The sequence below is a fragment of the Babylonia areolata genome, chromosome 32 (genome assembly GCF_041734735.1).
Source record: "Babylonia areolata isolate BAREFJ2019XMU chromosome 32, ASM4173473v1, whole genome shotgun sequence".
Lineage (NCBI taxonomy): Eukaryota > Metazoa > Mollusca > Gastropoda > Neogastropoda > Buccinidae > Babylonia > Babylonia areolata.
The window spans coordinates 9,345,323-9,417,411 of record NC_134907.1 but is presented as its reverse complement, the minus strand read 5'-3'; the positions used below and the strand labels follow the sequence as shown (position 1 = coordinate 9,417,411).

At 40.8% G+C, this 72,089-nt stretch overlaps 3 protein-coding genes across 6 annotated transcripts in view; 2 read left to right on the top strand and 1 right to left on the bottom strand.

Moving 5' to 3' along the window:
• Window positions 1-10,204, top strand: part of LOC143276544 (serine/threonine-protein kinase DCLK3-like) — a 28,777-nt gene extending 18,573 nt beyond the window's left edge. Inside the window, exons 4-7 of the mRNA XM_076581104.1 lie at window positions 26-172; window positions 2,763-2,895; window positions 7,827-7,994; window positions 9,961-10,204. Of these exons, the coding sequence (XP_076437219.1) occupies window positions 26-172; window positions 2,763-2,895; window positions 7,827-7,994; window positions 9,961-10,193 (681 nt within the window). The 3' untranslated portion in view covers window positions 10,194-10,204. The remainder of the gene's footprint in view (window positions 1-25; window positions 173-2,762; window positions 2,896-7,826; window positions 7,995-9,960) is intronic.
• A 17,180-nt stretch (window positions 10,205-27,384) lies between these two features.
• LOC143276729 (uncharacterized) lies at window positions 27,385-57,401 on the top strand. The gene is made up of 8 exons (XM_076581393.1): window positions 27,385-29,278; window positions 34,282-35,105; window positions 36,247-36,346; window positions 41,691-41,782; window positions 42,900-43,034; window positions 43,906-44,125; window positions 47,387-47,498; window positions 49,103-57,401. Exons 1-8 carry the CDS (start codon window positions 27,957-27,959, stop codon window positions 50,009-50,011), a joined length of 3,714 nt encoding a protein of 1,237 aa, XP_076437508.1. The 5' UTR covers window positions 27,385-27,956; the 3' UTR covers window positions 50,012-57,401.
• An 8,512-nt stretch (window positions 57,402-65,913) lies between these two features.
• Window positions 65,914-70,628, bottom strand: LOC143276554 (uncharacterized). Of its 4 annotated transcripts, none has more exons than XM_076581130.1 (2): window positions 70,499-70,628; window positions 65,914-68,607 (listed from the first exon to the last, which is right to left on the bottom strand). In XM_076581130.1, exon 2 carries the CDS (start codon window positions 67,284-67,286, stop codon window positions 66,063-66,065), a length of 1,224 nt encoding a protein of 407 aa, XP_076437245.1. In that variant the 5' UTR covers window positions 67,287-68,607; window positions 70,499-70,628; the 3' UTR covers window positions 65,914-66,062. The 4 variants fall into 4 exon arrangements, with proteins under 4 accessions (XP_076437245.1, XP_076437244.1, XP_076437246.1 ...); XM_076581129.1 differs by having other exon boundaries at window positions 69,625-70,620; XM_076581131.1 differs by lacking the exon at window positions 70,499-70,628 and adding an exon at window positions 69,373-69,589.
• Between the last annotated feature and the right edge of the window lie 1,461 nt (window positions 70,629-72,089).

The window sequence follows — 72,089 nt, the reverse complement described above, 5'->3', positions numbered from 1 at the left end:
CCATGGTCACAATGGACTGTTCCAGGGGGGGGATCTGTTTGACGCCATCACGCAGAGCGTCAAGTTTGGTGAGGTGGACTCTTTCAGCATGGTGAAGGACATGTGCAACGCCCTCTACTATCTCCACTCCCGCTCCATCGTCCACCGGGACCTCAAGCCTGAAAACTTGCTGGTATGGCATTTATGTTCATATGTATTAAAAAACAAACAAAAACAAAAAAACACAGAATATTTTTTTTTTGGGGGGGGGAAAGGAAAAGAGAATTCAAGTTTGTTTATTTTACGGGTGGAAATAGTGCTAAAATGTTAACAAATGTATAAGACACAACACCCAAGTGCAGTTATGTTGTTTCCTTCACTATCATTGTGGTTTTAAACATAACTATGAATTACCACTCACACACACACACACACACACACACACACACACACACACACACAAACACACAATATTACAACATGAAAACTCACAGTAAACAATGTTTCGGCTTGAAGCTTTCACTTGGAGGGTTTCAAAGTAGATCAACCCCCCCCCAAAATGATAGTTTCAAGCTAAAATGTTATGTGGTTGTTGTTTTTTTCAAACCCCACTTCTGACACAACCCCAACCCCTTCCTGTTGATCTACCTTGTAGCATGTAATCATCATCAGGATAACCAGAATCACTTCAGTTGATCAACAACAACATTACTTTTGTTTTCTATCACATGTTCATGGTTGCTGCAGTCGCAGTTGTGTGGAAAATCAAACAAAATTCTAGCCACCTCCTCTGTACTATACGTTCTGGCAGCCGTGTTGGCATGCTCAACAGCTTTTCGCTATATAAAATGGGGGGGGGGGAAACAACAACAACAACATTAAATCAAGCCAAAACTTGCCAAGAAATACCTTTTAAACACTCATCAATGCTGTCGCCATTTGCAAGGGAGGTAAGCGATGCAAATGAGTGGTTGGACACCTGATTATGCAGTTGCTCCTAAACTGCGGATATATTTGTGGTCAGAAGTGAAAGGCTTGACTGATAGTGTTTGGTTGATCTGACAGGTACACTGGAACAAGGACGGCACCATCACACTTTGAAGATGATAGAGGTGTGTTTACCTGACAGGTATGCTGAAACAAGGACGGATCCATCACACTTTTAAGATGATAGAGGTGTGTTTACCTGACAGGTATGCTGAAACAAGGACGGCACCATCACACTTTTAAGATGATAGAGGTGTGTTTACCTGACAGGTATGCTGAAACAAGGACGGCACCATCACACTTTTAAGATGATAGAGGTGTGTTTACCTGACAGGTACACCGGAACAAGGACGGCACCATCACACTTTTAAGATGATAGAGGTGTGTTTACCTGTCAGGTATGCTGAAACAAGGACGGCACCATCACACTTTTAAGATGATAGAGGTGTGTTTACCTGACAGGTACGCTGAAACAAGGACGGCACCATCACACTTTTAAGATGATAGAGGTGTGTTTACCTGACAGGTACACCGGAACAAGGACGGCACCATCACACTTTTAAGATGATAGAGGTGTGTTTACCTGACAAGTACACCAGAACAAGTACGGCACCATCACACTTTTAAGATGATAGAGGTGTGTTTACCTGACAGGTACGCTGAAACAAGGACGGCACCATCACACTTTTAAGATGATAGAGGTGTGTTTACCTGACAGGTACGCTGAAACAAGGACGGCACCATCACTTTTAAGATGATAGAGGTGTGTTTACCTGACAGGTATGCCGAAACAAGGACGGCACCATCACACTTTTAAGATGATAGAGGTGTGTTTACCTGACAGGTACGCAGAAATAAGTACGGCACCATCACACTTTTAATATGATAGAGGTGTGTTTACCTGTCAGGTACGCAGAAACAAGTACGGCACCATCACACTTTTAATATGGTAGAGGTGTGTTTACCTGACAGGTACGCAGAAACAAGTACGGCACCATCACACTTTTAATATGATAGAGGTGTGTTTACCTGACAGGTACGCAGAAACAAGTACGGCACCATCACACTTTTAATATGATAGAGGTGTGTTTACCTGACAGGTACGCAGAAACAAGTACGGCACCATCACACTTTTAATATGATAGAGGTGTTTACCTGACAGGTACGCAGAAACAAGTACGGCACCATCACACTTTTAATATGATAGAGGTGTGTTTACCTGTCAGGTACACCGGAACAAGGACGGCACCGTCACACTTTGAAGATGATAGAGGTGTGTTTACTCGACAGGTATGCTGCAACAAGGATGGCACCATCACTTTTAAGATGATAGAGATGTGTTTACCTGTCAGGTACGCCGAAACAAGGATGGCACCATCACACTTTTAAGATGATAGAGGTGTGTTTACCTGACAGGTACGCTGAAACAAGGACGGCGCCATCACACTTTTAAGATGATAGAGGTGTGTTTACCTGTCAGGTACGCTGAAACAAGGACGGCACCATCACACTTTTAAGATGATAGAGGTGTGTTTACCTGACAGGTACGCTGAAACAAAGACGGCACCATCACTTTTAAGATGATAGAGGTGTGTTTACCTGACAAGTACACCAGAACAAGGACGGCACCATCACTTTTAAGATGATAGAGGTGTGTTTACTCGACAGGTACGCCGAAACAAGGATGGCACCATCACACTTTTAAGATGATAGAGGTGTGTTTACTCGACAGGTACGCCGAAACAAGGATGGCACCATCACACTTTTAAGATGATAGAGGTGTGTTTACTCGACAGGTACACCGGAACAAGGACGGCACCATCACCCTTAAGCTGGCAGACTTTGGCCTGGCCATGGAGGTGAAGGAGAACATCTTCACTGTCTGCGGAACTCCCACCTATGTGGCTCCGGAAATCCTCACTGAAATAGGTGAGAGAGAGAGAGAGAGACTTTTATATTTTTGCACCCTTTTTTTCTTCCTTTTTTTTTTTTTTTTTTTTTTTTTTTTTTAACAGGTTTTGGGTTGGAGACTCATGGCTTCATTATGATTGTTATATTTATTATCGTTATTATTACTGATATTATGATTGTTGTTTTTCTCTTACGCGAAAATCCTGACTGAAATCGGTGCGACCACTTCACATTTTTTGTCTTCCTTTTTTTTCTTTCTTTCGTTTTTTTTTTGGGGGGAGGGCAGGGGTTCACATTTTTTGGGTGGGTGTATTATGGCTTCATTCTTCTTTTTTCTTCTTCTTGTTATCATTATTCTTGTCATTATGATCATTGTTATCATCATTATCATTATTGTTGATTTTTTCTTAAAGGGAAATCCTCACTGAAATTGGTGAGACCGCTTCACATTTTGAGCTTTACATATTGTTTGGGGAGGTGCAATTTGGCTTCATTATTCTTTTTATTATTAGTAGTAGTAGTATTGCTGTCTGTTGCTGCTGTCTATCCCATAGTCTTGTGGACCGTTGGGGCGCCACAGGTGATCTGGCAACCAGCATCCTCCAATCCTCTCGGTTTTCTGACCTGATTGTATCGCTCAACCTCAAGCCCGTCCATTCTGGGATATTGTCCTCCCATCTCTTCCTCTGTCTGCCTCTCCTTCTCCCTCCTTGCACTGTGCCCTGCAGGAATGTCTTGGCAAGCCCTGATGATCTCATGACATGGCCATACCATTTGAGCTTGCGTCTCTTGACCAAGGTCAACAGGTCTTCGTAGGGCCCAATGACTTGTCTGATTCTGTTTCGAACTTCTTCGTTCGTGATATGATCTTTGTAGGAGATGCCCAGGAGTCTTTGAAAGCATCTCATCTCAGTGGACTGTATTCTCTTTTCTATTTCAGCTGTTAAGGTCCACGATTCACATGCATACAAGAGTATTTATGTCACCAGGGTACGCATCAGTCTTTGAGCCGAGTGCAATGTTCCGGTCGTTCCAGATGTACCTCAGTTTTGTGAGCGCTGCTGTCGCCTGTGCAATCCCGGAGAGTACTTCGGGTTTGGATCCCTCGTCTGTCACAATTGTTCCCAGGTATTTAAAGCTGTGGACAGTTTCTAGCTTCTGGCCATCCACTCTTATGTCAGTGCTGATGTCATTGGTGTTGTTGGTCATCAGTTTGATCTTCTCTGCACTGATCTGCATGCCATAGGCTCTAGAGGCTTTATCAAGGTGGTCCACTAAGCTAGCTAGCTCCTCTTCTTTTCCTGCTAGGCCATCAATATTGTCGGCGAAACGTAAGTTGGTGACTGCTCTGCCTCCGATGTTGACTGTTCCTTTGTGGTCTTCAAGTGCATCAGTCATGATTCTTTCCAGGAAGATGTTGAAGAGAGTTGGTGAGAGTAAACAGCCTTGCCTTACTCCAACTGTGGTTCTGAACCAGTCCCCAATGTTACTGTTGAAGTAGACTGCGCTGGTGGCTTTGTCATAGAGGTTCTGTATCACTCGGGTCAGGTTGGCATTGATGTTATACAACCTCATGGTGGCCCATAAAGCTGCATGCCATACTCGGTCAAACGCCTTCTTGAAATCCACAAAGACATGGTAGAGGTCTTGCTGATGTTGGAGGTACCTCTCGCACAGTATCCTGAGGTTGAAGATTTGCTCTGTTGTACTGCGCCCTGGTCTGAAACCTGCTTGTTCCTCTGCGATGATCTTCTCCGCTTGTGGCTTCAATCTGTTTAGCAGGATCTTTAGCATGACTTTGCTGGGATGGCTTATTAGGCTGATCGTGCGGTAGTTCTGGCACTGTTGTAGATTGCCTTTCTTGGGGAGAGTGATGATCAGTGACTGGGTCCACGGTGTTGGCCACTCCCCTGTCTGCCAGATCTTGTTGCAGATGGTTGTGAGGGCTGTGATCATTGCTTCTCCCCCTGCTTGGACCAGCTCTGCTGGGATATTATCCACTCCTACTGACTTCCCCTTTTTCAGCGATTTTACAGCTGCTTCCACTTCTTCTCGAAGGATGGGGTGGTTGTCGTTGTTGGTTGCTGGAGGGACGTTCAGTACCTCTGGGTCTCCCATGGCTCTGTGACCATAGTAGTATTAGCATTATTGTTATTATTATTATTGTTGGTGCTGGTGGTGGTGGTGGTGGTGTTCATTTTTTTCTTTAGAGTGGAAATCCTCACAGAAATCAGTGAGACTGCATGATATTTGTGGCCTTTTTTTTCTTTTTCTTTCTTTTTTTTTTTTTTTCTTCTTTTTTATACACATTTTGGGGTGGGCACATCATGTATTGTTATTACTACTACTACTACTACTACAACTACTACTGTTATCATCATCATCATCATCATCATCATCATCATTAATAATGATATTATTATTATTATTATTATTATCATTATTATTATTATTAGTTTTTTTTATTGTGAAAACTTCTCTAGAAATCAGTGGGACTGCAACACATTTGGTCGCTCTTTTTTTTTTTTTTTCTCTCTTTTTTTTTTCTTTTTTTTTACATGTTTGGGTTGTTGCATCACAGCTTTATTCAAATTATTGTGATGATTGTAATCATTACTAACTTCTTTTTTTTTTCTTTTTTTTTTAATAGCACATGCTCACAGAACACTTTTTACTTCACAGTGACACTTAATCAGTGAGACTGCATCACATTTACGGAATACTTTTGCACAAACAATACACAAGAATTGCCGTCAGTACACACAAATAGATTAGACAGAAAATGTGTAAATGCTAAGTTAATGTGAACCTCACAAGCACTAGCACCCCGCCTAGGAAGCAAGAGAATCTAAGCGCGCTGGTTCGAATCATGGCTAAGCTGCCGATATTTTCTCCCCCTCCACTAGACCTTGAGTGGTGGTCTGGGCGCTAGTTATTCGGATGAGACGATAAACCGAGGTCCTGTGTGCAGCATGCACTTAGCGCACGTAAAAGCACCCACGACAACAAAAGTGTTGTTCCTGGCAAAATTCTGAAGAAAAATCCACTTTGATAGGAAAAATAAATAAAACTGCATGCAGGAAAAAAAACAACAAAAAAAATGGGTGGCGCTGTAGTATAGTGAGACGCTCTCCCTGGGGAGAGCAGCCTGAATTTCACACAGAGAAATCTGTTGTGATAAAAAGAAATACAAATACTAATGACGCTGGTGGAGGTAGGTCTCCCGCTCTCACCCTGTCTCCCACGTTTGACTGGAAAATCAAACTAAGCGTTGAGTGATTCGGATGAAACGATAAAATGAGGTCCCGTGAGCAGCATGCATTTGCCGCATTGAAAAGAACCCAAGGCAGCGTTTAAGTGTTGCCCTCTGGCAAAATTCTGTAGTCGAATGGATTTCTTCTAGCGGAAAAAAATCTTTTAATGTGGGGTATTTTATCTTCTACATGCATATATATACACACAAAGGGGGTTCAGGCACTAGCAGGTCTGCACACATGTTGACCTGGGAGATGGGAAAAACCTCCATCCTTAGCCCACCATTTGCGATAGGGGATAGGGACCAAACTCAGGAAAGTCGTGCAAGCATCCAGCGCTCTAACATTTTTTACCACCGCACCCGTCACCCGCGCGTAAAAAAACACTTTTCATAGGTGAAGGGAAGTAACTCTTCTTCATAGAGGAGAAATAACTCTTCTTCATGTGAAGGAGAGTAACTCTTCTTCATAGGTGAAGGGAAATAACTCTTCTTCATGGGTAAAGGGAAGTAACTCTTCATAGTTCAAGGGAAACAACTTCTTGTGAAGGGGAGTAAGTCTTCACAGGTTTAGGGAAATAACTCTTCTTAGGTGAAGGAAAATAACTTCTTCGTAGAAGGGAAATATATAACTGTTCTTCATGTGAAGGAGGGTAAGTCTTCTTCGTAGGTGAAGGGAGATAACTCTTCTTCATGGGGAAAGGGAATTAACTCTTCTTCATAGGTGAAGGCAAATAATATTTCTCCATCAGTGAAGGGAATTAACTCTCTTTGATTGCAGACAATCCCCAGCTGGACTTTCGGTCTTTTTGTGTCGTTTGTTCCAGAAAATTTTTTTGTGAACATCTCAGGGATCCGCTTGTTCAACATGCATTCTTTTCGGTTTTGATAAAGAGTCAGGGACGCATAATATTATTTTTATGTTATCAGAAGACTTGTGAGACACATGTGAGAACTGCTCAATGGAAAACTAATGAACAAAGGTGGAAAAAAAAAGTGCAGGTTCAAAAGAAGTGTTGTGCAGGATATGGATCTTGTGCATTTATGGATTAGTATTTTGTTGTTGTTGTTTTTTTCTTTATGTTTGTTTGGTTTTTTTGTTTTGTTTGTTGGTTTGGTTTTTTTTTTACTTTATAGTTGTTTCTTAAGCCATCCAAAATGCGCATGATAAGTGGTCCTTTTTTCCTTATGTTTTTGTCGATTCTGCATATATTACAAAGTATTTTGCAGTGTTGAGGTAAAAAAAAAAAAAAAGAATGACCTTACTAAAAACTGGGTAACTGCCAGACATGGAAGAAATTCATGAAATCCCCTAATGTTATTACTTTGTTTATAGTTTATCTGGCTAACTGCCAGCCGCAGAAGAGATCCATGAAATCCCTCGCATTATTCTATTTTATTTTATTTTAATTATATTTTATTTATCTTACTGACTAATGTCCTGTGTGTGTGTGTGTGTGTGTGTGTGTGTGTGTGTGTGCGTGTGTGTGTATATATATATGTACCCGCATGCATGTGTGTGTGTGTGTGTGCGCACAGGTTTGTGTATGAAATTTCATACTTTAATGCATACGTAATATGTATGTAAAACTTTTGATTGTAAACGCTGTGAGCTTCTAAACTGGGAAGTGTTAGTAAGAGTGTGGATTTTTTTTTTTTTTTTTTTTTTTCAAATGTTCCTGGCATTTCCTTGCAGGTTACGGACTGGAAGTGGACATGTGGGCAGTAGGGGTGATAACTTACATCCTGCTGTGTGGGTTTCCTCCCTTCCGCAGCCCCGATCGCAACCAGACAGAGCTTTTCGAGTTCATCAAAGCCGGGGAATACGAGTTTCTCTCCCCTTATTGGGACAATGTCTCCGACAGTAAGCTCTCTTTCATAGAGTGGTGACAGTCTTGTTGATGAAAATATGTTGTAACAGTTTCTGTATTCAGTGTATTAGAATAAGTTCTTCTCTTTCATAAAGTCATGACAGTTTTGTTGATGAAAATATTTCCTGAGGATGTCAGTTTTTCAGTATATTAGTCAGAGTAAATTCTCTTTCATGAAGGGGTGTTAGTCGTTGAAGAAACTATTTTCTAAGAGTCTCTAAATTCAATGTATTAGTCAATAAGTTTCTTTCATGAGGACGTGACAGTTTTGTTGACAAAAACATTTCATGACAATATCTATTTTCAGTATATTAGACAGAGTAAATTCTCTTTCATGAAGGGGTGTTAGTCGTTGAAGAAACTATTTTCTAAGAGTCTCTAGATTCAATGTATTAGTCAATAAGTTTCTTTCATAAGGACGTGACAGTTTTGTTGACGAAAACATTTCATGACAATATCTACTTTCAGTGTGTTAGACAGAGCATGTTCTCTTTCATAAAGTTGTAACAGTTTTGTTGACGAGAATGTTTCATGACAATATCAATTAATTTTTCAGCGTATTAGAATAAGTTCTTTTTGGTTAGGTCATGACACTTTTGTTAACGAAAACATTTCATAACAAAATCTGTTTTCAATGTATTAGACAGAGTAAGTTCATTTCATGAAGTCATTAATAGCTTTGTTGATGAAAATGTTTCATAACAATATGTATTTTTCAATATATCAGCTTCAAGGACCGCTTTTGAAAAGAAAAGATTTTGAAATAATAATTGTTGGCTTATTGTTTTTGAGAAGTATTTAATTTGTTTTTTTCCCATGTGTTAGAATAGTTATTGCCACACACAATTTCCAAAGGTGTATGAGTGTGTATGCCTGCATTTGTGTGTGTGTTTGTGTGTGTTATAGTGTGCCCATGCATGCATGCATGTGTAAGCGTGTGTGTGTGCTTTGTATCTGACTTATATATTGTTATTATTGTTATTAATTGGCAGTATTTCTGAAAAAACTCACCATATGTATGTCCGTTATTGTTATTGTTTGGCAGTATTTTTGATAAAACATGCTGTATAAGTGTCAGTTATAAGTATTATTATTACGAATTGGCAGTATTTCTGAAAAAATGCGCTATATAAATATGTATTATTATTATTAATATTATTATTATTATTTGGCAGTATTTCTGAAAAAACACGCTATATAAATGTCCGTTAATATTAATATTAATAATGGCAGTATTTCTGAAAAGATCATGCTATATAAATGTCCGTTATTATTATTATCATTAATTACCAGTGCTTCTGAAAAAAAACTTATTTTATCAATGTCTGTTGATGTTATTATTTTTATTAATTGGCAGTATTTCTGAAAAGTTGCGTTATATAAATGTCCATTATTATTATTATTATTGTTGTTGTTGTTATTAATTGGCAGTATTTCTGAAAAGTTGCATTATATAAATGTCCATTATTATTATTATTGTTGTTGGTGTTATTAATTGGCAGTATTTTTGGAAAAAGTGTGCCATATGAAGTTAATGTCCGTTTTTTCTATTATTAATTGGCAGTATTTATGAGAAAAAATAAAGACAAGCTATATAAATGTCCGTTGTTATTATCAACCCCTTCAGTGCAAGGGGAAAAACAATAGACAGTGGTGTTTCAAGTCATAAAACAATATCCAAAACAATAAGCCTAAAACTGAGAAAGTGGTCTGGAGATATATATATACCACTCTGGATAAACTTTGTGAATTATCAACCTTCCAGAGTTATATCCCTTCTTCTGATAGCATCCTCAGTGATGTCACCACGCACATACGTGATATGTTCAGCGGTACGCAAGGGGGTTAATTGTTAGTTTGCTCTGGGCCCCTGTGCTTAGAAGATAGAGCATGTTGTGGATACCAGTTATTATCATTATTATTACTATGATCAAAACTGAGTTCTCTCCCATGTTCCAGGCGCCAAAGACCTGATCCGGCGCCTCCTGGTGGTGAAGAAGTCCAAGCGCTACACAGCCGTCGATGTGCTGAGCCACCCCTGGGTGGTGTGCGGGGGTGACACCAGCCGGCCCTTGCCAGGCATCGCCAGCCTCAGCTCCTACTGCAAGGAGATTCGCCACGACCTGCAGGACCAAGCCAAACGGAACTACGACAACTACCAGAAGGCCAAGGAGAGGCACAGGGAGGAGTGAGACGACGTGATGAAAAAACATGCAGTGGGGAGAGGGGGGGGCGGGGGAGGGGGGGGGGGTTGACGAAAGGGAATCTCTCCACCAGTGAGGAGTGAGAGGACGTGATGAAAACATGCAGCGCTTTGTTGAGGGGGGTAACAAAAAGGAATCTTCTCCACCAGTGAGGAATGAGATGACATGATGAAAACATGCAGCGCTTTGTTGAGGGGGGTAACAAAAAGGAATCTTCTCCACCAGTGAGGAATGAGATGACATGATGAAAACATGCAGCGCTTTGTTGAGGGGGGTATCGAAAAGGAATCTTCTCCACCAGTGAGGAATGAGATGACATGATGAAAAAACATGCATAGGGGGGTAACAAAAGGGAATCTCTCCAACAGTGAGGAATGAGATGACATAATGAAAACATGCAGCGGTTTGTTGAGGGAGGTAACAAAAAGGAATCTCTCCGCCAGTGAGGAGTGAGATGATGTGATGAGAAAACTCAAGAGTGTGGCAGAGGCGGAATGAAAGGGAAGCTTTCCATCAATGAGGAGTAACACGACATGAGGACAACACATGAGAGCTTTGTAATAGGGGGGAGGGGGGTTTAAAGAAAGGGAATCTCTCCAGCGATGAGGAGTGAGTTGACAGACATGATGAAAACAAACAAGAGCTTGGTGGAAGGGGTGGGGGTGGGGGGGAATGAAAGGGAATCTCTCCACACCAGTAATGGACAGCTTACAGAAGAAAAGAAATCAGTACTGAATGCTTATCTCAGTGCGGAAAGACAACCTCTGTCTCCCAGATGTAGGGCGCATAACTTCGCCAGTGCTGAACAGTTCTGCCCCCCCCCCCCCTCTCTCTCTCTCTCTCTGTATATATATATATATATATGTAGATATATATACACATTTTTTTTTTTTCCATAAAGACTGCCCCTCCCCCTCCCCAAACCACCCACTTTCCAGTTTCCCAGATAGAGGGCACAAACCTTCACCAATGCTGAACAGTTGAACAGTGACCAATGACCTCCCTTATATCCCAATGCTGAACAATAATCTCATGACGTCCCCCTTTCCCCCAAACGTTCAGTGTGTACCTCCACCAGTGCTGAACAGTTAGAATCTAATGACCTCCCTTATATCTCAGTGCTGAACAATAATCTCATGACGTCCCCCTTTCCCCCAAACGTTCAGTGTGTACCTCCACCAGTGCTGAACAGTTAGAATCTAATGACCTCCCTTATATCTCAATGCTGAACAATAATCTCATAACGTCCCCCTTTCCCCCAAACGTTCAGCGTGTACCTCCACCAGTGCTGAACAGTTAGAATCTAATGACCTCCCTTATATCTCAATGCTGAACAATAATCTCATAACGTCCCCCTTTCCCCCAAACATTCAGCGTGTACCTCCACCAGTGCTGAACAGTTAGAATCTAATGACCGTCCTTTTTTCCCAATGCTGAACAATAATCTCATAACGTCCCCCTTTCCCCCAAACATTCAGCGTGTACCTCCACCAGTGCTGAACAGTTAGAATCTAATGACCGTCCTTTTTTCCCAATGCTGAACAATAATCTAATGATGCCCCCCTTTCTCCCAAATGTTGGGTGAGTACCTCCACCAGTGCTGAATGATTATCTAATGACCTCACGTGTATCCCCGTGCTGAACAGTTATCTAATGACGTCCCCCTTTCTCCCAAATGTTGGGCACATACCTCCGCCAGTGCTGAGCGGATATCTGTTTATCTATTCAAAGACCTCCCCTTTCTCCCAAATGTAGAGCACATATTTACACCAGTTCTTTATAAAGACCTCCCCTGTCTCCCAGATGTAGGGTGCGTTTCTCCACCAGTGCTGAACAACCAGTTTTCTACCTGGAAATTGCCTCCCCTGTGTCCCAAATCTAGGGTGCATCTATCTAATGACCTCCCCTGTGTCCCAAATCTAGGGTGCATCTATCTAATGACCTCCCCTGTGTCCCAAATCTAGGGTGCATCTATCTAATGACCTCTGTCTCCCAAATGTAGGGCACATACCTGCACCAACACTGTTACCTCCCCTGTCTTCCAGTGGCGAAGAGACCTTATGAAAACCCCGGACAGAAATGGATGCTGACAACCACCCTGGTCTGTTTCCTTTGCCCATGGGCAACACAAATGTTTCAGGAAAATCCGTCCACAAGTCTTTGTTGTTGTGTTTTCTTCTTCTTGTTTTTCATGATCCTGCTGTCAAACAACATTGCCCTTTTCGATGGTAAAGATTCCTTTGGAAAATAATCATCTCTGGGTCTGGGCACTGATGGGGACCACTTACCATACATTACCTGATTGGTTCCTTGGGCACTTCCCCCAAAAAAATTTCAGGAAAATTCCTTCAGAATTTGTTTGGGGAGTGGTGGGGGGCGGGGGAGGAGGAATGGGGGCTGGGGATGTGAGGGGGGTTGCTCTTTGGCCTGATTCTGCTGACACAGCCTTGCCTTACTTCCTGATGGCGAAGAAACATTTACAGATTCCTTCCCTGGGTTTGACTGGACGCTGATCTGGAGCCCCACCCAAAATCTGCGTGGTCCTTCAGGGAAATCTGCCCACTTCTTTTTTTTTTTTTTTTTTTTTTTTTTGTTATTTGCATGATCCTGCTGACAGACAATGACAATAATACTGGGGGGAGGGGGGGTGTGGGGGAGGAGGGGTGTGGGGGGGGGGGGGAGAGGACGCAGGAAATATACTGAAATCAAACCGTGTTTGGTTTAGTTTGTTTTTTTTATACTATAAATTGACAAGTGTGGACACAGTCAGAAATTGCTGGCACAGGGCTGAACGAGGTGTCTGGGGAAATGCGAAGGTGGACTTGACTGGTTTGGTCGGCGTCATTCCATTCAGTCATACCGCGCATTGTGATAGTATCATCTCTACTCACGCTTTTTTTTTGTATGTGGGCGTATGTGTGTGTGTTCGTTCTTTAGTTTAACGTCTTTTCACTATAAGTGATATTAGACGAGGGTAGGAAAAAAAACCGGAGGGGTGGGGGAAGAAATTATTGTGTACACATGCGAGTAAGTGAAAGTGTGTGTGTGTGCGCATGTGCGTGTGTGTGTGTTACGTATAGAAAATGATTCATTTAAGTTTTGTTGAAAAAGAAACGAAAAGCTTAACAATATAACATCTTTCTAATGAAAAACAAACAGCTATAACAGCGAACGAACTGGACTATTTAACAAGGATTTGAAAAAGTCATACATTAGCAATGGACTGCTGAAGATCGTCAACACTGAAGATGGTTTCAGTTCAGGGATGTGAGAGTTCAACATATGGCAAGTTAGTACATGATCGGCTGTTATGTGAGCACCACAGATGCAAGAAACATGACCGACATACTTGGTCTTAAAACAATTCATTTTCCATCTGCAGATTAGAGAGATGATTTGCCACTTATGAAAATCATTTTGGTAATTTTTTCCCATGAAACCTTACATTTTCTGGATATTTTTATGTAACTGCGAGTTACCGGTGTTTTTTTCTTCAAGCTAAAATTTTTAGCATTGGACTTTTTCTACCATGGTGTAACATTCCTATAGTGAAAGCGAAATATTTAAGTCTAACCCCTTCATGGAACTTCTAGTTCCTTTTTTAGCCAAAATGTCAACTTTTTCATTGTAGTAAAAACCGCAATGAGAAGGAATCCAGCAAAAGGTTATATAAGAGCCTCATAGTAAAAGAGTTCATGAATGAAATGGTTGGTTTCAATAATGAATTCAACCTAACCATTTCTTTTAAAAGTTCAATAGCATGAAGAACTGATATGGAACCAATACAAAATAGAATCTGAAATATAGTTTTCAGAAAGGATATCATTAGAATTGCTATGAGTTCAGCTGTGAAGATGGACTTATTCTCTCCCAGATGAAATGAGTTTTGAAAGTTCAGGTCTGGAATAACAAAAGCAGCACCAGCTCTATATTTACAACAGAGCTGTCTGTAAATATCTTTAGATGATTAAGGTATTTCTCTTCCAAATGAATTCATACATGCGATGTAAATAAATTTATGATATCATCTTTGGTCAGATCAATATGATCGATGCCAAATTGCGCTGTTTCGAGTTCCCATACAAGTGTAGGTGATACCACAGACCTTTTAGCAAAATGTGGGGTTTTATTCACGCCAGGATTTGTTAAAATATTTGAGGTGTATGTTCCCAGTGTGGTATAGGAAGATATAGATCCGAGAAGATACAGATCTAGCTCTCTTTGGAAAATCGCGTTCGGATTTGAGAGTTGTTTCTGATTCCAAATCATTTTCATCAGTTAACTCTTTCCATACGAACGGCGAAACAGACGACGTTAACAGCGTTTCACCCGAATTACCACCATCAAAATATTGCAAGCGGAAGGCTCTTATACTGAAGAGGTGAATGCTGACAAAGAATACCACAATTCTGACGACGGAAGCTAAAGGTTGGGTCATTCAGACACCCACTGGACATCCGAGGGGTCTGTGTAGAGGAGAAGAGAGGACTGGCCGTACTGAGTGAGTTAAACTTCTCAAGACAAATTTACTCTGTGTGTGTGTGTGTACACATAGCTAGTTCCAGTCTTCAGACCTGCTGCAGAAGCATTGTTAACCCCTTGCTGTTCATATTAGATCCCCTGTACACATCCTTCCACTTCCAGTCTGGTTTTTTTCCTGCCCCATCATCTGCACCATTTCAGTGGCATTACTCCTCCCACACCGCTCATTCCGAATACCCCCCCACCTCTCCTCCACTAGACCTTGAGTGGTGGTCTGGATGCTAGTCATTCGGATGAGACGATAAACCAAGGTCCCGTGTGCAGCATGCACTTAGCGCACGTAAAAGAACCCACGGCAACAAAAAGGGTTGTTCCTGGCAAAATTCTGTAGAAAAATCCACTTCGACAGGAGAAGCAAAAAAATACCAAAAAAATGGGTGGTGCTCTCAGTATAGCAACGCGCTGTCCCTGGGGAGAGCAGCCGGAATTTTACACAGAGAAGTTTGTTGTGACAAAAAAAGAGAAATACAAATACAAATTACTGTGGTTTTCCTCACCCCATCCAAAGTGTGAGCGGGAACCTGGGCTGCAGTTGTCAAAGGTTTTTAGTGGAGGAAGGACAAGATTGGCCCCTGCCTTCCTGTGACAAGCCGTGGTCACAGTGATGCAAGCCGTGGTCACAGTGATGTTGATAATGATACAGATACTTACATAGCTGCCAATCCTCAGTTGAAGACCAAGCTCTCAGCGCTTTACATATACGGAGTCATTTTCACAACAGGCTGCATATGAATTCATTGCCCACTATATCCTTAAAAGACTTTGGGAATTTTAACATGTTGGGGCTTTTTTTTGTGTGGTTTTTGTTTTGTTTTTGTAGATTTTTAACTTGTACATATAGCCATAAAGGACTATAGGTCCTTTTATCTTTTTTTCCCCTTCATTTTGTACATAGACTGATTCCCATGTAGATGGGATCAAAACTGAACAAACATACCATGACACAAACACCAAACTGTTGACATATATGTGTGATATCAGTGTAGAAAATGCAAAGACGTGTGTCTGTTGCATCATTTTGAGTCAAGCGTTTCAAGTTTACATTCTGGTGGCATTTAGTTCAGATGGTTGGTTTGTTGTGTATATGACAGCATTATCTTTTGTGATACCTCCCCCCGCCCCCCTCCCTCCCCTTTTTGACACACGTTTGATATTTCTATTTTATTGTATTTTATTCAGGCATGTGCAATGAAGGTGTTGATGGCAGATGATTAGTATCATGTAGAAATGTCTTGTTTGTTTTGGTTCCCCTGTCTCTGTCTTCAGTCTCTCTCTCTCTGTCTCTCTGTCTCTCTCTCTCTCTCTGTCTTTCTCAGGCTGATGTACAATAAACCATTTGTCTTGTCTTGTCTCTGTCTTGCTCTCTGTCTGTCTGTCTCTCTCTCTCTGTCTCTCTCTTTGAACAGTTTATTTTTGTGACCCCACATCAAAGTTGTTTGACATACCACAAATGTTTGCTGCTATTATTTTGGGAGGGGCAGGGGAGGGGGGGGTATAAATCTTCTTTTTTTTCCCCAGAAGGAAAAAAAAAAATCATATTCTTCTTGTTGCCATTAGGAGGCACAAAGTGTCAAGAATGATTTTGTTTCCTCTTTCAAACCATAGAAATATAAAACATGGCAAGAAGTGTTTAGAATCAGAAGCAATGTGTAGAAGGGGCAGAGTGGTTTGTCCAGAGCTTTGGACATTGTCCCGCAGGTTTGTGGGGTCTGCGGTTTGAATCCTGGCGATGTCTGGTGGGTTAGAGGTGGAGATTTTTTTTTTTTTTTTACATGTTTCTCCAGGGTCGTCCCACCTGAGCATTATTTCTTATTTCTTTCATGTGACGTGTAAGAGCTCAATGTGATTTTTATATCACCCACGAAAAGTGGTTTGATGCTTTGAAAAGATTTGTTTGAATTTTCAGAGGCATCCACAAAAAGGTTGTCTTTGGACGCTCCCAGACGGGCGCAATAGCCGAGTGGTTGAAGCATTGGACTGTCAATCTGAGGGTCCCGGGTTTGAATCACGGTGACGGCGCCTGGTGGGTAAAAGGGTGGAGATTTTTACGATCTCCCAGGTCAACATATGTGCAGACCTGCTAGTGCCTGAACCCCCTTCGTGTGTATATGCAAGCAGAAGATCAAATACGCACGTTAAAGATCCTGTAATCCATGTCAGCGTTCGGTGGGTTATGGAAACAAGAACATACCCAGCATGCACACCCCTGAAAACGGAGTATGGCTGCCTACATGGTGGGGTAAAAACGGCCATACACGTAAAAGCCCACTCGTGTGCATACGAGTGAACGCAGAAGAAGAAGAAGAAGAAGGACGCTCCTTGATGGGGAGGAAGCAAATACGTGTGGCTGTGTGATGAAAATGGAACGTTGGTTTTACTTTTTTTTACTCCAGTCGCTGTATATCGTCAGTAGTGTCTAGTTCTTATTTGATGTTTTGATTAATGCAGCATCTGTGATACCAAGGGGGAACAGCCCAACCTGCATGTCTGTGATACTGGCTCTACCTGAAGTCTAGTTATAGTGTGTGTATGTGTGTGTGTGTGTGTGTATGCATGTGCATGCTTTTATGTGTGCATGTACTGGGGTGTCCATGTGACGAACGAGAAGAAACATAGGCATGTGTGTTTTTTTGTGTGCATGTGTGCACGTGTGTGTGTGTGTGTGCGTGTGAATGTGTATTAGTGAATGTGTTTGTTCATGTGTGTATCAGTGTCTCTGTGTGTGTGAGTTGCACACATACGTGCATGTGTGTGTGTGTGTGTGTGTGCATTGAGTGTGAGTGTGTGTGTATGTGTATGTTTGTGTGTGTACATGCGTGTATGAATTTGTGTGTGCATGTATGTATGAGCGTTGGTATGTTTGCTTATTTTCAAATATTTTGACAAGATTTAACAGATATTTTAACCCCCCCCCCCAAAAAAAAACAACCCAATACCAACATTCACACACAGATGCAAATATACCTTGAAAAAACAACAATAACAACTCTGTGTGTGTGTGTGTGGTATGCATGCACATGTGCATGAATATTCTTGCTGTGACTTGAATTCATTGATGAAACAAGGTGAGTCATCCTTTTTCTTTTTTTTTATGTTTATTTATTTTTATTGATAAAATTATTTGTGTAACTAGCACTAAGACCACAATACCCTATATTGATCAACCACCAGTGTCACTGATATAACTTTTAATCTAATAATGTCTTTCATGAACTGAAACTATGTGAGTGTGCAAATTTGTACATAAATGTGAATGTGTTACACTTGAATATGCATTTCACACTGAATATGAATGTAATCTAATAGATCATAGAGCGTGAACAAACAAAAATACAAATCTCAGTCAACCTTTCTGTTTTTATTTCTTTAAGCTTGTACAAAATGTAAACATCCATATTTATTTCATTGATATCTTGTTCTTATGTTGAAATTTTATCTTGGGGTTTTTGTTCTTTTTGATGGCGTGTGTCTGTGTTTTGAGGACTTTTTATTGGTTTTATCAGCTTCATAGTAAGTGTATTGCTGTCAGTAGTTGAAGCTTTGATTTTTCATGTCTTTTTATTTTACCTTTTGCTTATATTGGTCTGAGTGTGGTATTGATTGTTGATACGATTATTCTTTTCTTTCTTTCTTTCTTTTTTCTTTTTTATTTTTCATTGCAGTTGTTTAATCATTGATTCTTTTTCTTTTTCTTTCTTTCTTTTCAGCTCGTACTTTATATTGGTTGTATTATCATGTTGACTGATGGTTCAGTTATTGTTTTGAAATATAGTTACTGTTTATTCCTTATTTCATTACAATAGCTTAATTGTTGATTATTTATCTTTCTTTCGACTTTTAGCTTTAATTTTGTTTTAGCTTGTACATAACAACAGTTGTTATTGTCACGTTGATTCAGCCCTGTCAACTGCTACGTTTTGAGTGGAATTTGCCACAGTCGAGTGCATTTTTCTGCTCATATAGAAAATGCTACATAGTCAGATATATATAGAATATTAAATCCCACACACTCTCCTTCAGATCTGTTTGAATACTGGACACTGGCAGGTGAACAAAACGCAATTGAACCTATATTGTGTTGGTCAATGAACGTTCATGTTTGTAAGTTTAAAATTTTCAGCCAGTTAGTAAGTAATTTCTCTGTGGATGGTGGCAGAATGGTTAAGACGCTCGTCTGCCAGTACAGAGTCACTGAGGGTCTGGGTTCGAATCTCACTCTCGCCCTTTCTCCCAAGTTTGACTGGAAAATCGAACTGAGCGTCTGGTCATTCAGCAGAGGTCCTGTGTGCAGCATGCACTTGGCGCACTGAAAAAGAACCCATGGCAATGAGAGTGTTGTCCTCTGGCAAAATTCTGTAGAAGAAGTCAACATGGATAGGTTCACAAATATATATGTATGCATGCACTCAAGGCCTGACTAAACGTGTTGGTTTATGCTGCTGGTCAGGCACCTGCCCAGCAGATGCGGTGTAGCGCATATGGATTTGTCCAAACCTAGTGATGCCTCCTTGAGAAACTGAAACTGAAATTCAGTCAGCATCACATTTGATCGTCATCGTGAAAAGGATAGCACTGCAGCACGAAGCGCTGCTGACTTTTCCAGTCGCCCAACTGTTTCGCCACAAGAACTGGACACAATCCATGACTGAAGTTTTCACGGTTTGCTTTGTTGCTGGTGGAGCTCAGTGTACCACCCAGTACTGGAAAGTTGTTCCAGAAATTGTTCCTGACGAGCAACACCACCAGACAACACAGCCGTGCGAGAACGAAGACGACGGCAACAGTAAAATGTAGTTCACGGGATCAACAGTAGAGCATGAGTATATACGGGCCTTTCATTATGTGCACATGTTTGTTTCTCTTGGAGAAAATATATGGGTGTGCTTCTGACTTAGATCTTTTGCTGCTGACAGTTTGTCAGAAATGTTACTGATGAGTCGTAATTGCTGGGAGTTCGCAGGTCTGTTGATTAATGATGTGATTATAGTTCTGAAATTCATTTACTGTGATTGTTGGGTTTGGTTGTTGTTTTTTTGTCCTTTTTTATGGTACTAAGATTCACTCTTTATCATGTATGATCCCTGATATAATCATTGCCCTAAAGTAGTACTCTTCAATTTAACGTCTTTCCACTTGATCCTGGTATAATCATTGCCCTAAAGTAGTACTCTTCAGTTTAACGTCTTTCCACTGAAATTGATATTACTATAAGCCCTAAAGCTTGCTTTTATATATCATTATTTTGCCTTGTAAATAAAAAAAAAAAAGAAAAAAGAAAGTGATTGATAAACAGTTGTGGTCATGTCTGCAATATTTGATGACAGAACCTTTACTGCTGAATGGGTGGGTGGGTGTTTTGGGGGGTATTTTTTCTCCCCCCTCCTCTTTCCTTCATCCAGTTTTGCTGGTAATCTGCTGTGCTCACACTGTTATTTATGCAGTTCTACATGTGTCATGTTTTGTGTTTTGCAGACTTTCTGATTGATGTATTTTGGGCGGAGATGCGTTGTTGTTTAGTTTAATGTGTTACTGTGGTTGACTTAGTTGTCAATGAAAGAATATGGAAGAGGTCGTTATTTCTGGAATGTATTGGTGGTGGTTTTGTTGTCTGTCTGTGTGTATGTTCATCTCTCTCTCTCTCTCTCTCTCTCTCTCTCTCTCTCTCTCTCTCTCTCTCTCTCTCTCTCCAATTAATTAACCTTTTACCTTTTTGATTTTTTGTGTTAGCATGCCCAGTTTTACAAAATCAAGTGAGTGCATGTGTGTGTGTGTGTGTGTGTGTGTGTTCGACATTGTAATGGGTCTGAGTTCTCTCTTTCTTTCATACACAAACACATACTCTCTCTCTCTCTCTCTCTCTCTCTCTCTCTCTCTCTCTCTCTCACACACACACACACACACACACACACACACACACACACACACACACACACACTTTCTCTCTCACTCACCTTCTCCCTCACCTGTATGAATGTGTGCATGTGTGTGCATCTGTGTATACGTAAGTGAGTGTGTAGCTGTGCATTTGTAAGAGTGTATGTAAAATGTGTGTTTGTATGTATGTATGCATGTTCATCATCAGTTTCCAATTGTGCATCTTTTAATTGTTATATCAGAATCGCTTTCTGTTTAGTTTTACCTATGAAAATATTATATTGCATTGTACATTATTATTATATTATATTATATGACATGGTATAGCTATTGGATCCATTTCAGTTTTCTTCTGAAATATTATTTATTTCCAAAGCAACATGTGATTTTCAACACAGTTTTGCTGTATGTAAATAAAGCTGCTCAGAGAAACCTTTGGGTATGTGTTTGTGTGTGTGTGTGTGTGTGTGTGTGTGTGTGTGTGTGTGTGAGCAGATGACCATTTTGTGTCATTTGGAACTGCATCAGTTGCTCTTCATGTGTATAGCTGCTTGAAATCTTTGGTGAACATCCTCACATGGAGGAGGAATTTTTTGTTTAATGTCCCGTCACACATATCGGTGATTGAAGACATTTTGTTAAAGTATTTATGAATACATCTGAGTATTATCGGTTAGAAGGGGTGGGAGATGTGGATGAATGGAGGGTTGGGGGAAACTGGGCAAATGAGGGTAAAAATGTGGGTGAAATTTGGAAGACAAACAAAACAAAAAAAAACACCTGTAAATACAGTTACAGGAAATTACTTAAAGGACTTCGTAAGAGAGAAGTCGTTAAACTGACAAGCGAAACAACTGATAATGAATGCAAAAAGTCAAAAACATCAACGTTCTCAGTCACTTGTGAAGACACACTTTCGTGTACAAAAGGCTTCATCAAGCTACAGTGAAAAATTATATGCTCAATTGTCAGGTTACTAAAGCATATACACTTGACATTAGAACAATACTTGGTCCGTAATGAATTTGATAATAGTCTGAGTCCTCACATGGACCTGTTGTTGTATGTGCGTTTTTGGTCTGAAGACATAAGCATAAACTGTTGCATTACCAGACAGATTCTGTGTTTACTGGGCTGCAAGTATTTTGTTGTTGGTTTTATTTGTTTGTTTGTTGTTGGGTTTGTTTGTTTGTTTGTTTTTTCGTGGGGGAGGGGAGGGGGGGGGGTTAAGGGGGTGTCTTGTATATTGCCCTATCCAGGAGCTCAGGGTGCTTTACATAAAAGAAAAAGTTACGCATTGTGAATGAAATGAACCACCCATGACCACTCTCTCACCTCTCTTCTCCCCCTCCTCTTTCTCTCACATGTAAAGTGGGTTTGCAGGCATGGTGCAGTGTTGCAGAAGAAACCAAGAGTACTTACATTTAGGTAGTGAATGAAGGGCAGGAGGAAGAGATGAAGTTAGATAAAAGAAATAATGCAAGCACAAAGATTTTCAAAAGAAAGTGATGTGGATGCTTATATAGCGCCTATCCTCGGTCGGAGACCCAAGCTCTAAGCACATTACAAACAGAGTCATTTGCACAACAGGCTGCCTACCTGGATAGAGCAATTTGGGCGGTCATCATTCGTTTCCTGTGTCATTTAGTCAGGTTTCAGATTCGCACACATATACTCACGCATGCATGCAACATTTTACGTGTTTGACTGTTTGTTTATTTACCCCGCCATATAGGCAGCCGTATTCCGTTTTCGGGGGTGTGCATGCTGGGTATGATCTGGATCAATACGTCGCTTACATCCATTTACATGTTATTGTTTCCGTAACCCACCAAACATTGTAGACATCACATTGGAAATAAAAATTAAGTGATTTCCTCTTCTGACTCTCAGTGGCAAATCACTCATCTTTTTTGAAGTCTTCATTTCTGTTTTGATTTGAATATTCTATTCTTTAAGGAATAACACGATTTTTTTTTTGTTTTTTTTTTTAAAGTGCATTGGCAACATGATTGTTTCGAATGTGAGTGTGTCTACGAATGGACATAAGTGGGAATGATAAGTTCATTGTACATCATACTTATGTATATCAACATACACACATGCTTACATCTGTACATTTTAGTGAACTGGCTAAATTGATTGTATTGTAGGGTAGGTATGGGATATTGCGAACAGCGTGCGAACAATTCGTATATGGCCGCCCCAGTTTGAAGCGTTCTTAACGGTTGCATTTCACAATTTAATGTCTGCTTCGACCTTTTATTAATACCTCAATGAAAATCCATTTCAAAGAACCAGTCAAACATCAGCTATTTCTGGTAATTTCCGCACTATTTCTTTTCTTCGCGCACCAATGAGGACCAAGGTTACAAATGTACTCTCAAAATCCTAAAATCAAGGGAAGCAAGTTGTATATAAGACTTGAACATCGACACAGTTTAAAATAGTTTTATTTCATCGGATATGTTGAATGTGCATTTCCAGTGCAAAGAAAACATATTGGTGACAGATCAGAACGTCAGTTTTGACAGGGATCTGCAACTGAAATAGACCATAGGATATTACTTTTGACGCGAGTCTATTTGCGAATGACGTCACTTGCACAGTTTCTGAGCACGTGACTCTCAAAAGGGTGTGTTTGTATGCGGTGTGGGGTGTGTGTGTTTAAATAGCTGTTTGTGTGCGTGCGATAATCCAATAATATGTTAAGTCAAATGAGTTAAAGACCTCAGTGCTTCTGTTTTAATTGTCTACATGTACCCAAAGCCGTCGTTCGCAATTAGACTTGCTCGTTCGCATTTACCCTCAGGCACCCCTGCAAACGTCGACAAAATGTTGAAAAGAATGAGCAGACGAACTTTCCCTGGTGCAACCATTCGGAGAAAGCCTTCAAAAACATGATAAAAGAACTACGTTTCACTATCGCACGACATGTATATAATCTTTACAGTACTACACACTGACGTTGAGCTGGTCCCTTCGACTGGATCGTTCGCAATTACCCATATCCAGTCTACCTTATTGTATAACTTTTATGCACCAACAAATTCATCAGTGTGAAATTTGGAGCAGTCCTCTTCCCAGGAGGAGCGTGTCGCTACAGTGAGAGTGCCACCCTTTCTTTTCTCTGGATCTCTCTCTCTCTCTCTCTCTCTCTCTCTCTCTTCTCTGTCTGTCTGTCTGTCTGTCTGTCTGTCTGTCTCTCTCTCTCTCTCTCTCTCTCTCTCTCTCTCTCTCTCTCTCTCTCTCTCTCTTTGTTTTCAGTTTTGTTGTTGTCAGTTGTATTGTTTCTGCATGCAAGCGTACGTACTTGTTTTCCCGTTTCAACGTGGATTTTTCAACAGAACTTTGCCAAGAACAACATTTTTCTTGCTGTTGGTTCTTTAACTGACGTGCAAGTACGGGTGTGCTGCACGTGATACCTCGGTTTAGTGTCTCCATCATTGCAACTGAATGACTAGCGTCCAGACCGCCACTCAAATAAAGTTGTTTAGGGGGAGAAAATACTGGTGAGTCATCAGTATTAAATTGTTTATTTGACAAGCATAGTGGGAGAAAAATAAAAGTGGTGTGCTTTCAGTTGACCGCTGGAGAGTTCGGCCGCGGCCATCTTCTAGTTGATCTTGTGCATGCGCATCTAACTTTTACACGAAAAAAATGCCTGAATAGACTGACATAGGCCAAAGCAGCAAACACGTGCTGTCCCCCATTTCTTCAGTTGATTGCTTCCATTGCTACAATCAAACTCTGAATGCACACACAAAAAAAGCGCAAAAAATCGACGAAATAAGAAGCATGCTGTTTCGCACGTTCTGCATCTCTCGACTATCGCCTTTGTTGCTCGAAATTTCGGAGAGCCAATCAACTTCGAGAGCACAGATCTTGTGACGCGCCTCTATTAATCATGTAATCACGGAACTCTCCAGCTATCGGTCGATTGAAGCAGTATTAAGTTTCATCTAGTTATCGGCCACTGGTGGGTTAAGGATGGAAATGGAAATCCTTTCCCCGCCATCCCCCATCTCCCAGATCAACATGATTATGTCCTGACCTACTTTTGTCCATTTATGTGTGGACGTATGCAGATTAAGATCCAATGCACACACTATTGATCCTATAATCCATGTCACGGGTCGTTTCGTAACGGAGACCAGCCATGCACCGGCTAAGGCAGAGTGATAAGACTGAAGTCTGACTATGTAGTGTAACGGAAAATCAAACATAGTCTGTTTGCAAAGATCCATTGAGCATCATCAGTTTTTAATTATTTAACCAACTGACTAGGTTACTGCAGTTTCTGACCAGAAGGCTAAGAAATTAAAAGAAAAAAAAAACACGAAAAAAACCAACATGAATATATATGGACTAGATGACTGAACAACATACATTCTGCAATGTGAACAACAAAACATCATGAACAAACAGATGAACATTAACATTGAACATAAACAACAAGTTAACTTGAGCATTGTCCGACACTGAGATAAATGAACATGAACAACAAACCACTATGAACAAATAAATGAATGTGAACCGCAAGTTTTTATCTGTTTTCGTTATTTATCTGGTTTTTCTTCTTCTCCTCCTCCTCCTCCTCCTTCTTCTTCTTCTTCTTCTCTCTCTCTCTCCCTCAGTCTCTCTCTCTCTCTCTCTCACTCCAGCTCACTCTCTTTCTCTCTTCTTTCAGTTGATTGATATGGATACTTTGATTGATTGATATGGATACTTCATATATATATATATATATATTATATATATATATATATATAGTTCCCCAAATCCAGAGATGAATTATTCTACAGAATGCTGACGTGGATTACTGCCGGCGTTGCATTTATGGATTTGTCCGAACGCAGGCAGTGACTGACGCCACCTGTCTCTCTCTCTCTCGCTCTCTCTCTCACACACACACACACACACACACACACACACACACACACACACACACACACTGACACACCGGCTCACTCTCTTTCTCTCTTCTTTCAGTTCCCCAAACTGAATCCAGAGATGAATTCTTCCACAGAATGCTGACATGGATTAGCGTAGCATTTATGGATTTGTCCGAACGCAGGCAGTGACGCCACCTCATTATAACCAACAGCAAAACCGCCGGCTGCACTGAACGGGTCTTAAATTCGTCGGGGGGGAGTGGGGCGGGGTGGGGCTGCCGGGGTGTGTCAGTGAGCATATTGGGGTTGGGGCCAAGGTGTGATGAGGATGACAGAAATACAGACAAGAAGAAACAACTCACAAGAAAGCAACGAAAAACCCAGACGTGACAAGTCAGTGTAAAATTAAGCACTGGTCAAACATTAAAACCGACCATTGATAGAAAGAACAACCCCCCCCCCACACACACACACACACACACAATAAATAAGTGGGATGGGGGCGGGGGTGTATAGGATGAGGTATGTGTGTGTATGCATGCCTCAGTACACTGTGGGAGCAACGGAATATTGGAACGTGCGGGTGTGCCGGCATACATATATTTGTACTTAGTATATGTGTGTGGGGTTGGGGGTGGGGGATATGGGCGTGTGTGTGTGTGCTTGTCAGTACAAGTAAGTGTGCCTCTGTGTGTGTGTGTGTGCCACGGTGTGTGTGTGTGTGTGTGTGTGTGTGTGTGTGCCACGGTGTGTGTGCCACGGTGTGTGTGTGTGTGTGTGTGTGTGTGTGTGTGTGTGCCGGTGCCATGGAAGCTGCGACACGTAGCCTAGAATTGATCGAGTGTGTAGACTGACTCGGAGGGAGGAGGGGGGGGGGGGATAGAGGGGGTTCAGGGTAATGTGTGTGTGTGTGTGTGTGTGTGTGTGTGTGTGTGAGTGTGTGTGTGTGTGTGTGTGTGTGTTTGTGTGTGTTGGGGCTCATGTACGTTTATGGTGTATCCGCTGATTGTGCCGGCTTTCATATCTGTGAAACTGCATGTTAATTTGGTGCATATCTGTTATGGATATATGTGTGTGTATGTGTGAATGTGTGTCTGCATGCTTTACATTTATTTGCTTATTTATCATCATTGTTGTCTTTTTTTTTTAATTTATTTATTTAATTCTATATTATTTATTTATTTATCTATTAATTCTTATTTTTATACGCTTATAGTTGACTCCATTAAGTTTTTGCGCCTTATAAATATTATTATTATTAGTAGTAGTAGTTCTTTTTTTATGTATTTATCTGTTATTTATTTATTTATTTACTTATTTCTTTTTATTTTATTTTATTTGATTAAAAAATTTTTTTTCTCAAGGCCTGACTAAGCGCGTTGGGTTACGCTGCTGGTCAGGCATCTGCTTGGCAGATGTGGTGTAGCGTATATGGATTTGTCCGAACGCAGTGACGCCTCCTTGAGCTACTGAAACTGAAACTGAAACTTGTCGACTAAACTAAGAAAAAGTTATCAGCTAATGTTATGCTGTAATGTTACAAAAAGATTGTTTGAAATTGTCATTTACTTTTCATATTCTATGACACTATTGCTATATTTTCAAACTTTTATCTATTTATCTATTATTTTTGTGTTTTTTTTGTTTTTTTTTAATTTTTGTTGCTGCTTGTTTTTTTGTTTTTTTGGTTTTTTTTCCCCAAAGTGGTTGCAAGTGGAAAACCAGTCTCATGTTTATTTTTAGATCATCTCGGTCCCATGTGATTTTAACCAATCATAAATGCCGCCTAGAGGGTGGTAGGCCAAATAAAACTTTGTGCGGGTTTAACGTCACGTCTTTCACAGAAATCACATTTGATGGCAGCCATGATGGATAAGAGATTCGCCGTTGAAGTTGTCACGTCTGTGAAGAAATTTGGAAGCATAAACATTGCATTTTGACTAAAACCAGAAACAGGATATTTTTATGTGTGTTTACGTTTATTTTTTTAAGTAGAACAATCAGCGGATTGACAGAAAAGTACAATATATTTGTGAATCGCAAAGCAAAATGGAGAAAGATCTTCAAGGACGTGGCCGAGTCACGTGGTTCTGGGTGGCCCAATTTCGCTTACGTTCAGGACACGTAATTGGCACATAAGCTTACTACTCGGCTTGTAATTATATCTAAACGTTGGAAACAGACTTTGGGTGTGGCATGAGGGAACAGTGATTTGCATGTGGACATCGTCGACATTTCTTCGTCAGCCCTGCGTTTTGCAAAAGCAGAGAACAACTCAGTCACGTGTTCCCGCTCAGTTGATTAGTAAATTCCGCATGTTTTGATTGATTCGTCTACTGTGCCCGTGTTCGTGATGATTCGGATATTTTATCGGACAAAGGACGCTGGTCGAGTGCTGCACATACAAAGATGTTTTGATCAACATTTCACATAATTGTTTATGTCTGTCACATTGCCTCTCAGGCTATGTTGCATGGGAGTCACAATGGCTCCGGCGTTGACTCAGGCGGCAACGCAAGCGATAAAACTCCCGGACACTGCACCTGCATCGTCGAACTCAGTTTCAGCTGGGAGACAGACTGGTGATCAGGCAAGTATAGAAGATAAAACGAGTGTCCAAACCGAAAAATTGACAACAAAGTGCATAAAACCAGCTGGCACAGTGGGCATAAAATCTCCGGCTTCGCACCTGAACGGAAATTCCTTGCAGTCTGTTGACAAACAACCGTCCGTTTTCCCGAAGTCGCAAGGCGCGGTCGGAGCGATCACAGTGCCAGGACAGGCTAAAGGCTTTGTGATACAAAAAGGTGCTTTGCTGCAAAACTTTGTGTCGAAAAATATTAGTGCAACCAGCCTTTTGTGTGGGAAAGTAACCAAAAGTGGGACAATGAATCAACTGGGTACAGCGCCGGACAAAGACAATGGGATCCGAGGTCAGCGTGCTCAAAATAGATCACACACGTCGGGAGAGCTCAGTCGAGTCGGTGGGAGTGGAAAGGTGAGCGGAGGGGCACATCAGCGTACTAGTGCCCACTTGTATGTCCAGAGACCACAATGTGGAAATATGTGCCCTGGAGGAAGTAAACCAGCACCAAAAGCTGCCAATATGTCAAATAATTTTCATGCTGGAGGAAGTGTGAATTACAGACATTTGAAATGCACAGATATGTCTAAAACATCAGATACAACTTCACTGGATCCCGGCCCAGAAAGACATAAAGTTGATCGAATTGTGACTGAACAGCGTGATGAAGCATCACGAAAACAGGCGCAATTAGAGAGACGACTGGAATTTTTGCAGCGTCGCCTCAGGCGGTTACAAGCTCGACAGACAGAGCGACATATGCGGCAGGAAATTCAAAATTGTGTAGATTATCATCAGCAGAATCTACAGACTGTCTCAAAATCATCCAGTAAGTCCAGTCTTGGGTGCCAGAATAGCAGTGACCTAAACAAGGAGTTGCTAAGCGACGGTGCCAAGCACATGTCTACGGCAGCATTGGTCAGCCTGGTGCATAAAATGCAAAAACAGGGCTCCACATCACAGTTGCCGGTGTTAATCAGACCTGAAGTGACCAGGGTTTTGAACATGTCAAATGAGGACCAGAAGGAATCGCTTGTGGTGTCAGATAAGCTGTTGATGAACCTGCGCATGATGCATTCGGCGCTCGACTCAGATGCAACGGAAAGCAGTTCTGGTGGGGAGACGGACGGCGAGGATGGGCAGCAAGATGTGAACCACCCAGCGCCTTCGACTCCACTGTGAGTGCTAGTCCTTCGCAACAACCCGCTCCCCTCAAACATCCCCCCACCCAGTCACCCACTATCGTTCACATCCCCCCTCTGTCTCACTTGAGTCTATCCCCAAAACATATATATTCACCTCTTTTTTCCCCCTTTTTTTGTACACTTAAATGTATAGATAAACAAGTATGAATGCATGAACATATAAACTGAAGTATGCCTAAAATGGTAGTTGTTACTGTGAGAAGGGTATTACAATATTGCATGGTATTGATAGCACTTATTATTTTTTTGGTTTTTTTTTTTTTAAGTAATGAACTTGAAGCTAGTTGAAATAGCAAAATGGGGTGGCATTCAAACTGCATATATATATATATATATAATATGGATTAGTCAGTGAGTTTTGGCACCTCCTTAAATTGAAACTGCATGGATTCCTGGCTTTTTCTTAGATTGTACAGAAACAGGGCAAAATGTGGTATGATGGGATGTATCAAAGCTGGCATTAAGTTTTGTCATATTTATGACTAGTGATAAGTCCTAAGGATTTTTTTTTTTTTTTATATACTGTAATTCCAGGGGTTCTCAGAATTCTCATTACTTCAGACTCAGAGGGTTGCTCAGTCTGATGCTGCACATAATATAAAGTCTGATGCTGCACATAATTATAATTATATAAAGTATTCTAATCAAGTCTGCATTGATACACAGGTATACAAACTTTACAAAGGCAGTTACACCTTCTGGTCCTAATCATCTAGGTTTCTAGGCCAAGAAGTGATGATGGGAAGTACTCTGTTCATAGCAAATGAACCTAGCACCTGACTCAGACGCTACATAGGATTTTCACTCTTTGTCTGTGTTTGTGGATACTGTGCATGTGCATGATAATTGATACAGTTTTTTAAACAAATTAAAGTGTAATTGATATAAATTAGTCATTCGGATGAGATGATAAACTGAGGTCCCATGTGCAGCATGCACTTTGCACACGTAAAAGAACCCACGGCAACAAAAGGGTTGTTCCTGGCAAAATTCTGTAGAAAAATCCACTCGGATAGGAAAAACAAAATAAAACTGCATGCAGGAAAAGGTACCCCAAAAAATGGGTGACGCTGTAATGTAGCAATGCGCTCTCCCTGGAGAGAGTAGCCTGAATTTCACACAGAGAAATCTGTTGCGATAAAAAGAGAAATACAAATATTGAAACATGTCTTTGTCAGCATATGTTTATTTTGATTTATTAGGCTTTAATTTTAAAGTTTAACGAGCCAAGTGTAATATTAAAACATTTCTTTGTCAGCATATGTTTATTTTGATTTATTACTAATATTAGGCTTTAAAGTTTAACAAGCCAAGTGTAATATTAAAACATTTCTTTGTCAGCATATGTTTATTTTAATTTAATAGGTTTTAAAGTTCAACTAGCCAGTAACATGAATAGACACTTCTAGTTGTTTTTTTTCCTGTTTGTGTTTTCTTTCCCAGATAGTTTTCACATGCTGTTGGTTTGTTGTTTTTGTTTTGTTTTGTTTGTTTTTGCTTCTCAATTTGGAAATAAAAGTTAAAACTAAAAGACTTTTCACAAAATACAACAAATAAAGAATTGATCTTTGAAGATTTAGTGAAACAGTTGACATGGCAGATACTGAGATAGGACAGCTCTTCTCTCTCTCTCCCCCTCCCCACCTCATGAAATGAGTGGGACCTGACTTAAGCCAGCTGTAGCACGCTTAATCAGTTAATGGGTCATGTGCTGTAGTCAGGTGCTCCCTTTCAGAGCTCTCGTTAGTAATATTTGTGACCAGACAATGGCAAATTTCCAGCTCACTCAACATTTTTAACCCAGTGAAACTTGTGTGGAGTTCAGTCTGGTTGAGTGGAGGGGAGGGGGGGGGGGGACTAAATCAGGAAAGGTTGGTTGATTGATGTTTTTATTAACAGGAATAACTTTTCTCTTTTTTATTTTAAGGTTTGAAGCTAGTTGTGGTAGGTTAGATATTTCAGATAGAATTGTACATATAAGTATGATTCATATACCGAGTATTCATCACATGTACATTCATAAGCTTACATGTTCAGTGTTGGCTAAATTTACATACACATTGTAATAAATGACATTTAAAAATGTTTTTATGTATAATTTTGTTGTTGTTTTGATGAATACACAACATGACAACATGAAATTTGATTTCAAAACCTTAGTTGGTGTATTGAGGATGCCGTTCAGAAGTGTTGAGAGTGGTTGGGTGGGTGGATTGATACATAATATATTGCTGAAATTTGTGGAAATAGTGAAATGTTTATAATGATAATACATACATCATTACATTTCATGTCTTTGGTTAGATGCAGGTTTATACTGTTACTAGCTGTGGAACATGGACACTTACAAAAACGTAAGATTTTCAACTACTGTTAATAGACTTAAAATATGTGCAGTCATATGTTAATTAATTAATATAGTAAAAACTTGTACATGTATACAGACATGACATTCACTATGTTGTATTAAACTGTTATACAGACACTGACATTCACTGATGCAGACCATGCACATAATAGAATATCATGTGCACGTGCATGCATGTGTGTGTGTGCGCGCACGCGCGCACGCACGCACACACACACACACACACACACAGATGCAAACACTCACACATACTGAAATGAAAGAACCAAACAGTGTTTACTGTTAACAGGGGTGTTTTCCAGTGATATTGTTTTGGACCATTATGATGATCATTATGCCATTATGATTATGGCAAAAAGTGAAAATGGAACTGAAATATATATATATAAAGCTGAGTTCAACAGCTTCATATTAAGGATTATATCAGCTAATGATATTGTAGGATGCGGATTAATTAGTTGCAAGATTTGTACAAAAAACACTGCACAACAAGAACAACAACAAAGGCACATCAGCTGATCACTCAAACGCTGAATAGAAAATTTTACAAGTGCCTTTAGTTTTAGAATAGATGTCAGATTCACTTTACATACTGTTACTGTGCTCGTGTAACTATTTGGAAGTGAAAGTGGAATCTAGATGGTATTGTGAAGAAAATGGAAGGCAGGAAAAAGTTGCTTTTCCTGACCAGCCATAATCAATAATGGCCTCCCCACTTGCAATGGGGAAGTGAATGACTCAACAAGCTTAAAAACTTGGCATTTGTGCATGGTTATCCTTGTGTAACTGTAACAAAAACCAGCTGGTTTTCTGTTCCTTTCAGTAGATACATATTTTTTTTATCTCTCTTTCAGTCTTTGTCTTACAGTTATGCTTTTTGGAGTTTTGTGGTCTGACTATGTACATGGACACACAGTCTGATCCAGAATACTTGTGTGCACATGCATACAATATATCTATCTATCTATCTATCTATCTATATATATATAAAGCTCTGCTTTTCATGCTTGTGCTCTTCTCAGAGCACCATCATTGGACTGCTTTGCAGTTTTGTACTACTTTTAGTACTTCCTTTCCAGTTTCCTTTATAAATTATGGTCTGGTCTCACTTCCTAATTATAATGACCTTTGTCTAGTCTCACCATCAAAATTTAAAGAAAATGTGCTGAATCAGTGTATGTTACTATGTATAACTACTAACTTCACCAGTTCATGAGCTATATTCTCTCCTGATATATAATTTAACATCAATTTACAAATGATATATATATATGTTTATTATAATGCTGACTTGACATACCTGTTAACTAAATCAAACTTTGTGTGCATCTCATGTTGTCATTGGTTGAAAATGGTCAATAGTAAATTGACCATGATCAAATGTGTAATTTTTGCATATTAAGTTAACTAATAGTATTATTCAGGAAGTTGAGAAACAGAGCAAAGATTACTATCATGTGACATGCTTCTTGTTCTTCTACTAGTTCCAGGGTGGGTGGGGGGAGAAAAATAGAATGTCATCTTCCCCTGTTTGCACAATAACCATTAGATGAAAAACTGCAATCTTCTCACACAGACTGACACTGCCACAGTGACAGAGAGAGAAAAGATAGTCACAGTGTGTAAAAAAAACAACCTTAAACTAAAGCAAGGATTTTGCAATTGAACCATAAACCACCTGTAAGCCATGTAAATTCAAGAGTATTTAACTTGTTTACAACGTGTATACATGTGGCTGTGCTATGTTGTGTTGCACAGTTTGCACTAAAATGTCAAGCTAGGAAAAAAAAAAGAGAGAAAAAAGTTTGCAAAACATGGCCCTCCCACCAGGGCACACGCCCCAAGAATGAAACATTTCTAGATTGCACTCCCCTGAGTTTTGTGTGTGTGTGTGTGTGTGTGTGCGCACAATGCCACAAGTGTGTATATATATATCCGTGATATGCGTGTGAAGTTTGATAAGGGTGTCAACTGTTGTCCACCTTACAATTGAGTTATAAATTCCCTCTGCATTTGCAAACTTTGAGTGGGTGGCAGTAGAGGTTAGTTTATCTTATGAATTTAATAACTGAGGGTATCTTTATCTATCCATGCAGAATTAGGAAAAGGGATGTTGATGGTTACTTTTCGTCAGGTATTCGAAAAGAAAACATTTGCGAGCCCCTAGTGACTTTGTTTAAGGTTTAAAATGGAAATCTTTTTTGTTAGGTGGACACCCCAATCTCTGCGATGAAGGCAGCTGTATGCAGGTCCTCTACACAGCGGTAGAGCTTCTGGGTCACTGGAGTTCATTTGGGCCAATGCCTCTTCCTGAGCACCTCATGGAGGGGGCAAAGAGAAAATTAAGATTTGGCAACTGAAATGTGAACTTGCAGATCATTATGATTATCCATGATTTATTGTGCTCGGTACTTAGTTTATCATAGTCCGAAGATAACACAGTGAGTGAGTCTGTGTTCTCAGCAATTTATTGTGCAAGACATCATTGTCTCATCAAACTCTTGGGTCAGCATGACACCGGATACAATTTTTGTGCATTTAATTTTGTGTACATACAACATTACATGTGCATGTATGTATGTCACTCTGTGTGTGTGTGTGTGTGCAGATCAAGAAGAGCGGAATGGAAGTGGGCGTCAGAGCGAGCAGCCATCGCATCTCGCTGGACGTGGCTGCAGGCCCAGGTGTCTGACCTGGAGTATCGCATTCGCCAACAGACAGATCAGTACAGACAGGCCCGCAGCTCCAAGGGCTCTGTGGTTTTAGCCGACCCTCCTCCGCCACCGCCTCAGAACCTCAGCCTCCCTCGGAACCAGATGGCAGTGTGCGGTCATGAGAGGACGTCAGTGCCGCCTTCTTCCTCAGCTCAGCAGGGGTCTGTTGCACATTTACAGTCCACCTCTGACAATAGATGCAGTGATATTATCATCCATCAGTCAGCCACAAAGTGCTTGTCGGCAGCAGCTGGCAGCAGTGTGTTGCAGCCTCCTGGTTACAGTGCTCACCGCTCCCACGCAACTGCGAATAATAGACTCACCACCAACGTGTCGCAAAAGCAACAGCAACAGCATGCCAACAAGAAAGAGGACGAGGATGACAAGAAGCCCACAGACCATTCCGCAAGTTCTTGCACTCTGTCCGTGGACATGGACCTTGCCGCCGACCCTTCCTGTCGAGCAGCGAGATGCCTTCCTCTCGGGTACCCGCTGCGCAAGCGAAAGTTGGTGAGGACTAACGAGCTGGATGTGAAGTCGGCGAAGGCAGCAAAGTTGTCGACGGTGAAGTGCCACTGCCACCTGGCAATGACACCGTGTGTGTTGTGCTGTGGGAAGGAGAAGAGTGTTCAGACCATCGATCCCCACTACATGTCGTTTGAAGAGCGTGTCGCTCTGATGGACCCGTCGTATCATCCAGTGCTTTCTTTCAGTGAAGGTGAGTGTTTTGGTGTTTTACTAGCAGTATTACCATGAGTCATGTGTGTGGCTCTTGTGGAGTTTCAAAAAATGATGGCTTGATGAAAAAGTAATCCTGATTTTTTTTTTTTTTTTTTTTCCCCCAATGGAGTGAAAACATTTCATTCCTTTGACATGAAAACTTTGTTGAATGATTAACTGTTTTAACTATTTTCTTATTATTATTGATACATACTGTATATATTTTATGAAAAGAAGCATGCAGATCTCGAAATGTTCTAAACATTTTTATTTGACAATGAACATTAAAAAGAAAAGATTTCCAGCTGAGGAACTTATTAAAATGTAACCATCATGATACAACTGCTGTTCATGTCACAGTTCAGTTTCCAGTTCAGCAGTGTAGTTGTTGATAATTTGTTACCAACTCGTAGTTCAAAACTATTTATAATATTTCTAAACAGCAAACTGCAAAGTGTAGATTATTGATAATTTGCATGTTGGTGACATTTGATTGATTTTCAAAAGAAAAGTTGCTAATCATTTTATTATAAAAGCATGCATTCGGGGGGGGGGGGGGGGGGGGGGGGGGGGTTCAGCCTTCATTTTTCCTGGAGGTAAGTTGATGTCTCAATCAGTCAATGATGCATCCTTTTGATACTTTCACTAGTGTCAGATTCAAAACAAGCAACAACAACAGCGATGATATATATATATATATATATATGTATATAGAAAGAAAGAAAAAATAACACAAATACTATTACTATAGTTTTGAAAGATAAACTTGTTTGCATTGGTGTAGCAGACTGGTGAGTTGAGATGGAGGCTTCATGAACTTTGCAGTCTCCTTGTAAGCAAGTCGGTCATGTGACGCCTTTGTAAACAAATTTATGATATCAGACTGTACAATGTAACTGACAAAATCAAAACAAAAACAAAACAAAAAAAGTTATAGAATGCTTTGAATTGTATTCTATTTTTTTCATATGTGAACAAAGCACAATGTCACTATCAGTTAGGCATAGGTGAGTGTCAGTGTTGCTATGACGATGACCAAAAAAAAAAAAAAAAAAGACAAAAAAAAAAAAGACAGAGCATGATGTTGGCTAGGTCGCTCTGTTAACTGTTCAGTAACTGTGGCGATTTGGGGGTTGCAGAAGTGCCTCTGTCAGTTCACTTTGAGGGGTTGCTCCGCTCTGGGGATTGGCAGAACAAAGCCGCCGTTCGTCGGCCTCCTCGCGCAGAGCAAGGCCAAAGGTGCGCACCCTCAAGTACTGACACTGCCGTGATTGAATTATTGTTGTTGTATTATCATCATTATTATTACCAGTATTGTTATTTTTATTGTCATCATTATGAAGTGTTGCGTTCTTGGAAGTGATTGCTTGGCTGCTGCTGCTTTTTTTTTTTTGGTTCTTGCTCCCCCACCCCCTACCCCCCATCCCCATCTTACTTGCTGTCCTTCCCCTCGCATTCTTTCCCACCAAGCTCTGTTGCATGAATTTTACTTCTAGAGTTTTATGGTGTGTTCGACACTTTTGTAATGTATAATTATGACATAACCCAATATTGAAAAATGGGAAAAATATCTGCCTGCTTCTGCTTGAAAAAAAAGAAAAGAAAAAAAAAGAAAAAAGAAATCTGAATAAAAGTTAGCGATGTAAGTAAAGGATTGAAGTTTATTAATGATGTAATATAGGATGCTTGTTCTACTGTTTTAATATACCAGAAGAGTTTTACCATTTTTTTTAAAGAGTAAGATGTCGTTCAATTCATAATCTTCTCCATTAAATGATTAATTCTTTTTTGATTTTATGATACAAAAATTCCAGTAGCTGGCTTTTTACTTTTTCTTTACATCAGTGCCTACAAGTTGAGCAAATGAAGCTATTGTCAGTAAATGTATATAGTTGTTAAGTAATAACTTAATAAGTGCCTGAAATTTAACCCTTTTTCCTGAACCCCCCCCCCAAAAAAAAACACCCCAAACTTATTGTCTTGTCAACAGTCAAGGATTATCCTTTGGGCACTTTCTTTTCTTTCTTTTTTCTTTCTCTTTTTCTTGCGAGATGTGTTGCCAAATAATATTGTCACTGTCAGTGTCACCTGTGTGTACAAACGGAATAAAAAGAATTTTTGATTGAATCCCTGGTGATATCATCAGTCAGATAAGACTGAAATGAATCTAGACAGATCTGTGTTCATACTTGATACTATTAATTTGCTATTAAATCTCAGTGATTCACACAGTTACACACGCAGGCGCACGCGCACGCACACACACATACACACACATACACACACACACACACACACACACACACACACACACACACACACACACACAGAATTTATTTCATGGATATTAAAGGAGAAAGACTAGAGGAAAGAGTTGAGACTGAACAGCTGGATGGGAAGCTGTACAAAAGAAAAAGGACAAAAGGCATGATTTCATTGTCACTGCGGACATGAAAACTGCATCCAAAAGGAGTGTCTGTGCTGTCAATAAAGCAATTGTTTAATATTTTTGTGTGTGTGTAACTGTAAGACTGACATCAAACAGAGAACTGTCTGTTCTTCACCTTGTTCCTTTTCTTTCCACTTACCTAGAGCGGCTCTGTTTTTGTGTTTATCATCTTTGACATTTGTGTCCACAGTGAAGGGGTAGTGTGATTGTCGGCTGATTTGTCACATTAGCAAATTGTATCAAACTTATTAAAGCTACACACACACACATAACACATGCACAACAAAACTTCCCCTTTTCTAGGTACTCGCATCAGTTAATCACTCTCCTCTGTCTCCCTTCTTCAGTTCTTGAAGCAGAAGGCTTTTTGACTCGCTTGTGTAAACAAAGCGAGTCTATGTTTTAACCCGGTGTTCGGTTGTCTGTGTGTGTGTGTGTGTCCGTGTGTCTGTGGTAAACTTTAACATTGCGATTTTCTCTGCAAATACTTTGTCAGTTGACACCAAATTAGGCATAAAAATAGGAAAAATTCAGTTCTTTCCAGTCATCTTGTTTAAAACAATATTGCACCTCTGGGATGGGCACAAAAAATTTTTAAAAGAAGCCTAATTATATGCAAACTGCATTTACTGTTATACTGATATTTTTTGTATTCTCTAAACTTGGCACTTTGATCTCACATTCTGACACAACAACAAGAGCAGTCGTTATTATCATTTTTTGTTCAAACAGGAACTTCTTTTGCTAAGCATGGAATTTTTTTTAATTTTGCAAACGTTTTGGTGCAGATAGTAAAGAAGGGAAATTACTCTGTAATTAATGCTAGGGGACTTAATTTATCATAAGTGAGTCTTGAAGGCCTTGCCTCTCTTGCTTATGTATTGTAGTACTCTGGCAATCGAAGTTTAATGCGGGTTTGATCTGTTCTCTGTTTTGTTGTGCACCCAAATGCTAGTGAAAACTGCTTGGGTGGAGGAGAGGAAAGGGGAATTGGAGGTCTGGTGTGCTAGGTTTCCTATCAAGAATGGTGATTGCATATAGAGATATATTATGTTTATAGTCTGTATTGGAAGATTACCATCTTAACCATTCTGCAGCTTTCCTTCTTAAAAGGTGCATCGGCTGGGATTCGAACCCTGATCGACTCTTGGAAGGCAACCATGCTAACACTACGGATGATGTCTCATTGTGCTGGAACTTGTAGAACGCTGACTAATTCATTCTTTTATTTAGAAAAGAAATGAAATTGGAGAATGTTACTCTGGCAATGGCCATTTCAGTGCCATTTTATATGATACATGTATACATGTGTTATTACTATTAATATTTCCAAGTTTGTATCTGCAACATTCTCAGCTTGAGATTCACCCAACATGTGTATAACTATAAAAGTTACTGTGAACACTCAGTATATTTTACTCTTGCAGTTTTTTGTTCTCCTGACACAGTGACAGCACTAGGCAGAGATAGCAGCCAGTTTGTAGAGCGTGATGCACGCAAGGGATTAGTCAGTCTGGTGGAGTCAGTCTTAGTGAAATTCAAGTTTACTACAGCATCAGTGACCACACATCTTCTTATCTGCGGTACTTTGGATTATGATAAATAATATATAATACATAGTTGTTGCAAGTCTTTGTTGATGGGTGCATATTGTTAACGTTGTTGCCAATGCCTGTGTCACTAATAGTACTTAATACTAGTGTTATTGTTAATACTATAAATAGGTGCAAATTATTGACAATGACTTTGTTGCAAGTACAGGTTTGTTAACAGCAATAATTTAGACAGTGCGTATATTAAGCACTGTTGCAAGTCCCTGTTAATAGGAGCAGTTTTTATTTGCATTATTATAAAGTATACAACTATTACAAGTGAAGTAGAGTCTGTTGATAGCCATGGGTGCAGATTTTTATATTTAAGCCAATTTTCATTAATTAACATCATTACAAGCGCCTGTTCATGGGTGGGGCACAGTTCCAGTGAACGAAAAAGGGCATGCTGACATTGTACAATTTGTTGTGTACATTTTGTCTGTCACTGGTATCAGTGCGTGACATGACTCGGGTGTGTGAACAGAGTCTGTGTTGTCACCAATCACCCACCAGTCTCAGTGTTTGTCACATGTGTCGCGCGCGTGTGTGTGTGTGTGTGTGTAACCATTGTAAACTTTACATTTTCTTGGCAACCACAAGTGGTGTTGAATCCAAACTTGGTATGGTGACCAGTAGGTATGGTTACCTTGAATAAAACCTTGCCAGTCATCTCCTTATGATAACGTGATAAGCAGAGAATGGTCAGCTCAACCTCAAAGGTTATGATCATTATTTGGAAAACCAGAAAAAAGATTGATCACATCTTCCATCCAACTTTTGTTGAGTTTGGTTAATGTTGATTAAATCAAAAAATATTGTAGACCAGATAGAGTCATACAATATTCTTGATCAAACTTGATGCAGTGATTTGGCATGGTTACCGGTAAGAACAAAGTGGAAGAAGTAAATATGGAGAGTTGAGTCAGACTTCAGGTCAAACATAGCACGATAGGGAAATTTTAACTGGAGCCAGTCCAGATTTCATCAAACTTGGGACGGTGATTGGTTTTGGCCAAAATTAGAACGCTTTCGATAGTTTGAGGTCAAGGCCACAACAGTCAATTATTTATTTATGTATTTACTTATTTCTTTTTCTTTTTATTTATTTATTTATTTTTGTTTGTTTTGTTGTGTTATTTTATTTATTTATTTTTTTTTAAAGGTAGTGGCGCACTCAGTGTAGTGACGCGCTCTCCCTGGGGAAAGCAGCCTGAATTTCACACAGAGAAATCTGTTGTGACCAAAAAAAAGAGCAATACAATACAATATAAAGCATTGTTAAATGGTCTAGTTGTCATTTTCCAGTCAGATCCAAAATTCAGGATCACCAGCAGTGCAGCACAGGGCAGAGTGGTTAAAAGGGTTGGACTTGCAGTCTGAGGGTCCCGGGTACGAATCCCGGATACGGTGCCTGGTGGATAAAGAAAGGGTGGAGATTTTTCCAATCTCCCAGGTCAACAGATGTGCAGACCTGCTTGTGCCTGAACCCCCCTTTGTGTGTATATACACGCAGAAGATCATATTTTTTACACGCACGTAAAAGATCCTGTAATCCATGTCAGCGTTGGATGGATTATGGAAAAGACAGCATATCCAGCATGAACTCCCCCAAAAATGGAGTGTGACTGCCTAAATAGTTGGGGTGAAAACAGTCATGCCCGTCGTAAAAAGCCCACTCGTAACAAGTACCAGTGAATGTGGGATTCGCAGCCCAAGAACGAAGAAGCAGCGGCTGCAACACATGGCAAGAGTTTGCTTCTCAGCTGCCTTTGTCAAGTGATACCTCACAACAAACGTTGCTGTGGAAATGAAGGAGTTGTATGCCCTGTACCTGGGCTGTGATGGTACAGTAGTAGCCTTTTGGACAACAGCTGTGATTGTACCACGGCTGTTATACAGTTTATACTATAGTAATGTATTTTTGGACCATGGCTGTGATAGTTATAGTAACAGCTTTTTTGGACCAGGGCTGTGATAGTAATATACTTTTGGACCAGGGCTGTGCTAATAATAGCCTTTTGGACCAGGGCTGAGATACTAGTAATGGCTTTTTGGACCAGGGCTGTGATGGCAATAGCTTTTTGGACCAAGACTGTGGTAGTACTTTAAATTTTAATAGCTTTTTGGACCAGGGTTGTGATACATCCAGTGTTCACCCAGCTATTTAAATGTTTTCTTTGATGACCAGTTATCTGTGTATATATGTGTGTGTGTGTGTGTGGTTAAATTGAAAAGCAACACAAGGGGAAACCTGTTCTCAAGCAACAATGAATTGCTTGAGAGAGCACATCAGCCAGACTCAAGATGCTAGATGATATCTATAGCTGTTGAAATTAATTTATTGGTGAAATTTATTTAATGGGGGACAAAAACAAAAAAAAAAAAGGTAGAGAAAAAAACCCAACAACAACCAACAACAAAAATAAGAACAGTTTTTCTCCAAGTATTATGTTATATTTCCAGATTTGTCAGTGATATTAGAATACATATATCATTAACTGATTACACAGTGATTGTTGTTTCTTTCTGTTTTTGTTTTCAGGGCCCCGAAAGTCAACAAACTTCCAAACCTTACTGATGGACGAAAAGCCCTGCTGCGGAAGAATCAGTCGTCTGTGATAATACAGTCTGCAAGTGAGCATTAGCTTTGTGGTGTTGGTGTTTGTCTTTTTGCTTGTTCGTGTGTGTGTGTGTGTGTGTGTGTGTGCTTGCTTGTGTGTGTGTGTGTGTGTGTGTATGCCCTGTGATAAGTCTGCCAGAGAATGATAGTTTACTAGTGTGTGTGTGTGTGTCACTGTGTGTGTTCAGTTGCATATGAAAATGTTAGTGTGTTCTTGGGAGAGAGTGTATAGATAAATATGTAGTAGGCCTCCTTTGGTCATGTCTGACCATGGATAGAGTATATCCGACCTAATGTCTAATTGGGCTGTCTGCTTGGACCAGGCATATATTAAACCGCTAAAAGAATTAGAAGGGAGTAGGTAACCCCAAATTTTCAGTTATTGTGCAGAGTTTTCTTCTTCTTTTTTTTTTTTTGGTTGTAAAGTGTGAAAAACTTATCTTTGGAGTTTTAGATTTTCCATGGCCCCTGTGTGTGGGTGTGTGAACATCAGTCATCGGAGGGGAGAGGTGTGTGTGGCGTGATTGGTTATGGAATTTCTTTTCTCTTTGATAAAGTGTGTGTGTGTATATATGTATATATTATATGTGCTAGTGGTTAATTTATTACTTTATCAGTTTATGTTTTTATGTTATGTTCTGTGTGTGTTTTTGTCCGACTTTGGTGTAGAAGGGGGTGGGGGGGTTTGGGGGTGTGCACCTGATCTGAGACTGAGACTGAGAGGCTCTAGAACTCTGGTTCTTTTTTTTTGTTGTTGTTGTTGTTGTTGCTGTTAGTTTGCTGTGTGTTATGTCATACAGTGTGTATACTAATATAGAGGTTTTTGAATTTCTTTTTATTAAAAAAGATTTTTTTTTTTTTTATAGATAATCCCCAAAATAATACTTAACTACTGTTATTTCACTTAAGTAAAGGAGAAGTGTAATATATTTAATTGATATGAGTCAGTTTGCTTTGAAAGAAAAAGAAAGAATCGAGTGATGGGCATTAAAGTCTATATCAACAATATCTTTGTCATATCGGTTGATATTTGTGTAATCGTTATTAGATTCTTATATCTTGTGCGTCTTTTTCGTTTTTTTAATATTTCCGTTTTCTTTTTTTCTTTCCCTTCCCTTCCCTTCCCCCCAGAAATTCGCAACAAGTACGAACACAAGACAGTGAGGAAAGTGAGGCCTGCCCAGGGCCTGACCCTAGCCAACCGAACGCTGAACGCAGACCTCAAGTGCTTCAGCCATGTGCCCTTCAGTGTGGGCCGGGGACGAGGTGAGGTTTTTAGAGATTTGGACGTGGGTTACTGGTGTGGACGTGTGTGTGTGTGTGTGTGTGTGTTACGTTTGAAATTGCTCTGGATGTGTCTCCTTTGCCTGTGTGTGGGTTTTTTTTTGGGGGGGGGGTTGTTTTGTTTTTTTTGTTTTTGTGTGTGTGTGTGCGTGCCTGTAAAGCCCTAAAACTGTACCAAAGAGTGTGTAGTTGAAATGTCATTAGTGTTATTGTTGTTGTTATTATTACTGTTATTTTTCCACTGTTCATGTATACATTACGGCTGTTTGGTTTTATTTATCTCCCCACCCTCCCCCTGCCTCACTCTTCTTTTGTTTTTCTACTTGTATTTTGTCGCTTGTCATTCATTGACTTAAGGGGGGTAGGGGGTGTGTGTGTGTACAGGTGATTTGTTAGATAATGATCAGGCACGGGCAACTTGATAAGACTGAAGAAAAAAAAAAACATAGAGAAGTGGAAAGTGGTTTAACCCTCTTGCCTTCATGCTGACAATGGCGGACCACAAGGAAGAGTTTCTGTATATATATATATATATATATTTTTTTTTTTAAAGTGAATGCAAGCTGGTTATCCCAAAAAAGAAAAAAAAAGAGTACATGTTAGCTGTGGTAAGAGCATTTGTGTTGCTGTTTTTCTCCCCCCCCACCCCCCCCATACCCCCCATCCCACCCCCACCACACTCACTGCAATGTACAAAAGACAGGTTGATTGTAGTAAGCTACTTGTCAAAGTATTTGTGTTTTTTTTGTGTTTTTTTTCTATTCTTCCCCCCCACACACTCACTGCAACCAATCAGTGCATTGTAATTTTTTTTTCCCCCTCCCCCACACCCACACCACCTTCCCCCTACCAGGAAGGAGGCGAAGAGGTCAAGGGTCACGAGGGGGTTACCTGCGGCGCGGCCTTGACCCCTCGGCTCTCTCCCAGGACGGGGGCGCGGCCCCCAAGGAGAAGGAGGTGCGACGCAGGCGAGGGGAGAGCGCCTACGACATCAACAGCATCGTCATCCCTCGCAGCATGGCCGCACTGACACGGGTGGAGAAGCTCGAGTACAAGGAGATTCCCATCCCCAGGTGAGGAGGAGATGTATTAGTATTACTCTTTTTTTGTCACAGCAGATTTATCTGTTTGAAATTTTAGGCTGCTCTCTGTCTGTCCACAGGGAGAGTGGGTCACTACACTGAGTGCGCCACCCTCCCTTTTTTTTTTTTTTTTTTCCTGCCTGCAATTTTGTTTTCCCATAAAAGTGGATTTTTCTGCAGAATTTTGCAAGGGACAACCTTTTTGTTTCTGTGGTTTAGTTTTTTTATGTGCGCTGAGTGCATGCTGCACACGGGACATCAGATTATCGTCTCATCCGAATGACTAGTGTCCAGACCACCACTCGAGGTTTAGTGGTGGGGGAGAAAATACTGGTGACTGTGGGATTGGAACCAGTGCGCTCAGATTGTCTTGCTTCCTAGGTGGGCGCGTTACATCGAGGCCATCGCTTAAACACGTGTTGTTGTTAATAGGGAGGGTTTGCAGACCCACTTTCGTCTGATTTTCATAGAGGTTACCTGGTTAATTTTTTTAGTGAGAACTGCTCGGGCATCTCCGTTTCCAGTTTTTTTTTCCAGGACACTGAAAGGCTAAAATTGTGTTGTGGAAATCACTGTTCTGGCGAAAGGATTTTGAACAATTTCGGTGGCTGTTTTTGCAAGTTTGTGAAAGTTGGTTTTATAATTACAGTATACACCCATTACTTGCTTTATTCTTCAATGTGTACTTTGAGAGTATTTCTTTTCACGTCTCTGCCATTACATATTCAAACTGATCCATTTATAACTCCGAACAAAGGCAGTAGAATCTCAGAAAAGCTAATTACTGTGGTGGGTTGCCCTTTATGTCAGTTGACCTACTTTTCGCTCTGCAAATGACCAAACGTCCACCACAAAAGCAGGCCTGCAAACCCTTCCTACTATGTATACATGTATAAATGATGGTCTGTTGTGTTCAACTATGACCATCAGAACAGCCGAGGAAGCCTCTCCTGTCCTGACTGCCTGTTGATTACAGTGGAGAGAGTCTTGCCCAAGGTATTACATCACCACTCTTTGAGCTCAAGGGGGCTTTAGGACTGTCGGCGTTGGGATGGTACCCAGCTTGGCACCAAGGCTGCAACACTAAGAGCCAGTTAGTCTTGCCTCCTAGTTTGAGAGTCGCAGCCCTTCCTAAAAAAATGTAGCTGTTAATGAATTGCCACAGCATTGGAGAATCTGTTGATCGTAGAGCTCTCACTTTGCTCATGGGCCTGTTGAAAGCTTACGTCAGTTTCTGATATGAGCCAGGTGTTGAGCTTTGTATAGCACTTTGCTTCAGTCCGATACCAAAGACCAAAATAAGTGCTTTACAAACACAGAGTCATTTGCACAAAAGGCTGCCCACCTGGGAAGAGTTGACCGACAGCTGCCTTTAGGCATTCATCCTTTGTTTCCTGTGTCGTTCAGTCGGGTTTCCAGTCATGCACAAGCATATGTGTGTATATTAGAGTGTATTTTTCTGCAGAATTTAGCCAGGGGCAACTCTTTATTTTTTTTTATTTTTTTTTATTTTTTACTATGGGTTCTTTTTACTTAACGGTAACTGCATGCTGCACACGGGACTTTGGTGTCTCGTCTCATCAGGATGAGCTGTGTCCAGACCACCACTCAGTGTGTCTAGTGGAGTGGGAGAAAATACCGGTAAGTGTAGGATTCGATCCCACGTGGTCAGATTTTCTCCCTTTCCATGTGGATACGTTACCACTAGGCCCCACATAAACATTTAAAATGTATTTTGGACCACCACCCCCTCCTCCGCCCCCCAGCCTCCCCACCCCCCCTTAGTCCCCCACTGAAAAAGTCATTGCTGTGTTATGGGTCTTGTTTGATGTTTTGTGATTTGTTTTTGTTTATAAACTCCGTTGTTTTTGTTTACTTATTCCAAGTGTGCTAAATTTGTGCCTTTCGTTTGAAGCTGGCGGATTACCAGATGCACTTCAGGAAAAGATTACTATAGAAATAAACCAGCACAAATAATCATTTGAACAGATATACAGACCAGCACAAATTATCATTTGAACATACACAAACCAGCACAAATAATCATTTGAATATAAACAAACCAGCACAAATAATCATATGAACAGATATACAAACCAGCACAAATAATCATTTGAACATACACAGACCAGCACAAATAATCATTAGTGCGTTTATACATTTTCTGAAAGCTTCAACCTCACTCTTAACACAGTGCAACAACAAGAATAAAAATCACGTAATCTAGCATTAGCAGTTGCCACAGGTAAGTAGACTCCAACCAGTGAGAAGAAATGAGAAAGATTGGTGAGAGGATAGCATTCTGAGCTGTACAAGTCGCAAATGAACAATGATTTATGGCGCACAGAATATCTGTTGCATACATGTCTCATGGAAATACATTGTTGGTGCACTGAAAAGGTTTGTTTATTTTTATGCAAGGGGGATTAATCCGTATAGGTATTTTTATGCCAGGGGGATTAATCCGTATAGGAAAATGTTACACTTCTGGTGCTGCTGACTTGTGGGTACCCCCTTCCCTGAAAGCTCACGATCACCATTACCTTTTGTACTCTGGTGTTTCTGGCATACATGTGTGTTGGATCATGCACATTTTGTTGTTGTTCTGTATTTTATCATTCCACTTCAGCACTTCCATGATGGGTAATGGGGCAGGGGTTTTGCTTCTTCTGATTTTATTGGAATGTAGTGAATTAAAAATAAAGGACTTAATCCACCCTAAATGTGCAGTTTGCAAAATGAGCGGAAACAGGGTGAAAAACCTCCTGCTTCCATTGCCCAAACTGTGGTGGAGACAAAAGTGTTGCAAGTTTTAGAAACAATATTTCGTGATCATTGTCTGATCGGTCAAATAGAAATGATGATAATGGCTTTGTAATGTGTTGAATATTGTATGCGAAACAAATCAAAATGCTGTGCACATTCACGTGCCCACGCAGCAGCAGCAATTGAAGATGAATTTTAAAAAGTTAAGTGTAGTAAAATCTAAAATAGAATGTTTGAAACAAACGCATGCGTGCACACACACATACACACACACACACAGGTTTGACTGGTTGGGAAAGTTCTAATTATTTCAGCTGTGTGTTTGATGTCATGCACTGTAGCGTGTCAAACTGATGCAAACTAGGCTTTGTCGGTGTGCTGTGTTTGGCCAAATTCTGCAAACAACACGGTGAAAAGACGCCCAGCCACCTTCTTTTTGATGACCCTTTTTTTTTAGGAAATGTCTTGTGTGGTTTGGTTGACCAGATGGCGAGAGCTGAACAAAGCGTCAGAGGCTGAGGTTGGCGCCGTAACCCCAAGTCTTCCTGTTGCGAAGTCCAACGGTTTGATTGCCAAGGAGGCGGACGACAGCGATGAGGTAAGCTGAGAGGTGCTGTAGGTTGTAGCTGTGGACAAGACAGCCAGACATCTATCTGGGTGCTCTCCTTTAGTCCACTTAAATAATAAAAAAAAAAAAAAAGAATATTTGGATGCCCTATCTCCGGAGAGCCCAGAGCGTTTACAAATACAATTACGTATACATTGATGCAGATACATTTCATAATGTTGTTTTGCTTAGGCTCATTCCAAAATAAACAGGTCACACACACACACACACACAAACACACACACACACACACACACACACACACACACGCACCAGGCATCCATACTGATACAGTGCCATTGCTCTCTCCACCCACCAACAATCGCAGACAGACACACAGGGCGGAAAAACTAATCATAACAGCTTGGCTGCACTGTGTTTGTTTACTGTTAGTGTGCTTACAACATCAGTATTCTTTTCGTTTCTTGTCTGTTTGAATCTGATAATGATATCGTTTGTTCGTTTCTGTTGTTGTTTTTTTTAAGCAGGGCACAATGATGGACAAACAGAATGGTTTGTGTGTGTGTGTGTGTGATCAGTGAATAGTGATTCACAGACCCAACTGCCAGTCTTAGATATGCTTGGAGTTACACTTAACAGAGGCTGAATTTCAGCAACCGCTGAAAACCAAAGTGTTGTTTACCTGTCAGAAGGGTTACGAAAAATGCTTGAACTTACTTGTTTGGGTCAGTTCAAAACGGAAGGCTGTTCAGATGCATTTATTATGTAAAGTTGTTATACTGAATTTGGAGGAAACTTTATGACTAAATGGGGGGGGGGGGGGGGAAGGAAGGTGATGTCTTATTTTTCTATGTAAAAAAAAAAAAAGAAAAATCATCTTTCAAGAAAAGATTTATTTCCTTTAACCACATCCTTATAGAATTCTCAAGGTAGACATTGTTTTGGGGTTTTTTTTTTGTTTCTTTTTTTTGTTATTGTTTTGTTTTCAAAATGAAATTATATATTCTTCCACATTGCCCTGTCACTTGTGCTTCATTGTGAAGGGAAAATTGGAAGGAAAGATCCTTTCTTGCCAGGGTGCAGGGAAAAAAATGTCCTGCCCGAAAGACTGAGAGGGGTAGGTTCATAACTAGTGATGATTATAAAAAGAATCTGTTGCAGGAAAATGTTAGTGAATCATTACAATTATGACCTTTTTTTCTGCATGACAAGTGATGGATCAGTGCACTTGAATTCATTGAATGGAAGAAGAAGAAAAAAACATTTGACTTGTCCATCTTGTTTCTTTTCTTCCCTTATCAATATAATGGTCACAAACCATTGTGATTTGCAACTCTTGCATCACAGACTTGTTTGTATCGTTTTGAAATCCATTGTCATACTTGTTCTACTTTTTTGTCACAACAGATTTCTGTATGTGAAATTTGGACTGCTCTCCCTGGGGGAGAGTATGTTATACACAGTGCAGTTCACCCTTTGTTTTTTGGGTTTCTTTGTTGTCCTGTTCGTGTATTTTCTTTTCTGTCATTTGTTTGGTGTTGCAATGCAGCACCACCGTTTTATTATCAAATTTTATTTTATTTTTTTTATCTGTCTAAGCGTATTTGTTTCACTATCGTTTGTTTTGTGTGCAGGTGGAGGATCTGTCGGATGAAACCTACATGCAGCGCCACAACATCTGCGAGACGGCAGAGAAGAAACGCTTCTCCAGTGCCGTGCGCTTGCCCCACGGCCGCCGTCGAGTCCGTGCCGTCATGAACCCTCGGGCCTCGGGGGACTCGGCATCTCAGGATGCCTCCCAGCCCCCCACCCCAGGCGCCCCTGTTTCCACGGGCATGCAGGTGGCCATAGACATTGATGAGACTGGAGTGGAGGAGTCCGAGGGTCGGTTCTTGGAGCAGTTTGCGTTTGCGTCTTCCTCCCGCCCGCAGTCTCCCGCTCCTTTCACGTCCCTGCCTCCGAGTGTCCATCCGGGACGAACAGAAAAGGAGGGTTTGACATCCAGGGCGAGCGGCGATAACTTACACAGACTGGGATTGTCAAAGCGGGGTGGTGGTGGTGGTGGTGGTATGACTTCAGCGCATCAAAGCGACAGTGTCTATTCCTCTGGTGGCGGCGTGGAGGATTTTGACCCGGGGGCATCATTCTCGTCGTCGTCGTGGGACCTGGTGAACAACGCCTGGCCCCCCCGCCAGTTCCCCTTGTCGGAGGAGGAGGCCAGACAGCTGGAGAGAGAGGACGAGCGGATCCAGGATGAGGAGAAGGCCTGCCCCCCAACCCTGCACCACCACGCCCTGCCGCGCATCCCCAACCTCCGGCCCCAGCCCGTGGAGACAGGGAGCCAGGCGGGGTCGTCCGTGTCCAGCAGCCTGCCCCCCTCCCCCCTCCCTTCCACCAGCTCCGCCTCCCTGGCCGGGGACTGGGATGCCGGGGACGCCGATTGGACGCTGGACGGCAGCAGCGATGTGATCCGAAAGAAAGGAGGCAGCGGTTGCGGCGGCAGCAGCAACAACACCGCCGGCCAGACCAAGATCAAGAGATGAAAGCGAGTTGAAGGGTTTTTTGCGAGTCGAGGATCGCTTCTTCTTCCCTTTAACCCCGTGTTTCTGTAAAGAGACAGCGGTCTGGATGTGTGGGACAGGCTCTGGTCTTCCTGCCCCCACCCCCCTCCTCACCACCCCCCCCGTGATGATGACAGGAGCACGCTGTTCTTGTCATCCCTCTGCCAGCCAGCCTGTCTTGTCCTAGGGACAGGAAGGGACAAGGAGGAGACAGCTTCAACTGCCGTTGATCAAACACACCCAGTTTTCTGAGGAGAAGGGTGGTACTGCACACACGGCACACTCACTACCAGATCTCCCAGTCGGCTTTGAGACACCCTTTCTGGGTGACTGGGTCATGGTTATCATGGGACACTTTTGATGACTTGGCTGTAAAGGCAGAAGTCTCTCTCTCTCACACACACACACACACACACACACACACACACAAGCACAACCCTGGCTGATTGACATAGAGAGCTTAACGTCAGTTTATGTACAGGTTTAATTTGTTGGGGTTTTTTTCACGCTTCACTTTGCACCAGAGTGTTTAGCCGCAGTTCTTGGCTCCATGCATGCACACGTTTTTACCTGCTCACACACACACACACACACACACACACACACACACATACACACACACACACATACAAATGGCTATTCCAGCTTTTTGATAGATGAGAAGGAAAACAGGATTTGAAAAAAAAAGCAAGAAGAAGAAGAAAATGAGTTACTTAAATGTCGGTTTAAAGAAGTTAACTTCAAGTTGCATAGTATGTGCCATGATAAAAATCAAATAATTACTGATTCTTTTTTTTTGTTTTTTCATTGTTGTTTTGGGGTTGTTGTATTTTTTGTTTGTTTAACACTGAAATAGTTGTCCTTTTTTTCTTTTCTTTTTTTCTTAATAAAGGATTTTAGTTTTCATTGTACTGGGTCTGCATTGCATGCCTTTCATTTGTATTCCTGCAGACGTTGACTTGCTATCTTTTCTGATTTTGTTTGTTGTATAAATTTCTCTATTATCACAACTGACTTTTCTTTAAGAAATACGGGCTGCTCTTTCCCCAGTTAACCGTGACTTGGCTTCTTGTTGCTGTTGTGTGTAGCGTTTGGTTTGGGTTCTCTCCATCTGTATGACAAGCTCAGCAGCCAGGTGAGTAGGTGTGCCGTTTTTGGGACGTCACAACTGTCGGGACGCTGCCAGTCGCTCACTGGTTGAAGACTGCACCACATCTAATCGTCGTCTCTAATCGCGTGAGACAGCAAGAAAGGTTTCACACTGCACGCGGTCACACACAGCTGGCTCCTGTCAGAATTTGCTGTGTTGCATGCACGGTTGGTTGTTAAAAGTTTTTTTTAAATTACAAAAAAATAATTGTTTAGCTGGCTTGTCTGGTTATAATTACAGGGTGTGAAGTTGTATGATGTTTTGTTGACTTTGTTTGACATATATGTCTGTAGTTGATGACAAAAAGCTTATGATAAGAGGTTGTTGACAAGAGCTGCTGTGTCGTGTGCATCAAAGGAGACGAGACACGTTTTCACAGAAGCCACGACATGTTCAGCCAAAGTTTGGGCAAAACTTTGACCAGCTTTGTTTCTTAAGTGATGATTTCTGAGGGTGTCTCCATTAGGTCACGTTTCAAACCAACTTGCTTGGTGGGGGAGTGGGGTGGGGGGAAGAGAAAAACGATATCGGACAGCTGCTGCAGGTAGGAGAGCACCATTTTGATGTGTATGACTAGCGTTAGCTGGCTGTGTGTCTTGACCGTGTGTGGTGTGAAGAGTTTTGCTGTGTCTAGACTCTGGCTAACACATTGTTATTCTGGCTGTGTTTGATAGGAATTGTACCCAGAGATAATATTGAAATTCATAGGAGGAGGGGGGGTAGAGGGAAGGAGTCATTGGATTTATGTACCTCTTTCTCTTGAGGTGCATGGCAAATTATTAACCCCTAGACTGCCCCTGACGAGTATGCATATCAGTGAGGAGCTGTGGCCTCAACAGTTGAGACAAGGTTGAATTTGCAGGCCTGTATTTCGGCCACCGTTCTTTATCCGGACTTTTTCCTCTTGGGCTGACTTGACTTTTTGTTCAGTAAAACCGATTCCATCGCTGAAAAGAACACAAAATGAACTGGTTGCACTTCAAATGTATGCCACACTGATCTCGTTTCACTTACGTTGAGCAGTTAAGGGGTTAAATAGCAAAACATTCCAGGTATCACCTTTCGTCTGGTTTTGTCACTCCCACCCCACTCCCCCCCAATCACAGAAGTTTACTTGTGTGTGAAAACGACCTTATTGCTTCGTTTGTTGACAGCTGTACTTTGTCCTTGGCCATGAAAGGTTTTCCTTAATGAATGCTGCCGTGTGGTCATTCTTTTACTGGAGAGCTTCAAAGTCTGCCTGCACGAAATGATCTTTTCCCAGCTTCTGTTGCCTTGATGGATTCAGGGATAGTCGTTATTGGCGAATGGATGCGTGCATAAGGTCTTCATCATGTTCATCTAAGAAACCATCAAATTTTTGTGCATTATAATTCACCGTCTTTCAGCCACTCTTTGGACAAGCTGCCAAAAAAAAAAAGGGAGAAAAAAAGAGGGGGTTGAAGGGGAACAATATGAGATCAAATTTCACGTTTATGCCACAGCGTATGAAAGACTCGCAGGATTGTACAAAAGTAAGGAAAGAACAGGATTAGAAAAATATTGAACAAAAATGAGACCTCCAGAATAGTTGACAAGCACATGCTAGTGAAGACAAGATCAAAGATACCAAGGACCAAAGGACACACACAAATTGAGCATGAAATGTTTTGCCATTCTAGTCAAGAGTCCAGTGTCTGGAGACAGCAAATCCAGACAAGACCGTCTTCTCACTGGGATGTTGATGATAGCTGAACTGTTCAGTTCAGTGCAGTTCAAAAACACGGTTTCTTTCCAGACAGGGCTAATTTCACCATGAGGAGAAACGGTGGCTGTGACCTGATGCGTGTCGGCCACAGAATGTCTTGTAGCTGCCTTGATTTCCATCTGGCATCTTCAGTGGTCATACTGGGTTGGTTGCAGTGTTGCAGTGTAGCATTTATTTGGATTTGGATTTCTTTTTATCACAACAGATTTCTCTGTGTGAAATTCGGGCTGCTCTCCCCAGGGAGAGCGTGTCGCTACACTACAGTGCCACCCATTTTAAAAAATATTTTTTCCTGCATGCAGTTTTATTTGTTTTTCCTGTCGATGTGGATTTTTCTACAGAATTTTGCCAGGAACAACCCTTTTGTTGCCGTGGGTTCTTTTACGTGCGCTAAGTGCATGCTGCACACGGGACCTCGGTTTATCGTCTCATCCGAATGACTAGTGTCCAGACCACCACTCAAGGTCTAGTGGAGAGGGAGAAAATATCGGCGGTTGAACCGTGATTCGAACCAGCGCGCTCTGATTCTCTCGCTTCCTAGGCGTACATGTTACCTCTAGGCCATCACTCCACTTATTTATCATCACACGGTGATGGAGCAAGGTGATAAGTCATTGGGAAAAGGAGGTTGATCTTGTGCATTGTGCTCCTCTTTGGTTTCTTTTTTTTTTTTTTTGTGATTTTGCAAAGACCGTGGATTTCAGCTGCTGTAGGGTCGCTTAGAGGCTGTGAGCGTCATGTTGTAGCACCATGAAAGTTAAAACTCGTAATAAAGGGATCTGGGCGTGACAGTCTGAAGGTTTAAAAGTCATGACTCGTTTGTTGTAAACTAAACCATCCTTTGTTTTATTATGTCTCTTCAATGATCTGAAAGTTGTTGTGTTTTTTGTTGCTGTTGTTGTTGTTTTTACGTTTGACTGGTGTATGCTGAGTTAACTTGTTCTGCTTTCTTGTTTGCAGAGTGTGACAGGGATTTAATTGATACACTGAGGAGGGGTGGGTGTAAATGTATGATTCTGAGAGATAAAAATGGTTGAGGGAGGAGGGCAGTGTAGAATTCACTATCATGCTCTGTGCTCTTTGGTGGAATCGCAGAAATTTCACAGGAGAGGAATCCCTTGAATCTGCCGAAAGAGATGTGGCACAGTTCAGTTGTTTAACATCAGTGCTGTGCTTTGATTTTCTGAGCTTTCAGTTACCATTACCACTTCCCTAACATGACTTCACAGAATGTTGTCTTGGTTGGTGCCGTTTGATAGGGAATGGTGGCAGAAAACTGAAATTGCTGGCCACTATTTAAAATTTATTTTTTAAACGATCTGTATGTCAGTAGGACAGTATAGAAAATTTCAACCAATGTGGAGGGGGGCGTGGGGGTGGGGGGGAGTCGTGAAACGTTACCTAATCAACAAAGAAAAAGTGAGGTAGATTATCATGCGCTTACTGTAACTTGGTGCAGAAAGAATAATTGCGTATTTGCTGTTTTAAGATCAAGACATTGTGTACTTTATAAACATACTTTGCAGATCTCTGCAGTCTGCTTTGATGAAACCTTATCTGGTTTGGTATCCTGTCTGGATAGATTGAACTCTTGTCATGATAAGTTTAAATACATGAAAACTAATCCTTAAGGCGACGGGCGCAATAGCCGAGTGGTTAAAGCGTTGGACTGTCAATCTGAGGGTCCTGGGTTTGAATCACGGTAAAGGCGCCTGGTGGGTAAAGGGTGGAGATTTTTACGATCTCCCAGGTCAACATACGTGCAGACCTGCTAGTGCCTGAACCCCCTTCGTGTGTATACGCAAGCAGAAGATCAAATATGCACGTTTAAGATCCTGTAATCCATGTCAGCGTTCGGTGGGTTATGGAAACAAGAACATATCCAGCATGCACACCCCCGAAAACAGAGTATGGCTGCCTACATGGCGGGGTAAAAACGGTCATACACGTAAAAGCCCACTCGTATGCATACGAGTGAACGCAGAAGAAGAAGAAGAAGAATCCTTAAGGCTGAACAGTGTACTTAATATAGCAAGTGCAATGAATGATGTGGCACTTTGTGAAATAACTCCAGAATACTGAAGTAAATGAAGTGTATAATGCAACGAATATGCATTAAGTTGATAGCACATGAACATTATGGGAGGGGTGGTTGGGGAGGAGAGGGGGGGCATATGTGTACGTGCTTCAGTGATTGTAACAAAGCAAGGCAGTTGTGGTTGTTGTTTTTTTTTTTAACTCTCTTACTTAAAACTGTGGTTGAAGTTATGTTTTTTGAATGCAGCTTCATTACAACTCGCAAGAATGAACGAAGTGAAACAGAGGTTACTTCACATACCCACATAGACTTATCAAACTGATTTAAAAAGTTTTTATTTGTCGTTTTGTAAAGATATGTATATATGTTTTTATTCTCATGCTTTTTTTGGACTTTGGGGTTTAGATTTGTTAGTTTTTGTTTCATTAATTGTATGTTGTTTGAAACATGATATCCAAAAGAGAGGGAGAGAGAATGGAAGTAGTTTTCAATACAGCAAATCTGGAGAGAGAGAAAAATGTTCATAGATTTGTATTTCATTCCTGTTGATTTAAGATATGTTTGTATCTCTGTGCCTGTTTTAATGTTTGTTTTTGTTTCCTCTTTTTTTGTTGTTGTTTGGTTTGGTTATGTGATGAGGAAAAATAAATAATTACTCTAACCCATACTGATTAGAGGAATTTGGTTTAATCATCTAGAAAATAAAATAGCAACACAAAAGATTGATTTTCCTCCTGTTATAAAAAAAAAATATCAGTTTCTACACCAAGACAGACATAGACACAAGATTTTTTTTTTTTTTTTTTTTTTTTTTTAAAGGACAACATTAAGCGGTAGATTGGACTTACATCATTTACTTTTTTTCCATTCATGTGTCTGTTCGCTGTGCATTTTCCAAAGCTTGATTGACAATTGGGATAAACAAGTTCCAACTGTATTTCATTGTGTTTGAAACAACTAACCGACTGGCGTGTGTTCATGCATCATGCGCAGCGTAAGATTAAGAACCAACACTGCCCATCAAATAGTGATCGGTGTGTAACATATTTAGGTTCACACAAAGCATGTGAGTTATGTCCATTGCACGAACCATGTGAGTTAAGTCCCTTGTTTCATACAATTAGATATATATGTGTGTGTGTGTCATTCTTAGAAGCCACTTAAAGAAGTCTTCAGCATGGCGTTATAAGCAATGACAATAATAATAATAACTGTTGAAGCTAATAGGCTGTCTTGTTTTATTTGTTGTATGAACGGATGGCAAACACCACCACCACAGTGCTGTCAAATTACACTGTCTGGCAACCATTCAAAGCATGAGCAAAAGGATTGAGTAGATTCTGTGGTGGTGGTTTGTTGTTTTTTGAAGAATTGGGCTTAATACATCCAGTTTGCCGTTTAAAAAAAATTTTTGTTAACAACATCCGATGAACAAATGAAAACTTAAAAGAGGAGGAAAATATATATGCCTACTTCTCTCTGTGTTCTGTAGTTAACCAAAACTGTTCTTTACTTTTTATATATGAAATAAAAACTGTCTGGATGGTTGACCCGTCAAGATTGTGACTTTGATGAACTGAAGCAAAACCTATCCAGACATTTCCTCGGAATCTTTGAACATAAAAGCATACAAGATTATGTCCATGATTAATGTCCTGCATGGGAAATATTATGTGGAAATTTGGAATTATGCTTCTGAACAACTTTAAAAAAAAAAAAAGAAAAAAAAGAGAGAAGAAAATCTCTGTTTTACACACACACAGAACGAACGAACATTTTTATTCAATAAAGGCCGTAGCCCCTCATGAAGGGGATCAGTGAACACAAATTGTTACATTCCAGAACAATGGGGAACAGGAAACATTTAACTACAATTCTAGCAATGCACATGCACACACAAAAAGCACAATTAATCACATATCAAGCTGCGGATTTTGAATGCCTTACACAAGTATATAGCGAACTGTTTTACAATGGTTTCATTTGTTGATGACATTAGCAAGGAAAGTCGAAACAGAGATGGATGTCTATGATATTTTTGTGGAATTAACTGTAGCCTAAGGTCATTTAAGGCAGGGCAACGTAACACGAAGTGAAGTTCATTTTCTTCAGCACATCTGCACAAGGGACAAATAATATCGTGATCATTCAATTTACTAGGAAATTAACACACAGAGAGAGAGAACAGTGGTTACACTAAGAGGGGAGGAAGAGGAAACACGTGCATGTCTGCATGTGCTTAACTGATGCAACAAGAGCATGAAGCAGACCAGACAGGAACTAAAAACAGAACTCTTGTTTCACTGCGTTGCACTGAAGTTCTCGTTTATAAATAACTGACACATTTTCTTCTTGAGCAAAACGTGATCGACAAAAAACAACTTTTGTCCAGTTAATGGCAGTATTATTGATTAAAAAAAAAAAAAAAAAAAAAAAAGACCGATGGCTTATTATTTGAATGGTACTTCAGTGGTGTAGTGCTAATGCCTCCACATAGGAAGAGAGATATCTGAGCGTAGGGAATCGAACCCCACACTTCCAGTATTTCTCTCCCATTCCACAAACCCTTGAGTAGTGATCTGGACGCTAGTCATTCGGTGGAGACGATAAAGTGAGATCCTGTGTGCAGCATGCATTTAGCACCTGTAAAAGAACTCATGGCAGAGGAATAAATTCTAAAGAAAAAATGTATATGTACATTCGTATGTATGCGCATGACTGAAATTGAAATCTAAGTGAATGACACAGGAAAGGAATGATGAGCACCTAAAAGCAGCTGTCAGTCGGCTCTACCCAGGTGGGCAGGCTGTTGTGCAAATGACTGTTTGCAGTGCATTTTGAGTCTGGTCTCAGATCAAAGATATGCACTATATATAGACCTGTAAAAATGACAATACTAAGAATACTCATGCTTTACAAATCCAGTGTTGTTATCAAATGTTATTTACATTACTTAATGTTTCCATGTGCGTAAGTGCATTTTAGTCTGATTTTGATTTATGTTATTAGAAAATAAAATTATGGCTAAGATGGTCAATATGATATAATCTCAGTTAATAGTTTTTTCTGTGAGCACTTCTCTCTCTCTCCCTCTCTGTATGTATGTTTGTGTGTCTCCGTCTCTCTGTATGTGTGAGTGTGTCTCTCTCTTACTCTGAATGTGTGTCTCTTGTTTCTTGGGGTAACATACAGGGAGAACTAGGTGTGTGGTTGGGGGAGGGGGGTGTCCTTTTTTTTTTCAGTCGGCGTATCCCATCTTTGAAGTAAGAGCAAGACACATAGAACTGATTTTGTACATGAAAATACAACCTTTTTTTTTTTTTTTAACCTACATTTAAAATAGATTTTTGTTTAACCAAGGAGGTTTTCCTTTCCCCAGTAAAAAGTTCCCCCCAGGAGACTTTTGCTACATGAGAAGATGTAATTTGAGTTATGCAACAGGTCTGTGAACCATTGAGCTCATGTTTCCAAAAGGGTTTTTGTTACTGGTATTGTGTATTGGTTTTGTATTTTCATTTTTGTTGTTGTTGTTGATAAAAACATGATGTACTGTTTGAATTTTACATTTTCAGTAGATGTAACTTGTAATCTGATCTTATTTGAACTTCACAAAGAGTGAAAGGTGGAGAGAAAAAATTTTTTCATGACCTTTTGAAGGGATGATCGTAACGTTTTAATCTGAATGGTCACTGGATAAGATTATTTTTTTTTATAAGACAACAGTTAGGTATCTGGATTTCTCCCCCACCTCCATCCTATATACCCCCACCTCCTTTCCCCTGTTCCGCTTTTTCAGGACTTTGATCACCGGTTTTACTGACAGAATCTGCTAGCCACTTGTGCTTTAAGTTTCTGGTGTGTAGTGCTTAAGGCATGGGTTACTCTTAATACTTCTTGATTGGGCGCATCATTGACAGCACATTTGTGCAGTCTGGCATTCAGTTGATTTCAGCTGTAAGTGTAGTCCTGTATTTATATATATATATATATATATATATATATATATATATATTTTTTTTTAATTTTTTTTTTTAATAATTGATGATTTGAACTGTTCATTCCTAAAGCATACATGGGAACGTTCGCTTGTTCATTTGAATTCAAAGAGAGTGATAGTTGCATGACTCTTAAGCCCCCAGAAAGGGAAAATGCATTTATCGATCAGGATTGCATTTTAAAGAGATGTTAAGGAGAGAGATGAGTGCGGTGGCCGAACGGCAAGAGCGCTGGTTTCTCGCCCAAGTTTCCCCGAGTTCGATCCCTGGTTCAGCACACCTGGTGGGTGAAGAGTGGAGATTTTTCTGACCTCCCAGGTCAACATGTGTGCAGACCTACTAGTGCCTGAACCCCCTTCATATGAGCATACATGCAAAAGGTCAAATATGCACGTTAAAGATACCGTAATCCATCTCAGTGTTCCAATGGGTTATGGAGACACAAAAATAGCCAGCATGTATCAAACACGATAGAGAGATTGGCAAGTTGATGTTGGTCGTGTAATGGAAAGGAAAAGAAAAAGTATTCAAAGAGAGAGAGAGAGAGAAAAAAAAAAGAATTGTATGATCACAGCAAGTCGGAAAGAAGTATTGAAAAAAAAAAATTATATCACTACAGCCAGTACATAATACTCAAAATTCTGCTGACACTTGATATTATCTGATTCAGATGTTGGCTTGTATTCCAGCACACTATTCCTGATGTTGCTACTACTACTACTACTACCATTTACCAGTTTTGTCTTTCCAGGAACCATTGATGCAAAACTACCTGGGTGGGTGCATGACTTCTGTCCTGCAATATCACTGTTGTCAAAAGATCTTGGGCAGAGTTGTGTTCAGCCTCAGCAGCACTAAGTTTACTAGTTGTTCAGAATTTTCCTAAGGAATTAGGCTTAGAAAAATCCTTCAATTTCTTAATTCCTTAGATGTTGGAAGATTCTGTTTTAACACAAAGCAAACTTAGTGGCGCAAAGATTGTTTTAGCTGTCAACCCAGCCCTGTTAAATGTTGGAACTAATTTCTTCTTCTTTGTCATCGTCGTTCGTTGGCTCCAACTCAACGTTCACTCGTTCGTACACAAATGGGCTTTAATGTGTATGACTGTTTTCAACCCACCATGTAGACAGCCATAATCCGTTTTAGGGGGTGTGCATGCTGGGTATGTTCTTGTTTCCATAACCTACCGAACACTTAAATGGACTACAGGATCTTTAATGTGCGTATTTGATCTTCTGCTGGCGTATACACACAAAGGGGGTTCAGACACAAGCAGGTCTGCACATATGTTGACCCGGGAGACTGGAAAAATCTCCACCCTTTACCCACCCGGCGCCATTACCAAGATTCAAACCTGGGACCCTCAGATTGAAAGTCCAATGTTTTAACCACCCGGCTATTGTGCCCGTCTGAACTCATTTCAATTTTAAGTTTACCAGGACAGTAAGGTAAAGTTGTGTCATCAGAATGACTGAATGCGTTAAATGTTATTTTCTCATCTGCGGACACATTTCACATTGTGAAAACTGCTTGTCTATTGGCATTTTTCCGGATTGATTAAATCAATACAATGTTTGACGAGAAAATAAGCATGGTTTTTGTCTTCTTCGTCTATAGTTTCCAGAACAAAGTTATGCATGTCTTGCATGAAGTTGTATGTGGCTGTTTGGCCAGCGACATGAATTAACAGCAGGAACAGCAGACATGAATTATCTTCATGTTCATGCTGTATCACATGGGACTTGTTTGTTGTTTTTTGGGGACGGGGAGGGAGGGGGCTGGGGGGTCATTCTTTCAGAGTGAAAGAAATCCCCCCAAACCCACCCAGCCCCAGAATGGAATAAAAGAAAAACAGAAACTATTTCGTGTGAAGAATTTTACTGTCGATCTGTGTAGAGCAAGCGAGAAAGGGAGACATGGAGAGAAAACATGAACAATGTTGTCATGATCATTTCTACTTTTTTTTTTTCCTTTCATTTCTTTTCACTTGTCTTTCTCACTTTCTGCTGAAGATTACATGAAAATGAATGAAATTTGAATTGTGATCTGGGATACATACTTGTTTGATCTTTTCCAAGCCTCCAAAAATTATTATAAACCCTGATGCCATTAAACGAGGAAGAAGGCTGGATTATCTAAGGATATATATCCATCCCATGTGTCCAGTTTGTACCAGAGTAATTTCATAAGTCTCTTTGGCAAGACCAAGTGTGTTTCTATGGAGATGGCATGATTATGCAGACAGTGGACACATACGTATAGCGCACACACTTCACACACATATTATGTTATACCTTAATAGTAACACTCCTTCAGTCACAATACAAATTCTATCGGAAAAGCCTATTGATATATATTTTTTTTAAAATATATATATATGTATATGGGATTAGTCAGTTGTGGATCTACACTGCTGTTGAAGAACATGTGTCCACAACTGTTGTCTGACTGAATTGAGTTGTTAAAAAAAAAAAAAAAAGAGTCCACTTTTTTTTTGATAGGTGTACTGCTCTCGGGAAAGAATATATTTTGCAACCTCCAAAAGTCAAGAACTAAGCAGATTAAACGGCAACAGAAAACAAACTAGCATTGTCACAGAGAAGGTGAAATACGCATGCAAAGGATCAAAATGCTCACATTGAAGATCCTGCCATCCTTGTCAGTGTTGATGTGGCTATGGATCAACTCATTCTGCTAGCAATCCCAGCAGAGGGCGAGTCCGTGCAATTGAACTTTTCTTTCCACACATTTTTTCACACACACACACACACACACACACGCTGACATGCACCCACGCACACACACACAGAAGGCCTGACTAAGCACGTTGGGGTACACTGCTGTTCAGGCATCTGCTTGGCAGATGTGGTGTAGCGTATATGGATTTGTCCAAACGCAGTGACGCCTCCTTGAGCTACTGATACTGTACTACACGTACACTCACACAAAAATGCGCGTGTGAAAGAAAGATGAGACAGAGAGTATCACCAACTCGTAACACACACAAGAAACTATAAAAGACTGTTGTATTTGTGTCTTTCTTTAATATATTTTCTAAAAATTTATACCAACAACACAGGTCAGTATAATAATTTTCAAATACATGGTGCTTTGTCAGGCGTATGCACAGCAACAACCAACCTGTTTGCACATGTGAATGATACACACAATACTGTTCACATGTAATCATATAACATGAAGTGTAAGCACAAGCCATTTACGTGAAAAAAGAAAAACAAACCAACCATTTGACCCGGGGAAAGAAACTCCCCCCAAAATGTTTGGAAATAATCAAGAAAATACACACACACACACACACACACACACACACACACCTTTTGGAAACTGGGAAAAAGATGAAAAAGATAACTTTAAAAAAAAGAACAGAACACACACACAAACACACACACACAAAAGAAACTGAATAATACAAGTAATAATTAATATATGATATGATGTAATTAACAGATATTTCTAAAGCTGTCCACATAGCAGACAATTATCATCAGTGATTCAGAGACTGTCTAAGGTTTTGGCAGCAAGCACCAAAGACAAGACAAATTACACACTCGTGAAAGTCAGCATATCTGATGGACGGAGGAGGGAGTGCATTCATTCTGAACGTAGCCAGTTGGTGCAAGGTGCTCTGAACACAGCAAAAAATAAATGTGGCTAACTTCATCTCTCTCTCTCTCTCTATATATATATATATATATATATCATCTCTCTCTCTCTCTCTCTCTCTCTCTCTATATATATATATATATATATAGTGACCAAGTGCTATGCTTGCTCCAATACTTGCCTCACGCACAAGCTGTATTAGCAGACGACAGTTTTCGCAACTAACCCACCCAAAGAATGTGTGACGTCACTCCGCTTACATCATTTTGTCCTCTTCGCCAGACAACCTGCTCGTGGCTGGACCAGTGTTGTGTGGCTATTGGCTGAGCTGGAATCTGTGTTTCTGCTCCACCGTAATTAATTAATAGCTCTTTTGTCAGATAAGTAAACTACAAGTATCATATACTGGCAGAATCGTCGCATTTTCATCTTTAAGTCTATTCCATTTGTGTTTGCCTACGTTAAACTGATTTAACGCAGTTTGTAATTTTCCGCGACGAGTTTGTTAAAACTGACCCTGTTCAGGTGACTTAAATTAAGATTATAAATTCACCATAAATAATCAACACTTCATTTTATACTCATTATAAAGTAGGTGTTGAGCTCTTTCTTTTGCAACTTATCTGACATAAATCGATTCAGGAATCATTCAGAAATCTGTCACTGAACACCTTGTCAGAAAAACACAGTTGTTGTCAGATTTGGCCAGATTAGTGAGGATCTGCTCGCAGCACACGTGATTGTCTTTGCAGTCCACTTAACCTGCATAAATTGGCACAGTGAGTGATGAGTGGTCATTTCATACCTGGTCAGTCATCTGACCAGAGCTGCTCTCTCTCTCTCTCTCTCTCTTGCTGCATCGCGAGCAGTGTGTTTTGTGTGTGTTCTCACAACGGCTGACATCTCGCTACGTACTGCTGTAAGTACTAGTGTGTAGAATGTGTTGATTTGTAAATTGTATTGTTTGACACAGTACTTGTGTTCATATGAGTATGTTCAGTTATTGCTTTGTTCAGTTATTACTTTGACATGTTAGTCACAGCTCGGCTATGATTAGAAAATCGCCATGTCGTCATATGCCCGTAGCAGTGTTCCATTTAATTCTTCTTAACGTCACAGTCAATGACGTCCCGGGACACAGGTAGTTTGTTCCAGAATGTTTTAGTGAGTGTATAAAGTTCACTCACCACTTAATGGTTAAGTCATGACGGTTCTTCACTTACTATCTGGTCTATCAGTTTGCCAGTATAATATCAAAGCCACTGATTCTATTATCTTGTTTATTATTCATGTATTATTTTACATGCTGATATTAGTTGTACTGCTACAGTGTGCTCAGTACTCTTAAGATGTGTGTAGTATTCTGTTGTAGTGATATCAGCTACTGGTTAAAACCACCTGATATGTATCTGTCTGTTAACTGTGATTTAGTTATCATGCTCTCTCCTGCACGGCTTACTCCAGTATAGTGCAACATGATAAACTGATTCATTTGATCTTTACCTAATCTATACTGTCAGTGTACTTTCACCGAGTCAGCATCGCTTCAATCACTTTAACTGCGGTATTTAAATGTATTAGAAATGTCATTTGATGTCAGTGTTTGGTCTTCACACATATCGCAAACCCAGTGGTAGTCTGTCCATGTAATATGCATACATGTGCTTTACTGTCCGCTTGTGCCGACATGTCGTGCTAATGACATTTGTTTGTGTCATTCCAGGCACTGTCTTCTCTTCTTTGTCTTCTCATTATCTCTTCTCTTAGGTTCTCTTCTAGTTGTCTTCTCCATTACTTCTTCTCTTTTTATATCTTCTTCTCTTATTGTCTTCTTTTCTTATGTTCTTGTAACTATTGTAAATAAAACAATAGAAAACCCCATTTGTGACTGGCCTCTATATGTTCCTGGCCTGTGCGCGGGAATTCTCGTCAATCCTTTAATTCAGTAAATCATCTTTTGTTAGTTCTTTTGTACCGTACCCTTGAATAACCTCGGTACACGGCTACATATATATATATATATATATATATGAAATCAGCAACAACAACAAAAATCATGAAACTGTGTTTAGTTTTCATTTGTATTTACTATGTATCTAGAAGAAAATGATTATCAAAGCAAAGGTAGGTTAAGAACTGTTAGTCGGCTGCTTGATTGGAAAATATATAACTGATGTAACTGTGTGTGTGTGTGTGTGTGTGTGTGTGTGTGTGTGTGTGTGTGTGTGTGTGTGTGTGTGTGTGTGTGTTTTCCCTCTCACTTGAAGACAACTGATGCAGTAACTGTAAGGAAGAACTAAATTTCAGGGTCAGCAGAAGGAAAAGAGAGAGCATTTCAAGGAAAACTTTTAGGAATCAAGAGGAACAGGGGTAGAAAACAAAGAAAACCCAAACCCACACAAAAAAAACCCAACAAAAACCAAAACCAAATTTAATATTCAGTGACTGAACAAGTGATAGATGTGGAAAGATGAAAAAAAAAAAAGAAAAAAAAAGTTAATGAAAAAAAGTTGAACTATAATCGGAAAACAAAGTCAATTACAGTCGATGGATTGTGAAAGAAAATAAACTCCTGAAGAGAGAGAGAGAGAGAGAGAGAGAGAGAGAGAGAGAGAGAGAGAGAAATCCATACCAGAGCAAACGTGTTGCAACATTTTAAGGGCATGTGCTTAAAAAATTGATCAATTAATTTTTTAAAAAAAACAACAACAAAAAAACAACTCACACTTTAACTCATCACTTATTAAACACATAGAGAACATGTTTAAAACAAACATGTGACAAAATGTACCAACATCAGAAAGAAAGAGTTTGAGCGTTTAAGAATTATCATTCTACATAAAACGAATATGCATCCAGGGAAAATGCCCTCGCACATTCATTGTCTTTAGTGAAATTGAAATGCTAAATTCTCTCTTTCTCTCTCTCTGAGATTCCATGAGACATAAACTTACAAGTGTATGTGCTTGTGCATACACAGACATATATACACATATATATGTACATATATACACATACAAATGTGTATGACACTTAACACTACTCATCACACACACACACACACACACACACACACACACACACACACACACTTTTACCCTCAGTAAAGATTGTCTTGAATCAAACACATTCTCTCTCTCTCTCTCTCTCTCTCTCTCTCTCTCTCTCTCTCTCACACACACACACACACACACACACACACACACACACACTTTTACACTCAATACAAATTGTCATGAATCATATGCATAATGTCTCTCTCTCTCTCTCTCACACACACACACACACACACACACACACACACATCTCACTTTTGTTTTAACCCTCAAAGATAATTTTGACTTCACACACACACACACACACACACATATCCCACTTTTGTTTTAACCCTCAAAGATCATTTTGACTTCACACACACACACACACACACACACAGAGAGAGAGAGAGAGAGAGAGGATGAACGACAATTATCATCAAATCAATGTAACAAATCACACTGTTGAAGGATGCGAATGATGGCGTCCACCTCAATGGTGCAGATGAAAGGTCTCTTGGCAGCTCGCCTTCTGTCTCCAGCCCCACATGACGTGTCACTGACGTAGTCAGAAGAGCGAGCGTCTTTGGTGGCGCTGCAGTCAGTCCCTGATCCTTCCGTCAGGTGACACTGAGTGTTTATGACGTCAGCACGGAGCGATGACGTTTTGACTACGTCAGAGCCATTGACGTACGCAGGGTTGGGGATTTGACTGAAGCGAACCTTTCTGGGTTTGCCGCCCCGTCTTCTGCAAACGAGCGTGGGTCGTGTGGTGCGAGGTGAACTTTTCGTGGATGTGCTCTGGGTGTGAGGAACGTTCCTGGTGATGGTGTTAAGCTCTTGGCTTTCTTCACAACCCTGGTTCAGTCCTCTGCTTTGTTCTTCTTCACAGGGGAGGTCACGAACAACCCTCCCATCACAACTCTGTCTCAGTTGATCCCTGCCTTGTTCTTCGCAACGGTGACCACGAGTAAAAGCTGCGTTCCTCTCCGTTTCAGGATCACTTGAGCAACAGTCACGGCTGTCTTCAGTTGTGCTCAATACGGACGCTTCGTTTTGGAGTCTGTTGTCTCTAGAATCGCAGGCTGTGGGTGATTGGTCATTGTGAAGTTGAGAGTCTGTGTTGTCGTCGTCAGGATTGTTGACGCTTCGCTCTGCCTCTGCTGAAACGTCTGAAACAGAGCTCAGGTCTTCTGGATGTTTTGAGCAAAGGGGGTCGTGACCGCTGACAAGGAGGCCGCTGTGCGATTCTTCAAGCAGATGTCTGTCTGTGTGGACAGTGTCTTGAGCGTGTGATGGACTTTGAGATGTGTGAAGTCCACGACAGTCCACTGACGGTACATCGCTGTTCTGCCGCCCAAACTGAGTGTTTGCAATGGTTGCAGTTGTGGTGTTGGTGGTGACTGAGGTGTGGTTATCCCCCCTACTCGAGGCATGTGTGAGACTGCCGGTAGACATGATACAGCCAGGCAGTGAAGATGTGGTGAAACAGCGTGCCCGAGAAACACAGCAACCATGCTCAAGAACCAAAGCAGCAGGTTCAACAGACTCTGTGTCATCCATATCTGAACAGTAATCTGTGCCCTGTTCAGAATCATTGTCGCTGTTATGCTTTGTGTCGTTTCTTTCGTCTGTGTTGTTTAGGAAGCTGTTCTGCTCAACATCCATGTCCTGTTCATCTCTGAACAAGTCTCCACCGTCAGCGTCATCAGCTGATTCGTGTTTGTTTCCAAGTTCTGATGCGTCACTGGGATGAGGGTTTACACTCTCTGTTACACTGTCATGACAATGTTCTCTCAGTGGCTGGTGAGTGTCAGGGTTTACATTCTCTGTTACAAAGTCATGGCGATGTTCTGTCAGCGGCTGATGAGTGTCAGCATCCTCAAAGTCATCGTCACCTGTGGACTCGCAGTCCTTGGACTTTGCTGAATCTGCAGGAGTGGACGCCGCGTCGTCACTGCTTGGTGCAGGGGAGCTGAGGTTTGACCACCTTCTGCATCATAACACTCTGCGACTCCCTCTGACCAGAGCTCAAGGTCCACCTCCTGAAAGTCCCCCGTTTTCGGCATAGTTGGTTGTTGTTGTTTATCTAAGACGTGCGCAGGTCCTTCGCAACTCAGTTCATCAAAGTCCAAAACATCCCACACTTCAGACAGGTCATCTGGAAACTCCACAGGCGACTGGAAGTGGCTCTGATGTTGTGCGGATGGAGTTGTCGATGCCTTCGTCACCAGAGGCAGCCTCCAGCTGCAAGACATCCAGGAAAGCGTCAGCAAGGGAGATGCCGGGGCCCTTCCCCTGGGTGTCCTCAACACCAGTCTGCGTCAGACGAGAAAACACAGGCAAACGTCGGAAGGAGGAGGGGGGACGACCCAAAGTACCACCAGGGACACCGTCACCACCAAACCTTGATGCTTCACCGGGCTGCTGTCGCTTCTGTGCCCGTGGCTCCGCGTGGTGGACTTCCCCGTGACCCCCCTCACCCTCCTCAGCAGAGCTCACTCCAGAGTCCTCACTGGCTCCAGAAGAAGAAGATGAAGCAGCTCCGGACGAGACGGCTTCCGGCAGAGGAAGACCTAGCTGAAGAAGAAAGGAGGGGGAAGGGGACAACACCTCATCCCACTCCGTCACCCACCTCACACTGAGGTAGTCGAGCTGGGGGAGGTGGTGGCTGTGGGGATAATCGGGGTGGTGGTGGTAGTCGGACAACAGGTTCCTGAACTCATTGTGCACAGACGGAACCGGAAACTGAGTTTGCCGGGACCCTGTTGGGGAAGAACTCTGCAAGCAAGCTCTTCTGGGGTGGCTGGAATATGGGTGGGGGCGAGAGGCGGCTGGTCTCAACGTGCATGGACCGGGTGGCGTGGAATGTCGGCGCCGCGGGGTTGTGTGCCGATTTGGGTATGGGGGAAACTGGGGATAACGGGAAGAGTAAGGAGAGGGTCTTGAGTGTCGTGATGGTGGTGGTACCCCTCTGCCTCTGCTAACCCTGGAAGAAGGCACAGAAGCCATGGCACCATTATCAACATCCACGACTGAGCGATAATCATCATGCATCACTGTAGGCAGAACAGCGTTCATGTGCTGTGATCTAAAATCTTTCATGACCGGTTTTTTGTTGTTTTTTTTGTTTGTTTGTTTGTTTGTTTTTTGTTTGGTTTTGTTTTTGTTTTGAATAACACAGAGTCAGTACACTTACTGCTTGGTATGGTACAAATTATTACGAATTCTTGTTCTTTTTTTTCCCCGCCCCCACTCAGATCAGTTTTATGGCTTCTTCAGTTTGCAATGTCTATTAATAATGCAACTGATTCTGTAGTGCGGTTGTATACAATTTAAAAACTAGATAATTGTGTATGATGGTTAAGGGGCAAATGTACCCGTGGTCGCTTTCTACGAAAGATAACAAACACGAAACAAAAAAGATAGATACAAAAATAGATACATAAATAAATAAACAAACAAATATATAAACTGACCTCTACAAGTAAATTTATGTATGCAACCTTATCTAAAAGATCAGGAAAATTGTCTGGCAAGAAAACTGTCCACAGCTCACACCAAGTGTGTATTCAAAGGCCCATGATTTCTTATTTGATACCGAAACCGATTTCAAACTTTAATTTTTTTAAAATTTCAGTCAGCTACAAATACTTCATGAATCATTTCATTACTGTGACTGGTCAGTAGAACAAACATCAACATAAATGCAGTTCTGTTTCAATATTCATTCCACCCCAAACCGAAAGTTTACCTTCTCAAGAAGGGGGAGGAATAGAAACATAGAAGCAAACACTTGTCTGGTGCCTGTGTTATACGCCCGGCAGCGACCGTTTCATGTCATGTCATAGAGGAGAAAATAAAAAAAAATTAAAAATCAACGCTTTCCGACGCCACCACTTCGCAACACCAAACTTGAAGGACACAACACATATGAGACACGTATACTTGTTTTACACTTAGCCAAGCATACTCCTCTGGTTCAAATCCTTCATAAAACGGTTACCTGATCAAAACGCCGGCACTCACTATTGGGAAAATGTCCTCTCCGAAGGCTGTGCACGCAAGCGCCCACAAGTCTCGTCTGCTCTCTCTCTCTCTCTCTCTCTCTCTCACACACACACACACAAATGATTTTTCTCCAGTCAGCAAGAAAACCAGGCACGCCCCCACGGTTTCGTCACACATAGGCGCTTGAAATATTTTCAAAATATGGACAAAGGCGGGGGTAGAATAATCGATTGGTGTGGGTTTGCTAGCATGTAGGCTCTTGTTGTTGCTTCATAACCAGACCATGTGATGAAGAAGTTCTTGGCAATGGTATTAATTAATCTAAGTTGTGGCTCGAGAGCGGTGACACAGAATAGACCTTTACCAAAAAGGCAGGCAAAAACAGGTCCGCGTTGTGGAGTACGTTTCTTTCAGGTGGTTTTTTTTTTTTTTTTTTTTTTTTTTAATTTTTTTAATAGGTTTTTGGGGTTGTTGTTTTTCCGTTCGTTGTTTTCCAAGTTTATGAGCAGGCCAGTACTTTCAACAACTTATTTAGGTTGTTGATTTGTTTGTTTGTTGTCGGCAGTTGTTGTAACCTCCAAAGGCCCTTGATCACTGAAGAGTTAATTCAGTACTATAGTTAACGTCTATGCCGTTGTTGTATCAACTTGTTCAACGATGCTCAACTCGAAATGACTGTATAATTATCGTCATCAGCTGCTACGTACAGTACTGATCGAGTCACAATTCTTCCAGGTCACAGTTCTTGATCCGCTCTCCTTTCGTCGTAACTCAGTGCATCCACCCACCCACTCATGCAGTCAGCGAAAAAGAAAAAAAAAAACCCCACACACACACACACAAAAAAAAAACCAACACAAACTATTTACCAACGAGGCAATCACTTCGTCGCCGGGAACGAGTTACTGATTCGCACTGTCAGTCGAAAACCACGATAAATATCGCCCACTGCATGTACGCACGTGTCAGTGTGTGCGCGTGCGCCTTGACTGATGTATATCCTTGTCGGGGTCGCTTTCGTTTCTGCAGTGTGAGAACGGGCGCTCGGGCTTTTATATTAATATGGGAGTGTCGAAGGGGTGGTGCAATAGTTGTCGGTTTAACGTTAGCGTCGACTGTACGTTTCTGGGTGAAACGTTGACCCAATGGTGGTCGTTATCTGTAACACTGCACGTTGGCAGCGTGGGTATTTATTAGTTCGGCGTCGGCTAGACGTTTGGTTTTTCCCTCCGTGAACACGTGACACGCTGGCACTGGTACACGAACGTTCACACCGCACCGGCCGCACACACACACACACACACACACAGAGCACGGCCCGTCGCGGATATAATCAGAAAGTACGAACACCGGATTTTGTTTTCCATGAATAATCTCTCTCTCTCTCTCTCTCTCTCTCTCTCTCTCAGGAACATAACTATGCAACACTGATGGGCTTGTGACGTTCGAAATATTTTGTACACATTTGGTTTGGGGATAGTTTGGGAAACACAGGTGTGGGAGATGAAACTTGGATTGTTTTTCAGTATCCGAATTTAAGCAGAGGCTCGTTGATTGCTTCAAACAAGATTGGTCTTCTGCTTTGAGTACACATGAATCTTATGGTGCATACGGATCCTCAGTATAAAACATCATTGTCGTCTGTTGTGTACTTACATTATGTAGATATAGTGTAGCGTATATTTGTCCGAACGCAGTGACGCCTACTTGAGCTGCTGATACTGATACTGGGAAAATATATCTTTGAGAAGAAATTTTGCCAAATTTTGAACTTGGGATGTCACCCTTAAATTGTAATTTTTTGCAATTTAGAAGTCGTGCAAATGTAAAAGATTATTCTTGCCCATTCTGTACCAATATCCCTCAGTGAAACAGAGAAGCATTTCCTGCTTGAATGTCCAACAAACTACAGTGAACCCAGAAATGACTTAATTCCCAATAAATATCACAGACATCCGTCTACTGTATGTTTAAATTTGCATTACTGATGGCTGCTGAAAACAAACCAATAGTGATGAATGTTGTTGTGAACTTCGTACATAAAGCTCTTGCCATCATGAAGGCGGCAGAGTAAGGTTTTTTGTTGGTTTTTTTTATGTCCAGTGGGTGTCACAATGACCCAACCTTTTTTTTTATTTTTTATAAACATTTTTATTCAAGTTTAACATTTAATGAATGCATATATACATACAGGCGGACATACAAAAATTGTATTTGTAATTATCAATAATATTATTTGTTATTATACATTATTTAAACTATAAAGCAGGAAAACAACAACATTGTTTTTATACAGAAAAAAAAACAACACAAATAAAGTCATATGCACTGCATAAAAATGTAAAAAAAAAAAATGAAAGGAAAATAATTAAAATAAAAAAAAAGAGAGAGAAAAAAAAAGAAAAAGAAAAAAAAAAGAGAAAAAAAGAAAGAAAAAAAAAAAAAAAAAGAACAACGTTA

Excerpts from the sequence above, each read along its gene's own strand:
- LOC143276729 (XM_076581393.1), top strand. The coding sequence starts at position 27,957 with ATGTCTGTCACATTGCCTCTCAGGCTATGTTGCATGGGAGTCACAATG. Across the intron at positions 44,126-47,386 it reads AAGGAGATTCCCATCCCCAG|ATGGCGAGAGCTGAACAAAG; the intron begins GTGAGGAGGAGA and ends TTGGTTGACCAG. Across the intron at positions 47,499-49,102 it reads AGGCGGACGACAGCGATGAG|GTGGAGGATCTGTCGGATGA; the intron begins GTAAGCTGAGAG and ends TTTTGTGTGCAG.
- LOC143276554 (XM_076581130.1), bottom strand. The coding sequence starts at position 67,286 with ATGGATGTTGAGCAGAACAGCTTCCTAAACAACACAGACGAAAGAAAC.